Raw genomic sequence first — 69540 nt, 5'->3', positions numbered from 1 at the left:
AAACCACTTCCTCCTCACCTCAGGTATGAATTTCTTGGTCCTAATTTCACTTTGCCGGTTATTCTTTCTTCTTGCTTGACTAACGTGCAGGTTGACGCCACTTTGGCGGTTCTTCAAAAGCGCAAGCGGGCGATTGGATGAACCTTGGCGGATTTTCGGGGTATTAGCCCCGCATTTTGCATGCACAAGATAATATTGTAGGAGGATGTTAGGTCGTCTCTTGAACATCAAAGGAGACTCAATGAGGCCATGCAAGAGGTGGTCAAAAAAGGAAGTCATCAAGTGGCTTGACGCCGGTGTGGTGTATCCAATTTCTGACAGTTCGTGGACTTCTCCGGTACAATGTGTGCCAAAGAAGGGAGGAATGACGGTGGTGACCAATGACAACAATGAACTTATTCTGACTCGTACTGTGACGGGTTGGAGGGTATGCATGGACTACCGGAAGTTGAACAAGGTGACTAGAAAGGATCATTTCCCATTGCCGTTCTTGGACCAAATGCTTGATCGTCTTGCGGGCCGGGCTTTCTATTGTTTTCTGGATGGGTATTCAGGCTATAACCAAATTCTCATTGCCCCGGAAGACCAAGAAAAGACAACCTTCACATGTCCTTATGACACATTCGCCTTCTCTCGAATGCCATTTGGATTATGTAATGCATCAGCGACCTTCCAACGATGTATAATGGCAATCTTCACCGACATGGTGGAGGACATATTGGAGGTCTTCATGGATGATTTTAGTGTGGTTGGGGACTCATTTGGTGATTGCTTGCAAAACTTGGATCGTGTGTTGGCCCGATGCGAAGACACAAACTTGGTTCTCAATTGGGAGAAATGCCATTTTATGGTAGAAACAGGAATTGTGTTGGGTCACAAAATTTCAAAAAGAGGGATTGAGGTTGATAAGGCGAAAATTGAGGTTATCTCAAGGCTCCCTCCCCCTACTTCTGTCAAAGGGGTGAGGCATTTTCTTGGACACGGGGTTTTTACCGAAGATTCATCAAAGACTTTTCTAAGGTAGTTAATCCGTTGTGTAAATTGCTAGAGAAAGATGCCAAATATGTGTTCGATGAGAGATGTATGGAGGCTTTCGAGCTTCTAAAGCACAAGTTGATGACTACCCCCATCATTACTGCACCAAATTGGAGCTTGCCCTTTGAGCTCATGTGCGATGCTAGTGATGTTGCGGTGGGGGCGGTCTTGGGCCAAAGAATCAACAAAATGTTCCATCCGGTGTACTACGCAAGTAAGACAATGAATGAAGCTCAAAGGAACTACACGGTCACCGAGAAGGAATTGCTTGCCATTGTTTTTGCCATGGAGAAGTTTCGCCCATACCTTATGGGGGACAAAGTGATTATTCATACCGATCACACCGCCCTTAGGTACTTGATGACGAAGAAAGACTCGAAAGCGATGTTAATGAGATGAGTGCTTCTTCTTCAAGAATTTGATTTGGAGATTGTTGATAGAAAGGGTAGTGAAAATCAAGTGGCGGACCACTTGTCTCGATTGGAGGAAGAAGGGAGGCCTTTGGACGGCCTTGAGATAAATGATGCTTTTCCGGATGAACAACTCCTCTCGGTTTCAATGCTAGACATGCCATGGTTTGCCGACATTGCCAATTATCTTATTACCGGTGTGATTTCGTATGAGCTCTCTTCTAACCAAAAGAAGAAACTCAAGCGGGATTGTTTGAACTACTATTGAGATGAGCCGTATCTTTTCAAAATTTGCACCGATGGTGTAATTCGTCGGTGTGTTCCCGAAGAAGAACAATTGAGTATTGTGGAAGCTTGTCACTCTTCGCCCTATGATGGCCATCATGGCGGGGCGAGGACTGCGTCTAAAGTGTTGAGTTGTGGTTTCTATTGGTCTTCTTTGTTCAAGGATGCCGGTGACTTTGTGAAAAGATGTGATGAATGCTAACGTGCCGGAGGGATTTCGAAGAAAGATGAGAAGCCCCTTAGCACGATTCTAGAGGTTGACATTTTTTATATTTGGGGGATAGACTTTATGGGACCATTCGCAAGTTCTTGTGGAAACACCTACATCTTGGTAGCGGTTGATTATGTGTCGAAATGGGTTGAGGCCATAGCTTTGCCAAATAATGAAGCTCGAAGTGTGGTGGCGTTCTTGAAAAAGAGTATCTTCACGATGTTTGGCACTCCACGTGCTATCATCAGTGACGGGGGTTCTCATTTTTGCAACCGGGCTTTTGATTCTTTGCTAGCCAAGTATGGGGTAAATCACAAGGTGACTACTCCTTATCATCCTCAAGCGAGTGGTCAAGTTGAGGTGTCCAACCGTGAGATCAAGAGTATTTTGTCCAAGACTGTCAATGCAAATAGGACCGACTGGTCGAAGAAATTGGATGATGCTCTTTGGGCTTATCGTACAACTTTCAAGACTCCGATTGGTATGTCGCCGTATCGGTTGGTGTTTGGGAAGGCTTGTCATCTTCCGATAGAATTGGAACATAAGGCTATGTGGGCCCTGAAAAAGTTGAACTTAGAATGGGATGTCGCGGCAAATCTCCGGGTTGAGCAATTGAATGAACTTGATGAATTTAGGTTTCATGCTTACTCCAGCTCGTCCTTGTATAAGGACAAGATGAAGTACCTTCACGACAAGTATGCCCGAGGGAAGGAATTCAAAGTTGGTGACATGGTTCTTCTTTTCAACTCCCAGTTGAGGTTATTTCCGGGCAAGCTGAAGTCTAAGTGGAGCGGCCCATTTGAAGTGGTTGGTGTAACTCCCTTTGGTGCCATTGATCTCAAAAATAAGAATGGTGAAGTTTTCCGGGTCAATGGGCATCGTGTCAAGCACTATTTAGGAAAGATTGATGACAACCACGTGGTGGCACTCATTCATTTGAAATGACTGTGATGGTAACACGCGTCGTGCCGCGACGTTAAATCAGGCGCTTCTTGGGAGGCAACCCATGTCTTTTTCTTTTTCTTTGTTTTTCTGTTGTAGAGTAGGATTTTTGAGCTGATAATTTGTGAAGTGTTGCAGGGATAATGTTGAACCAGTGCAAGTCAAAATGTGCAAAAAAAAATGGTCAGTCTCTGAATATGGCCTACGCGGCTGTGCAGCAAAACAGTGCGGTCCGCGTAGGTGTGAGCAGCTGAAAGGCTAAGACCCAGAAGACCCAGCGCGACCGCGTGACATTTCTGTGCGGTCCACGCTGGAGGACCAAGAATTGCATGCTCTCTGACAAAGTCCCACGCAGCCACGCACCAAAATAGTGCGGTCCGCGTGGATTGAACAGCTAAAGTGAAAGATGCAAAATCCAGTGCGGTCCGTGTCCATTTCTGTGCGGCCACATTGGTAGGTGGGTACTGGGTCCCAGGGCTTTTCTATAAATAGAGGCCTTGGGCCTCATTTTAACCTTTTCGCCAATTTTACACCTGAGCTCTAATTTTCACTGTTCATCAACATTAATTGGGCACATAGTTGAAATCTCATTAATCCCTGGTAACAACTCTCATTCATTTCAATCATAGTCTAATTTTTGTTTTGTTTAATTGCTTTATACTAGTGTAACTTCTTACTTTCGTCTTTTTCTTCTTAGTTTAACAGTTAGATTAGATTTTTGTGTGTTTTTATTTAAATCATGGGCATGGAATCTTGTTAAATAACTGAGTAGGGACACTTAGGACCCAAAAAGGTGAACAAAAATTAGATTTAATTGAACAAACACCCGTCTTAGTTAAATTAGCCCTACGCGGCCGCACAACATTTGTGCGCGGTCCGCGTGACTCTGGATAAGAGATGATGAACCTCTCTGTGCGGACCGCGTATCATTTCTGTGCGGTCCGCGTGAGCCCAGCGTGGCCGCGGTCCAAAATAGTGCGGACCGTGTGTGAAGAGTTCAGAGATGTCAACATTTTGGCATTTCACCTGCGCGGACCGCGTACCATTTCTGTGCCGTCCGGATGAACCAACGCGGTCGCGTACCATTTCTGTGCGGACCGCGTCGGTTTATTCAGAGAGGTATGTGTTGGTGTCAGTATACTGCGCGGACCGCGTGCCTTTTAGTGCGGTCCGCGCCCCTCTGCATGTGTAACTGTGTCTGCACTCTTTTCATTCAACTGAACTGTCCACTTCACCATATGTGCTTCTACTAACAATGTTAGACATGTATTCCTTGCAGACAATGGCTAAAAAACGAGCGGGCAAAGAAATACAACCCGGGAGAGGGGGTTCCTCCCGAGGAGGGAAAAGCAGGCGGATTGTGAAACTCACTCCTCAAACCAGGGAATTGATAAAGAAAAACCGGAAGATAATCCGGGAAGCTGATAAAGCTGCATCTCATTCCACGGGGAGTGAGTATGCACCTTCAAAGAGCATTACCTCGGAGTCTGCCCCCACCCACATGTCCACTTCATTTCAGCTCCGTGATTCCCCTTCCCCGGATCATGATAATGTAGCCTCCTCCAAGAAGCCGGTTAATGTCATCTCGGACTCGTCTGATGAGTCTGTAGCAAGAGAAGAAGAGCAATACTCCACATCTCCCACAGCTTCATTATCAGGGGAGAGTGGAGGATATGCTGAGGGAGGTGAGCCACAAGTCGGGGGGATTGAGCGTACTAGAAAACCGGAGGCATGGGCAGACAGGTTTGTTAGTGAGGTTGCTTTCCACAAATTCCGAGAGTGGTGGCCCAGAAGGAAACTTATTCCGGAGAGGAAGTTCATAGATGCCGATCTTGTCCCTCTCAACCCTCATGTGCAAGCACAATTCCGCACTAGGGAAGGTTGGGGCTTCTTCAAAGAACGTGTTGAAATGGCAAATGAGCATATGGTGAAGGAGTTCTACAGCAATGTTCACCATATAGTTCGGGACTCCAAAGTAACTAAAGTGAGGGACAAGATAGTTGTGTTTGATGGCAAATCATTGAATGAATTCCTGAGGTTCGGAGAAAAGGATGAATCGCAATATTTAGAAAAGCTAGCAATGAATGAGGAGGTTCATCCTTGGTTGGCCGAGCACTTGGAAGCCCCGGGTACAGTCCCAGTCTGGTTGAAAGCACAAGAAAAGATTTTTAGGAACACCCTGAACTTTGAAGCCAAAGGGTGGTTGACTTTTGTGTGTAGTCGACTTGACCCGTCTACACATGATCACTCCATTCCCCTCCCTCGTGATGTCTTGGTAGCATCTATCATGGCGGGTTTCCCTCTGAATGTGGGTAATATTATGCCGAGAGTGATTTCTACAATTGGTAATGAGACCCAAACAAACTACCCCTTCCCAAACACACTCTCTTTGTACTTCAAAGAATTGAAAGTGAAGAAAAAGAAATATGATGTCAAGGTACCTCCGGTGGCCCCGTACTCATGGTATAGTCAGTTGGGTCCAGACAACCCGAAGAGGGGCAAGAAGAATGTAGCATCCACTTCCACCTCACCTGGCCAGTCTGAGGAGCCAACGGTCATTAAGCAGCCCAGTGAGCCTTCCACCATTCCTGCTACTGATGAGACATTGCCTCCAAGTCCGTTGTCAGCAGTTGGTCCTTCTATTGCAGCTGACCCGGTAGTCCCTTCATCAAAGACTCACCGGTTCATCGCAAACCAGCTCACCCACTCCCTTGCCAGTTTGAACAACTGGATGTCAGCTGCGACATCCAAGTTGTCCACATTGACCACTGCTGTACAGGCACAGGGAGCGCCAGTTACTGTTGAGATTCCTTCCTCCATTGAGGAGCCACTGAAAAAGATCCTGGCCAACCAGGAAAAGATGATGGCAACGCAGGATGCCTAGACTAAGGTGGTTGGGGCACATGGCAAGGCATTGGAGAAATTGGCTCGAGAGCACAAGAAGCTGAGGAAGCAGAAGGATTCCAAGGAGTTAGTGACACAGTTGAGTGTGGATGTGGACAAGCTCATGGCGGATCAGTTGCCACTTGACCTACTATTTGGGGACCCGGCTATAGAGCCAGCAGCTGCACAGGTACAGGAGGAGGAGCAGAGGCCGAGGAAGAAGAGGAAACTCCCTAGCACTAAGGGAGTTGTGATTGAGGTAGCACCAGTTCAGGAGAGTCCCTCCACTGCCCCACCAGTTGATGAGCCAGTTCTTGAGCAGGCACCTGTCCCAGCATCACAGCAGCAGCAGGCCGGGGACCAGTCTGAGGTCCCCGCCAGTACAGAGGACTTAAGAGCCATTGACCAGCACAGGGTGACGGATGAGGCTTGAGGGGCCTTTCTATATCCTTTCTTTCATTTTTGTGCTTATTTTGATAGTTAGCATTGGGGACAATGCTAGCTTTTATTCGTGGGGGTGTGGCCCTACTATTTGGATTGACTGTTGGATTACTGTATATATTCTTTTACTTTCTGCACATTCGTAGTTGTAGATGGCTTGTATATAACTGTTCATTCTAGATGCTCTCAAATTCTATGTATATATTCATTCTCCCTGGTTGTATATTCTACTCCCCTTTTGTATATATTCATTCGGTTTTCATTTTGGTTTTCTATTTTTCATTAAAATTTTTCGTTTTTAGTTGCCAAGTTAGGTTCGTAGCCTTTTTGTTTTGTTTTGGCGTTTGCAATAAGCCCTTGGTTATCTTAATGCCACGGTTCTTTCCAAGGGTAGATGTTGTGCGAACCGGGTGGCTCTTCTCAATGATAGATGGCGTGACAACCTTCTTAAGGGTTTGAGTCCGTTTTTGATTTTTCTTTTTGATTTTCAAGTTTTTGTAGTTAAGGCTAACTCAGGCAAATCTTCACTTGGGCCGAGGACATTTGGCTTTGGTCCTATGGTCAAAGACATTATGTTGTGTTTAGGATGGTGAAAGTTGTGGCCTTGAGACTCTTGTGTTGACCAAACAATCATCGTGTGGTCATTTTGGACCATTGTGTGCTTGAATCATATCTAAGGTCGTTGTGGGCCCCCGACTCCGTCTTTGGCAATCCTTGAATGTGTGTAGTGAGAATTCGAATCGTGAGCCCAAGTATGGAGCCGATGGTCTATAACTTGCCCGGAATGTCTGTTGAGGCGAAATCATAGGTGGAACTTGACTTGAGATGTGATTATAGGCTCTCCTTGATCCAAAACGCAAAATTTGAACAATTTCCATAACCTACCAATGAAATAATCCCTAGTTCAACCCTTTGGATCCTTAAACCTTTTTCGTTCATGAACCAAACTACAAGCCTATACCCGTTCTTAACGAGACCCTCTCTTGGCACCCAAATCTTCCCTTGAGTAAATGGCAAATGTCTAAGTTTGGGGGGGAGAGATAAGAAAGGCATCAATGTGGTAAAAAAGCGCAAAAGCAATAGAAAAGCAAGGCGATGAAAAAGACAAAAAGAAAGACAAAAATGAATAAGAACCAAAAAGGGAATCCAAGGACAACAAAAAAAGAAGTGAAAAAGGTGTGGAAAAGTGGTAAAAAGGAGAAAGGGTTTGAATTGCAAAAGAAAGAGTGATAATGTGTCTCTCTAACCCCTTGAAAGAAGTGAATTACTCAATTGAATCAAGAAAGTGTGCCAAAATAAATTCAAAGAAATGTTTAGGGGAAGATTGAACCCATTTGAACAAAAACACGTCCTACATTTACCCAAAGCCTTTACAATGACTCCTCAAAATCCCTATATAATCTTGAGTTGAGGGAAGCCTAAATTAGTGGATACTTACATAAGGGGCAAACATATGGTACTTAGAGCCGGACTTAGAGCCTTTTCTTTATGAGAGATGAGAGAGAAGTCCATTCACCTCGATTTGTGTGCAAATACTCTAAAAAGGCAAGGTTTACTTAGGGAAAGTCGAGGATGTGTGAGTTTGGGTTCCACAATGACCAAAGAAATTGAGAAAGGTTCCTTGATGAAATGTGTCACACTTGACCCACAAGCTTTCAAAGTTTAAATGTGTTAATGATGCATTCTCATTGAGGGCAATTGTTAGTCCCAATTGATGCTTGTTGAGGTTACTTTAGGATAAGCAGGAATTACGTGGGTGTTGTCCATTGAGGGGTAGGTCTCATTTTATTTGCTTGAGGACAAGCAAAAGATTTAAGTTTGGGGGAGTTGATAACTGTGATTTTTACATGTTTTATACTCATTCTTACCTAATCTTTGTGCATTAACTGCTATAAATTTGTCCCAAAATGCTTATAAGTTGCGCTTGATTGCAGGTTTGAACGACAAGATGACAAATACCAAATATCGACTCAAAAAAGAGTGAAATCTGCCAAGTGTCAAAAAACAACTGAAAGGGGGAACAAAATGACCTGTGCGGTCTGCACTGTTTTGTCATGCGGCCTCACAGGAGAGTTCAGAGGTTGGGCATTTTCAAGGTCAACCTGCGCGGTCCTCACTGTTTTGCCACGCGGCCGCGCAGGAAAGTTCAGAGGCCATGCCATTTTTAAGTCAAGATGCGCGGTCCGCGCCCCTTTTCACGCGGTCCGCGCCCCTTTTTACGTTGTCCGCGCCTAAGAGTGTCAGAGACCCAATCATTCAAGGCAAAAGCCCACACAGCCGCACACCTAATCAGTGCGGTCCGCGTGGATGAAGTTCACGCGACCGCGCGTCACATTTGTGCGGTCCGCGTCCCCAGTGCCAGAAGCAAGATATGAAGACCCAAAACCCTACGCGGTCGTGCGTCATTTGTGCGCGGTCTGCGCCAGACCCTTAGGGGTATTTTTTCGGTTTTTCCTGTGTAGTATAAATAGAACATTTTACTTTTTAGGATCAGTTTTTTTGGAGTTTTGGTTTCGTATCAGATAGCAGCTGAACTCGAGATTTCATGGTTTTAGCCTATTTTAGGCTATTTCTTCTAGTATTAATGTGGAATTGAGTAGATTAACATTGTATTTAATTATTATTTCAATTTCATCTACTATTTCTTCAATTTCTGTTTCTATTATGGCTAGCTAAACCCATTAGCTAGGGTTGTGACTCAACCCTAGTGTGGGTAATTAATGGGTGTGATTGTTTAGTGCATGAATGATGTTGGGTATTTGTTATTTGGATTAATCTTATATTTTCACTAAGATTTGGTGGTTGCAAACACTAAGTCTAGCTTAGTGAGTCTTGACTCTTCTTTAGAAAGAGAGTCTATGACCCCAAGATTAATTCCAACAAGGAATTGGGATGGACCCATGAGAATGGTAGTCCCAATTAACGGGTTAAACGTCGAGAGAGTAATTACCCAACTTGAACCATAAGTTGCTTGGGCAAATTGGCTTACCCAATTGGTCTCAATAGAGTCAATTGGGCAAAATCACTCTCTCTACCGAGAGGTGTGAGAGTGGGTGCAAAAGTGCAACGGTTATAGCATAAGTCCCATATTCATCATTCTTGCATTAGGAATCTCTACCCGTTAGTTGACCACCTAGATGCATGCCACGACCCTAGTGCCTTTCTCTATATTGCATACAACTTAGAATCAATATCTTAGCCTAAGTTAGCTTTAAATTTGTAGTTGCTATATTGTAGTTGATAATCAAAAGAAAACCAAAAATGTTAGAAGATCAATTAGGAGCTAAAACATAGTCCTAGACCATACAAACACTCAACTCCAAATTGAAGCTCCCTGTGGAAAATTGACCCCGATACCGCTATTGGGTAAAAGTATTAGCGCCCACTCTTCCTTAGGTTGAGTCTGCTGCGATCAATTATCTCACTCACTTCTGAACTACATGTGGTCTGATTCCTTTATAGCCAAGGATATGTAGGCAGCTCAAAGACCAGGGCTCGGTCACATTCTCTTTTCTCTTAGTTTTTTGGTCCCTGTAAATAAGGATCGGGCCAAAAAACCTGTCTAGTCGTTCTTTGTCTGAAAATACTTCATATGTCCAGACAAAGAGGGGCAGCTGTAGATATGTGATTTTTGACCCTCCCCAAGATTTTTCATATTTTAGCGTAAATATTCAGTTTAGGTTTTGTATCCCTCTCCTTACTTTATTTTATCTAAAAAAAAAAACTACAAAAATATTTTCCCTTATTCTAGCTAGTTGATATTTTGTCTAATTAGTTTTATTTTTGAAAAAAATACAAAAATAGTCTTGGCATTTTATTTTCAAAAAATAATAAGAAGAAAAGTTCAAAAAATATTTTAAATTTTAGTATATATTGAGTAGTTTAAATTTCATTAATATGGTAATTATATGTCTTCTCTAAACATTTTTATTATCTTAAATATACTAGTATCTTTATAAAGTTATTTTTAATTTATTTTTAAAATCAAAGGAAAAGAAAAATGGAAAAAAAGATTTTGATTTAGTCTTTCTACCCCAAAGTTAATTAGCCCAAATTCATGACCTAAATCCCTTCAAGCCCAAAATATTGAGCCCATATCTCATTCCCCATTTGACCTAACCTAATCCCTACCCCTATAAAATAACCCCTAACTCCTAAAATAAAAAAGAGAGAGTAATAGAGAAAAAAACAAAAAAACAATGCCTGAAAAAAGGCTAAAAAAGGCGCCGCATACCCCTATATCCTAGACCCCCCCCATGTCGTCTTCTTCAATGAAGCTCCTTCTCATTTGAAGCAAAAAGAACCAACAACTTCTTCTTAGACTAAGGTAGTCGCTGCTCCTTGTTCCACCACTCTCTGCTGCCCATAAATAGTCGGACACGCACATAAGACGGAACCGGATCTGACCGAAAACGTGTAGCTCCGGTGACCTTCCATTGAATCCGGCGAAACAGAGTTCGAACCTATCGGTAAACCCAGCTCCAAAACTCCCTGAAACTACACCAAATCAGTGTGAAAATCAGCTCGAAATCACCACCCAAATCCAGTCGATTTGAATCTGTTCAGGTTGCCGATTCCAATCCGGGTATCTAGTCTGTAGCTCGCGTAAGGATTTGCTATTCTAGAGCATTTATTTTCATTGAATCTGCTCCAGAATTTCAGCAATAGAAGGTTCGTTCTTTCATTTCTTCACTAGATATTTACCCGTATGTCTATTACTAGCGTGCACAATGAAATTTATTTGCGTTGGTTCTCTGTTTTAAATTTTTCATTATAAGATGGATAATCACGTTATACGAATGCAGACATCAGCCATTTCCTCTCTATTTGCTTAAGTTAGAATGTTGTATTAGTGTTGGAATGTCTAGAATATTTTAATAGTCAAGTTTTTAAAGTTTTGTATATTACTTCACATTGGGCCCATCACTGTATATTGTAGTTGACACATATAAATAGGTGTGCTTTGTGTCTCTTGCATCTTCTAGTCTTTGACAAATCTCATAACAAATTGAAAAGCAAAGCGCTAACAATACATCATATGCACAAAGACATCATATGGACGGAACATGCTTTGATTTACTAATGAATTTATAGCTTTCAAATTGTAGTTGTGGACTTGTGTGTGGAAAATATTTATTAGCTATTACGAAAATAAAAATGAACATCGTAGTGCTTTAGGCGCGTTATTTAAATTAATTTTCTTAAACTTGGGTGTGCATTTATGTGACCCAAATCCAAATCTCAGCAATGTTAGATAAAATATGTCGGGGACCGCGGGTGCCTTTATGTGACGTGGTTCAAGACGTGTTTTAGATGACGTTGAATCTTTCTTAAAAAAATAATCAATCAAAAGCGGTTCTAAAGTTAAAATTGTACCACATGCTAAAACATGTATTAGAATCAGATAATTAGGCCAATAATAGCAGTGAGCGGTTTCTTTTAAGAAAAAAAGGGAAAAGTCCTCAAATAATTAGGACACAACCTCAAATAAAGGGCCGTTCACAGCTAAAAAAGGAATACGACAGTTTTGTTTTAAAAAAAAAGAAGAAGTGAAAAAAAAGAAAAAAAAGTTGGTTTTTGTTTTGTCAAAGTTGCCCGAACTACGCCAGTTTGATTCTCATCGGATGTGGGATACGTAGGCAACCCCCATCGGGTCCAACTTCCTTTTTTACAAAAATAGCTCAAAAGGCATTAAAATTTTCTTACTTTGTTGGAAATAAGTAAGATGAAGCCATTCTTATCGAAAATAGCTGAATGTCCCCAAAAGGACGCCGGAAGGCTGTTTTTGCAAGAACAACCTCCTTTTGCCTCTTTTTTTTTTTTGATATTTTGGCCGGTTAGCAAGCACAACATTAAAATTTTCTCCCCGAAAGTGCTGAAAGGTCGTATTTGCAAAGCCGGGTTTTATTTGGAAATGAAAATTTGAAAAGAAAAGAGAGAAAAACAGTGTTAACTTTGTTTTTGAGTCAAATGAGTCTTGATTTTGCTTAATCACCCTAATAAATGTGCAAAATGAGCACGAGTCAAAGTTTGCCAATAACAGTCATGAACAAGATCCCTTTGGAGTTGCATATGTAGTGGGAGGATCTGGGTAAATCTGAGCAAGATAAGGTCAATCAACATTTGGGAGGCCTCACCGGGTTATTGAAGATAAGGCCTAGAGGAGACATCATAAAGGCGTTGGTTACGTTTTGGAACCCATCTCACAACGTCTTGCATTTCTCAGATTTTGAACTCACACCTACCTTGGAAGAGATAACAGGTTATATGGGAAGTACTGAAGGTCTGAGGCATAAGTATCTGATCGCTCCAAGAGCCGTTAACTCTCACAAATTCATGGATTTGCTAAAAATAAGCAAGGGAGTCCCGTACTCCGAGTTGGAGGATGGTTTTTCCACTCTACTTTTTATATACCAGAGGTATGGGCATGTAGGAGGATTCAACAACCCGGAAAGTGGGGTTTGTAGCAAAGGGAACCGAGCAAAATGGGATGAGCATAAGCGTTTCACTTTCATGGTAGCTTTCTTAGGCCTCGTGGTGTTTCCCCAGAAAGATGGGAATATCGATCTGCGGGTGGCTGGAGTCGTCAAAGTCTTGATTACCAATGCCAAGAGCACCCTTGCCCCTATGATAGTATCTGAGATATACCGAGCTCTCACAGCTTGTAAAGCTGGGGCAGATTTCTTCGAGGGATGCAATTTGCTACTACAAATGTGGATGATCGAACACTTGTGTCACCGCCCTCAGTATATGAGTTGTGGGACCATAGAGAAAAGTTGCGTTGAAGAATTCGACACAAGGATTTCAGGGTTAAAGTTCCCAGAGGGGTTTAGAGATTGGGTATGCCGCCTTCGCTCCATCACTTCGGGGCAAATAGAATGGACACTAGGTTGGCTTCCTGTTGAAGAAATTGTGTATATGCCCGCCACTGGTCCTTACTTCCTCCTAATGGGTCTTCGAGGCATTCAACCTTACACTCCATATCAGGTGATGAGACAGTTGGGAAGGTGTCAGGTGATGTACCCAGATGAAGATCTTAGTGTTTATGCGGTCGAGGTTAGCTCCGACTGCCAATTTCATGAAGAAATAGTTTGTTCTATTTGGAATGAGTGCCAGTATTTGACAGCGAACACTCGAGTGCGTGACCTATCTAGAGGCGAGGTCTCACCTGCCTATCTTGCCTGGTATAGAAAGAAGAACGCCACAAGGGCTGAACTTGAAAGACCATCCAAAAAGCCTCACATTCAGGAATTTGTTGAGGCATCGCAAGAACAGTGGGCTTGGTTGGACAAGGAGAATGAGTACAGGGCCACAATAGGAAAACTGGAAAAGCAAGTCAGGGATCTCCAATTCGAGAATGGTTTGCAAGCCACAGCGGATGAAGGTGAAAAGAAAAAGCTAGCCAAAGAAAATGAGGTCCTTCGAGCCTAGATTCGAGAAATGAAAACAGCAACTGAAAATCCCGCCAGAAGTGCAAAGGATGAAAAGCTTATAAAGAACCTTAGGCAAAAGGTGGATGAGTATGGTTTTGATTTGAACAAAGCCGAGGATGAACTAGCCAGGGCTCGAATGAGCGCGCTTGGTTAAACAATTAAAAGAGAAATATGACAATGAGATTATGGGGTTGAAGAAAAGGGTTACCATCTTTGAGAACAAAATGATCAAACAGGCAAAAGACTTTAAGGCAGAAAATGAACACTGTTACGCAACAATGGCACAATTAGAAAGAGATTTGCAACAACTTCAAGAACAGAATCATGTAGCCGAACAAACTTTGGAAGCCAAGGCCCAGTAGATTGGTGTTTGTTGCAAGAAAAGGGTGTCATAAGAGAGAGAGTCAGAAGGATCGCCGACTACATCGCGATGAAATGTAGTAGTTGTGAGGATATGACTAGATCCATGTTCTTTGCCACCTCGATGACCTTTGTTCGCCAGATAATGGAAGATCTCTACCACCTCCAAGGGGATTTAACGCATAGGCCTGTGTTGAGACCGAATGATGTCCCGCGGACCCCAGGAGCAGTTGAGACGTTGATGTATTCGTGATTTTCATTGAAGTCTATTAGTCTGTTTTCGAGTCTATATTTTCATCTTTCTGTTTGAGTTTGTATTTTCACCTTTTCATCAAAGTCTGTTAGTGTCTTTTTGAGTCTGTTAGTTTTTGAGTCGTTGTAATCAAAACATTTTCTTTTTATGAAAATCTAAAATCCCAAAATATTTTATTTTTACACTTATCCCCCAGAACTCTGCTCGATCTGATTCATGCGGGGTCATGATACGTAAGCAATCTCCATAACCAAGAGAAAGAAAAAGAGTGATAAAAAAGGAGGAAGAATAAGAGAGAAAAAAAAAGGAAAAGAGAGAGAAAATCAGAAACAGTGAGAAGGAAACAATAGCAAAGCAAGAAAGAGTCATGAGAGCATAAAAACAAAGAGAGATCAAGCAAGGAAAGGCAAGAATGAAGAAGAGAGAGAGAGAGAGAGAGAAAAATGGAAGTTGCAAATGAAAATAAGGAAAAACCGGGATGATGCAAGCAACCGATCAAATGCATAATAGAAACGGCTAACTGCTTAGGTGCATTCATTCCCCAAATGTACGGTTGCCTATCTGTTAAACCCTGATCGTTAACAAGTTTGCTGTTGTCGTCAAGTAACAGGCAGGTGGTTAGTTTGATTGGTATTCTGGCAACCCACTCCTACAACACCCGGTCCAAAAATAAATTGATCATGGCTAATCAAGAACTTGAGGCAAGCATTGTCGATCCGTCAAAAGAGGTGGAAGAATCGGAGGTTAATCTGAGAGATGAGTTGTATAAGCTGAAGCAGCAGATGGCTAAAATGTACCAAGCATGGGTAAAAGGGCACCCACCGCCAGTTTACCCCGCTAACCCTGCTTTTATCCCGCCGTTGGCTCAGCCCCAGGAACCTCCCACTGTGAATTCATCTCCGGCCTTTACCCACTACCAACAATGCCACGACACCACTTCCCATACATCACAAGCTCCACCACCCAAACAAGTCTCGTACCCTCCTCTACCAGTCACTCCTATTTTTGCCACTACATTACACCGATCCTCCAGTGAGCCTCTGTTCCAGACTCACAACAACCAGTATTACCTCCTGGAGCCCACTTTTAAGGTTCCCGAACCCTATTCCTACACTCCTTATTTTGACCTCCCTACGGAAACCGAAAAACCATCTAAAAGTCCCGAACAGGAAGAGATGTTCAGGAAAGTTAAAATCCTGGAACAATCATTCAGAGACATGCAAGGGTTGGGAGGTCAAGTAAGTGTGGCCTACAAAGACCTATGTTTGTTTTTAGATGTGCAATTGTCGGCAGGGTTTAAGATGCCCAAGTTTGATTTGTATGATGGTCACGGTGATCCAGTGGTGCATTTGAGAGGTTTTTGTAGCAAAATGAGGGGAGCTGGCGGAAAATATGAGCTGCTAATGGCATATTTCAGTCAGAGTCTGAGTGGATCAGCGTTGGAATGGTATACTCGGCAGGATCATGGAAGATGGTACACATGGGATGATCTAGCCCAGGCATTTGCTTGTCACTTCCAGAACAATCTCGAAATTATTTCGGATCGTCTGTCTCTGACGAAACTTGAGAAAAAGCACAATGAAAGTTTCCGGGAGTATGGTTTTAGGTGGAGAGAGCAGGCAGTAAGGGTTAACCCTCCAATGAAAGAAAGTGAAATGGTGGATTATTTTCTGCAGGCCTTAAAGCCTACTTATTACGGACATCTAGTATCGGCTATAGGCAAGTCCTTCAATGAAGTGGTAAAAATGGGTGGTATGGTAGAAGAAGGGCTCAAGACAAACAAAATCATGAGTTATTCGGCTATTAAGGCAACCACACAGGCATTCAAAGCGGAACTGGGGGGGGGGGTAATTGGAAAGAAGAAGAAAGAGGACGTAGCAACGATCGATTCAGGAGCTTGGTTCGGACCCATGGGTTCACCTCACCACTATCATCAGCCTCGGCCCCACCACCAAACCTACCCTCATACCCTATATAGCCCACCCCAACATTACTACTCACCACCAGATCCCCATTTTTCTGTCCACCATGCCCAAACATATAACCAACCTCTAGCCCATGCACAATGGGGTGCGCCAATCCCAAAAATACATATCCAGCTCCACAAAATGCCTATCCACCCCCAAGAGCCTACCAAAACCCTCCTGGATCAGGTTTCCGGCCCAACCAAGCATTTAAGAATGAGAGGTTGCAGAAGAAGAAAACCTTCACTCCATTGGGAGAATCCTATACCAGTTTGTTCCACAGGTTGTGACAATTGTGTATGCTGAGTCCGATCGAGCCAAAACTGCCAAATCCTCCCCCGAGGAATCTTGATCACTCTGTGAGTTGCGAATATTGTTTCGGTGCTCCGGGGCATGACACAAAGAAATGCTTGCAATTGAAAACAACTATTTAAGAGCTCATTGATACTAATCGGATTGAGGTCCAAGCTCCGGAGGCGCCCAATATCAACCAGAATCCGTTGTCGGCCCATTATGAGACAAATATGATCGAGATAATGCATAGGGGAGGGGAGCCTAAGAAGCTTTCATAGACCGTCATGATGATTCGGTCCAGTGAAGTCAGGCCGGTTGAAGAGTCAACAAGTAAGAAGTCAGTGATCAGGTTGAGCGGGGCAAATAGTGAACCATCTGCAGTAGTCAAGAACGGGACCCTAAGTGATGTAGCAATAAAACAAGAAAGAGCAAAAGTGGTTGTGCCAGGAGTGGCAAACAAGCCTATTGTAATCGTGAAGGGTGCCCGCACAGATCCTGTCATTATCAAGCCAGTAACTCAATTACCGATAGTCAACAGCAAGGCGGTCCCGTGGAATTATGAACGAGTGATATTGACTTACAAGGGGAAAGAGGTTAAAGAAGAAGTTTGTGAGACCCATGGTCTGACACAATCGGGGAGATGCTTTGCCCCCGAAGAGTTGAGAAAAGCTAAAATCTCCAAAGATAACCCGGTGCTAGTGAAGAAGCAGAGGAATTCTTGAGAAAGATGAAAGTGCAGGACTATTCCATTGTGGAGCAGTTGAGGAAGACACCGGCTCAGATTTCACTATTGTTATTATTGATCCATTCAGACGAGCACCGTCAGGCCTTGATGAAGATCCTGAATGAGGCCCACGTTCCTAAGAAAATCTCGGTAAACCACTTGGAAAAGATAGCTAACAAGAAATTTAGGGTAAACAAAGTCACTTTTTCTGATGATGAGTTGCCCTTGGAGGGTACTGAGCACAATAAAGCCCTCTATCTTACGGTGAAATGCAAAGATTCTGTGGTTACTCGGGTACTGATTGACAATTGTTCTAGTGCGAACATTTGCCCTCTCTCCACTCTGAACAAGTTGAAGGTGGATGATGAAAGAATTCACAAGAATAGTATATGCGTTTGGGGATTCGACAGTGGAGGGAAAGATTCAGTCGGGACATAGTGCTTGAGATTATAATAGGGCCAGTTGAATTTACCATGGAATTTCAGGTGCTAGATGTGGCTGTTTCTTACAATCCGCTGTTGGGTCGACCCTGGATTCATGCTGCCAAAGCAGTCCCATCTACACTACATCAGATGGTAAAGTTTGAATGGGATAGACAAGAAATCGTTGTGCACGGCGAGGATAATTTGTGTGCTCCTGGTGATGCCATTGTTCCGTTCATTGAGGTTCAAGACAATAAGGATCCTTGGGTCTACCAGGTTTTTGACACGGTGTCGGTAGAGAAAATTCCAGAAAGGAAGTGAGTCCCAATTCTGAGGGTAGCTGCTGCATCAGTCATGGTAGCCGTTGAAATGTTGAAAAATGGTTTTGTACCAGGAAAGGGTTTGGGTGCATCTCTACAAGGTATCGTACAGCCGGTGTCTCTCCCCAAAAACTTGGATACATTTGGTTTGGGGTTCAAGCCCACAATTGCGGACATAAAAAGAGCCAGAAAGTTGAAACAGAGGGCATGGGTCCTCCCAAAGCCCATCCCACATCTCTCCAGATCATTTGTCAGGCATGACACCAAGAAACGCCCAGTAACAACAGTTCCCAGTTCTGTGGTTGGTCCTGATAAAGAGTTGATTGAAAGGTTCAAGAAGTTATTCGATGATGTAAACATGGTGGAAGCTGGAGAGGGTTCTAGCAAGGCGGATGTGCAATTCGATGGGCCCAGTGCAAAGATTAACAATTGGGAAGCTAATCCTCTCCCCACCAGGAAGGAATTTTGGTAGTTTTCTTTGATTTTCTTTCAGTTTATCTGGATTATTCCAGGGTTGTAATTTAGATTCTATGTTCCGTCCGTTTGGATGTATAAACCTTGTTATCTTTTAATTTTAATGAAATGCAATTTCCCTTTTTCTTCATTCTTGATAGTTTTATTTTTGTTTTCTTTTTTTCCTTGTACAGTTCTTTTTATGCTGGTTTCAATGACATGATATGCATGAGGAATCTTCGGCCCAGTCTTAAAAGCCAATCTAATTATGAAATAGTAATTCAAGAAATAGAGTGTGATGATGAATCAGAATATGATGAGGATGAGGCCTTGAAGAGATTAGTAAAGAACTAAGCCATTTTGAAGAAAAACCCAAGCCTAACCTGAGTGATACAGAAGCAATCAATTTAGGGGACCCAGATAATATCAGAGAAACTAAGATAAGTGTCCATCTTGAACCTCAACTCAGGGAAGAGATAATTAAAGCGTTACTTGAGTACAAAGATGTCTTTGCATGGTCATATGACGACATGTCGAGTTTAAGCACTGACTTGGTGGTTCACAAATTTTCCACTAACCCGGCATTCCCTCATGTCAAGAAGAAATTGAGGAAATTTAAAACTGATATGAGTGTGAAGATTAAAGAAGAGGTCACCAAGCAGTTCGATGCAAAAGTCATTCGGGTCACTCGGTATCCCACTTGGTTAGCCAATGTAGTACCTGTGCCAAAGAAGGATGGCAAGACCAGGGTGTGCATTGATTACCGTGATCTCAACAAGGCGAGCCCCAAGGACAACTTTCCATTGCCAAATATCCACATTCTGATTGACAATTGCGCCAAACATGAGATTGGGTCCTTTGTGGATTGCTATGCGAGATATCATCAGATCCTAATGGATGATGAAGATGCAGAGAAGACAACATTCATCACGCCATTGGGAACATACTTCTACAGGGTCATGCCTTTCGGTTTGAAAAATGCTGGCACAACTTACATGAGGGCAATGACAACCATATTCCACGACATAATACACAAGGAGATCGAGGTTTATGTGGATGATGTGATAATAAAGTCTAGAAAGCAGTCTGACCATGTCAAGGATTTGAGAAAGTTCTTCCAAAGGCTTTGCAGGTACAATCTTAAGCTCAATCCTGCAAAATGCGCATTCGTTGTGCCATCTGGAAAATTGTTGGGATTTATAGTCAGCCACCGAGGTATTGAATTGGACCCGTCAAAGATTAAAGCTATCCAATAATTTCCACCTCTAAGGAACAAGACTGAAGTGATGAGTCTATTAGGGAGGTTGAATTACATCAGCAGGTTTATTGCTCAGCTTACGACAACTTGTGAGCCTATCTTCAAACTGTTGAAGAAAGATGCTGCAGTCAAGTGGACAGATGAGTGTCAAGAAGCATTTGATAAGATAAAGGGGTATTTGTCAAACCCACATGTGTTGGTTCCACCAGAACCGGGGAGACCTTTGATTCTGTATTTGACGATTTTGGATAATTCATTTGGTTGCGTGTTGGGTCAGCATGATATTACCGACAGGAAAGAGCAGGCCATCTGTTATCTCAGCAAGAAGTTCACATCTTACGAGGTTAAGTACACTCACCTAGAACGGACATGTTGTGCCCTAACTTGGGTGGCACAGAAGCTAAAGCATTATTTGTCATCTTACACTACTTACCTCATCTCTTGTTTGGATCCATCAAAAGTATATCTTTCAAAAGCCTATGCCCACAGGGACGCTCACAAAGTGGCAAATTTTGCTCACAGAATTTGACATCGTCTATGTGACCAAGACTGCGATGAAAGCCCAGTCATTGACCGATCATTTGGCTGAGAACCCAATGGATGAAAAATATGAGCCTTTGAAGACTTACTTCCCTGATGAAGAGGTAATGCACATTGATGAGTTAGAACAAGTTGGAGAGCCAAGTTGGAAACTTTTCTTTGATGGAGCTGCTAACATGAAATGCGTCGGGATAGGGGCTGTACTTATTTCTAAAACAGGGCATCATTACCCTGTTACGACTCAACTTCGTTTCTATTGCACTAACAACATGGCTGAGTACGAGGCATGTATCTTGGGTTTGAGATTGGCTGCAGACATGGGCGTCCAGGAAGTCTTGGTCTTGGGAGACTCGGACCTTCTGGTGCATCGATCCAAGGGGAATAGGAAACATGGGATTTAAAATTCATACCATACAGGCAATGTTTGCATGATCTTTGTCAACGGTTGAACCTTAGAAAGAACAACCATACAAGAACAAAAAAATCATAACGACTAACACGAGCTTTAACCAGTCACCACATCATCCAGTAAAAGGAATCACATAGCTTTTACATAATTTCCATAGCTTTAGGTTGGGACATTTCATACAGTTGCATCATCATTCACAATACCACCGCTTTCTTGCGCGGAGTCCGACCACGACCCGATCGGCTAGGTTGCCTCATTTGAGACATGTACCTCAGTCACAATTTCATTCTTACTTTTGGTTTCAGTATCAGCATAATACCACCATGCGTATGACATGGCTTCCGATCACGGCCTGATCGGCTAGGCCGTCTTACCAAGACATTTTTCCTTTTCCATCAATCATCTCATTTCAATCTTTATTTCACATATATCAGTTCTCACCACTTGGGGCTACAATTATCACATCATTCTTGACACTAGGCCGCATTCTATAACTCATATTTCACATCACTTTCACTTTCAACATCAAACTTGCAATTTAATATAATGGGCACATACAAGAGCAATTCAAGTTGTAAGCATAGAGAGGAATTCACATGGTTTGGCATAATAATCACAATTTAAACTTGACTTGAAATCTAGGCAATTTAGCATATAGTTCACATTCTTCACATATCCCCAATTTACCAAGAATAGCATATTGAACATATTGAGACACACCTTTCACATATATTCTTGCAACACCAATTCCTTTGAAATAACAAATACTACATCAATCAAATCCCGAACTTACAATATTTGCATGGACACCATAGGAGCTCAATTTCTAAGAAGAAGGGGTTTTATCCATACATACCTCAATAGAGCTTTCCTTATATTCTTACAAAAAGAATAATTCCGGAACTCCTAGAAACTTCGATCTATTTTATGAGAATTACAAGTTGAATCAAGAATTAGGAGATAATTAAGATTCTAGCTCATTAGGGCACATTATCAAGCACTAAGTGTGCATTATAATTTTTAGACCTTTTTGTGAGAGATTCTATCATCCTATACCCCATTGTTACATTTTTAGCGCATAGTCTCCCCTTACCCTTTTTATCATATATGCATGCAAGAAAATCCATTCTTATGCCTATGAACCCACTTGTTAATTACTTATTCTAGTAGAAATTTCGAAATCAAAGATAAAGACTCAAGTTCTTAGCTCTTGGGGTGAAGGCCTAGTAGCTTTACTTGATAATCTTCAAAGGTTTGGGCAAGGATTGAGTGGGGACTTGGTGAGGATCACTCTCTCCCTCTAGAACACTTTCTCTCACCTTAGATGTAGTAGAAAATAGCATAAAAGGGTCTAATGGTTTATTTTTAATGGAATGGGATCGGGTTTTAAAAGTTAGAAAATAGGAGCCCCGACTCAGTCTGCGATCGCATAACTGACATGCGGCCCGCAAAAGTGGCCCTCAAGGTTTGAATATACTTCCCGGGTATGCGACCAATATACGCTCCACATACCTATTTTGCGATCGCATAATGCACCACAGAACTGCCTTTCGCAAAAATCACAAAGAGGTTATGTGACGACTATGCGACCAACATATCGATTATGCAATCGCATAATTGGCCACACAGTTGACCTCAAAATTGGCCAACATTCTGACTCACTCTGCGGCAGATATGCGGCACGCATTGTTGTTATGCGATCGCATAATGGGCTGCAGAAACACACTCTTCTGAAAAGTATTTTCTTTAACTTTTTAATGCACAGATTAGTCTAAAAGGTCTGAACCGCGTCAAGCTTGCGAGCCGCGAAGAATTTTATAAATTTCTAACACATATTCTTAACTTGGCACTACGAGATTTTGGGTTTTTGAGTGAAAATTTCATGGGGCCTTACACCATAGCACTCGTACTTGATGTTTGATGGTTGTGTAAGGCCCGATGATATGACATGTTGTATTATGTTGCCCTATGAGGCATGTAGTATTGTGTTTTATAGCTGCTTGGAAGGTTGTGGGTAGTCCCATTTATAGAAGAGACTGTCGAAATTTCCAAAAACCCTTTAGAGTTAGTTCCATGTATGCCGCTACATTCGAGGAACGAATGTTCTTAATGAGAGGAGGATGTTACACCCCGCATTTTTCGTATGAAAGCTACATTGTGAGTTAGTCATCATAATCTTGGAGAGCTAGTCTATTCCTAAGATTATAAGTGAAATGACTATGCTTAGTAAGTGTAGGAAGGTTTAGAGGTTAAATGAATCTAAGCGTGTCAATTTCGCACAATTTCCAACTTATGGAGTGACTTACGGACTGTAAATTCGAGGTAAGAGTCAATGTTACAACCGGTACTTTTTTGGTAAAACTAGGAGTGTTTAACATGCTAAAAAGGTCATGTTATGAGGTATTTGAATCATATAAGTTTTGAAGTCAAGCAAGTTGTAAAACAAAAGTCGACAAAAGTTATTACAAGTTATGTTCATAAGGTTACTGAAATTTGGATCTGATGTCACTAAGCCTTTCTCCCAATATATATAGAGTTACGAGGTGATCCACCCACCAAATGGAAGGTATACGAGTCTAGCTTCTAACACATTTTCATCGATACGATATCGGGGTAGGGAGATATGCACGTTTTAGTCGAACTACACAGGCAGTCCTATTGGGACCCACATAGGCGGTGGAGATTATTTTTGATGCTATAAAGCGGGCAGCCTCCCCACCTCATTTTTAATACAAAATAGAACCTTAAGATCCCTAAATTCTCCCAAAACATCTCCCTATCATTCAAGCAAATCCCACCAAGGTTTTGAGGTAATTCTTCCTTCGGAAAGATCGTAGTACTCGTATAAGCTTGATCTTTTCTTGTTGTAGTTGATTTGTGGATTCCTTCAAGTTGAAGTAAGATCAATTTAGGGGCTTTTATTGTTGTTTAAGGTAAAAATATCCTTATTCTACACGTAGTTGAGCATAACTAAGTCTTGTTTAAGTTGTTGAAGTAAAAACTTGCGGAATCGGCTATCGAAAGTCGTATATATCTTATTGTATTTGCTGGATTATTTTGGAGTTGATAATATGTTTTCTTATGGCTAGAAATCATGAAGTAAGACTTTAGTATGTTGTATTTGTTGTTTATATGTACCTTAAGGAAGTGTTTAAGGTGTAGCTTTACTAGTTGTAACCAGAGCTTGTCACTCGACGTATCGTTTGTGTTGGTTAAAGAGCTAAATGTGTAGTTGTTGATTGTTGTTGTATTGGAAACCTAAGGATTGTAAAATAAACAGAGGATATGCTGCCCATTTTTTTTTATAGAATAAGCTTCTTGTTCGATATATGATAGTTGTATCATTCGTAGTTTGACGATGGCGCTATTATCATTAATTGTGGATTGAGGTATTGCTAAAGTTATGCGTATTGAGTTTTTGAGCAATTGACGACAGGTATTTAAATTCTATTTCTCTTCTTTCGATGGTATGAATATATAGTTAAGTAAGTACCGAACATAGTATACCCAAGAAAAGTCATTCGTAAAGATCCCATGTTGTGTTATTCTATCTTGCTCATGACGTAGCTATACTTTGTTGGGAATTACCATTCAGTTTAGCATTGTTCCATGTCTAGTTGAGAAACAAAAAGAGTATACATGTGTCATTTACTGTATTACTATACGCCCATGGTGCTAGACAGATGCGCGTCATGCCTTTGGGTTTAGATAGATGCCTTAGGGGCTATACATTTGCCTACGAGGCTATACATATATACACTGACTCCTATATGAAGGCAGATAGTTCATTTTGATATTACTTATATGTATGAGTTCGAAATAGGTAAGTATGTTTTAAGATTATCATTGACTCTTCAGATTACATTTATTATATCATGTATATCAATTCAGTTTCAATTTCAGTTATTCAGTTGCCTTACATGCTCGGTATATTATTTTATACTGACGACCCTTTTTTCGAGACGCTCTGCATTTCATGTCTGCAGGTCCTGACAGTCAGAGAGTCAGACCTTAGCAGTAGGCGCACCGGTATACAGCTTGATTTGTTATATATTTCACATAGTATGGGTAGGTGAGAGCCATGTCCGGACTGTAATACAATTGTATTCTGTAGAGGCTTGTAGACATGTGATGTGTGTATAGATGTCAGCATGGTGGCCTTGCCGGCCCTTGTATGTATTCTCTTTTGATTGTATCGGTTGACATTACTCATGGTGGTCTTGTTGGCTCGTATATGCACATACATATTTTGGGTTGTTTTACGTTCAGTTGAGATTAGTTGTTCATTCCTAAGATTTTCATAAGTTATGGCCTTGCCGGCCTAATATATTACAGAACAATATTCAGTTGGTAAGCAGTCATATACGTTCAGATAATACAAGTTTTACTTGGTATACTTGGTCAAGTAAGGCACATGTGCCAGTCTCGCCTCCCCGGATTTACGGCGTGACAAAACATCTCTTCAGATGTTTCACACATCTAGAAAAATGTTTGACATCTCTCCAAATTATTTCAAGGAGGAGCGACGGGAGGAGGAGGAGCAAAAAAAGGGGAATGGGGGACGATGAGGGGACTTTGTGTGAAAAAAAACTCCGGAGTATCTATATATGTATGTATGTATATATATGTATGTATATTATTATAAAAGCATGAATAAAATGTTGGATTACAAAAATAACCTTTTAATATTAAGCATAATAACTTACAATAAAAGGATATAATCGGAAACATTAGCCTTGTAATCCTATTAGTTTAGGACATAATAGTATACGTTCGGAATCCTACATGATTACCTTTATGAATTAGATTTTATTCTTTTTATTTAAAAAAATCAATGTATGTTGCTACTAAAATTCATATATAAAAGAATCAAATTTACACTACGCAATGTCAGCACACTATTATGAAAAGTCCAAGAATCCCCTTAACAGGACGTTTCGTAAATGTCCAAAAGTCACTTTCTTTTATTTTAATATTATTAAATAATTAAATAAGGTACATTGCAATTATTTATAAGGTTATTTCAATAATTTATGCTATTTTAATAATTTAACTTTTAACTTTTGGGGTTCCAACTTTTATAATGACACGTGATGGTTTAAATATTTATTTATATGAATGAACAATAAAATTTAATTAATGAGATAAATTTATATATATAATAATACAACAATCATCTAAAGTATAATAACTAATAATAAAAGGACATAACCAGAATTCTAAACATTAGCCTTGTAATCCTATTAGTATTAAGACATAATACTACACGTTAGGAATCCTACATGATTACCTTTAGAAATCCCATTAGTGTAATTATGTTCGGGCATAGATATATAATACTACATGTTAGCATGTAAACCTAATAAATTTAGGAACATGTTAGATTTTCTATTAGTATAATTACTTTCGGGATATGGATATATTTTTAGACATGTAATCCTATAACTTTTACGATATACTTCTTAAAAAATTTCTATTGCTAATTTAATTTGAAAACGTATTATATTGTCTAAATCCATTTAGAAACAGGAGAGCTTATATTATTATAAAAGCAAAAATATAATATTGAATAGACCAAAATAACCCTAAAATATTAAACAGAAGAACTCACACGGAAATGACATAATTGTAATAACTTATTTTTTTGAACTACAATAACTTCTATGTTAATTTTTTTAATATTTAAGATTTTAAAATTAATACAATCTTATCTATTGGATTCTTATTAAAAATATGAAGGAAGGTTTAATAAAAATAAAATTTCATAAGAATCCTCCATAGTGGTGGTAATACATTACCACTCTATAATATTCAATACCAAGAAAAAAATAAAAGAAATGCTAAAAGGATTGTATAGAGCGTTGAAATTGAGAAAAAAATCCCTGCAATAATATATTATTATATTATATCTGAACTGCTTTCTACTCAAATAATATTTTTTATTATTAATTTTTCGTGTAATGTAGAAAAATATATCCAATTATTAAAGAACAACTACGAAATTTTTTAAGAATATAAATGTGTGAGAGAAAAAAAAGATTGGTAAGAGCCAATACTACTAATGATTTGCAAACATAAAGATCTAAAAGTGGAATGTCAAATTGATCTTTTTACTCTTTAAAAATAAATTTATGGTGGATAAAATTATAATTACGGTTAAATATTCAAATATGAGATGAACTATTATTAAGAATGTAAATCAATAGAAAATAAATTATACTTTATGTTAAACCAAATAATCAAAAAATTTAATTAATTATTTAGCAAGAGAATCCAATTAGATTATTTTTAAAATCTTCATATGAGTAAAATTATTTTTCAAGTTAAGAAAAGATTTTAGGGAGGTGATTTCTGTCAAGTACGAAAAATTGACGAAATCAGAAACCGTAAAAACTAGCTTGCCTTAATTATATTATGACCTCAAATGAAAAATATTCAAATGACAAGAAATATAAAAGTAAGAACAGATTCAACATTCAGTGACTTCTTGCTTCGTGTCGGAAACGAAGAAGAACATCCAATAAAAGATGATTTGGTTCTTCTAGAACACTTGGTTATCAACCCCAATGGTAATAGTAGTGTATTTAATAAGGAAAATATTTTCATTATTAGATTAAAAAGCAATTTAGGAGAATTACATGATTGAAATTAAAGAGCTATCTTAGATAGTAGTAATGAATTTGTTGATCAACTAAATAAAATATTGATTGCTAAGTTTTATGGTAAAAATAAAATACTTTTTAGTTTTGACTCACCAGAAGATGATACCAACAGTTATTACCAAGAAGAATATTTAAATACTTTAATACCAAATGGTCATCTAACGTACATGTTTGTTGTCAAGTTCATTATTTCTTAAGTATGTTACTGTGACCATATATATAGGCTAAGTTAAAATTGATCTTTCATTGCATATAGGTTGATTTTGAAGAAAAATATGCCAGTCATGCTACTGCAAACTTAGATCCGCTGAATAACTTATGTAATAGTACACATACGGTATATAGAAGTTTTGACAATAACGTCATACATGCAAAACTTATGATACTGATCAATGTGCTCCTAAGTATGTGTTTATCCCCGATTTAACTTTAGTCTTCCGAAACTAAAGAATATCCTTCTAAATTTGTGTAAAAATAATTTTCAGTATGTGTAAGCACGTGATTTTTGACCTATATGAGAAATACTCCCAAAAAATGTAAAATAAAATGATTTTCCTTGGTGTGCAATTTTGAGTATTTTTGTGATATGTTTGGATAATTATTTGTATTTGTCTGTGTTCGCTTATTTGTTAAATTAATAGAAAATATAAAAATAAGTCGCATTTTGCATGTAGGATTTAATTCTACAATTGTTAGTAATTAAATGAGTTTTACAAAAATTAAAAATTACAAAAATAGGCATCTTTTGCATTTTTAGCATTTAATGTCCAAATATACAATTTTATGCTTAATTATTACTTAATTGTGCGTTAATTGTTATTGGGAGTTAATTTGCGCTTTTATAACTTAATTTAGTTCTTAATAATAATTTAAGTATTTTTATAATTTAGTTTTAGAAAATAAAAGAAGAAAAGATAACAAAAATACGAAGAAAAATCGGATTGGGCCACTTCTTCAAATTTCAACCTCAGGCCCAAATAATTGTCCAATCCTCCCCATGACCCAGTCCACTTCAGACCGGGTCAACCCGGTCCGCCCCACTAACCCATTTACCCAACACCCATCCTTCATTGTTTCATCCAACTCAAAACAAAACACAAAACAAAAACCCTAAAAAAAAACCTAAAAACACATCCGCCTCCCCCCCATCTTCTTCTTCCCAAAAACTCGAGAACCACCCCATCCATGGCTGACCCTTTTTTGTTGCTGCTTCGTCTCCAAACGACCACCATCCACGTCGACCTCCCCATCTGCTTCGCCGTTGCGTCGCCGGAAAACCCTCGGCCAAAATGGAAGGAAAACCCAATCGCTGCTTGCTTAATCTCCTTCCTCGACGAGCAGCTGCGACCTTTCTGCTTCTTATTGCTTCTGCTTCATCTTCCCCATCCGAACGACCTCCATTACTGCTTCGTCTTCGACTGCGAACAGCTCGGACAACCACGGCTTGTTTCGCGAGCTGCTGCCCCATCGCGTCGTCAACCTCCAGTTGCTGCTGCTTCGGTTTCAAGCTCGACAACCATGGTTTCTTTAGCCAGTTGTTGCTGCCTCCCAGCTGCTACTGTACGTCGACCTCCCCTACCGCTTCAAGCTCGAGCTGCTTCACCATGAACAACGACAAGCAGTCCGCCATGGCTGCTGTCACTGCTCCGTCGTCACTGTAGCAGCTGCTACGTCCAACGCCTTCTTCATTTTCTTCTCGTCGCCTTCAGCCCCAAAACAAGATTCAACCATGTCGCTTGGTCGAGTTTTAGTCGAGGTCGTCGAGCGTAGTTTTGAGATTCGTCAAGTTTACAAGGAAGGTGAGTTCGTCATTGAGTTCGTCGTTGAGTCCGGACAGATTTATTCCCATTTGAGGTTCGTCGAAACAGTCCATACGATCGAATTCATCGTTGTTCATCTCCGGTTAGTAAATTTTTGAGTTTTATTTTGTCCGTATTTTGTTTTGATATTTTCGAATCTAAAATCGGCAAATGTTTGTTTTGTTCATGTCTATGGTTAGATATTTGATTTTTGTTTTGTTCATGTTCATGTATTTTTGTTGAATTAATTTTCAGATTTCAAATGGAAGTTAATTAGTTATTTTTCATGTTTATTTCATGTTTGTATTGTTGTTTAAGTGAATATTTGTTAGTTTAATGTTTGTTAGATTCAAATTGAAATTTAATTAATTATTTCTTCAATTTGTTTCATGTTGTTATGTATTTTCCAGAAAATATTAATGTTGTTTGAATCGTTAGAATCTGTCATGTTTGTTGCTTAAAAACAGATTTAATTCATGTTCATCTTTGTTTGAAGTTCATGTTTAAATCCAGTAATTTAATTTGAGTTTGTTTTGGTTTTTGATTTTTGATTTAATTTGAATCATGTATTTTGTTGTTTGTATTGTTGTATCCTTGTTCGTCCATTGATGGTCTAAATTAACCAGGATTGGTTCCCGATATGGTTGATTTATTCCCATTAATTTGGAGTTGTGTTGTTCATCGTGTTCATATAATTGTTGTTGAAGATTGTTGAGAAATTGGTCATCTTGACTATATTTTGGTTGAGTTATGATTAATTGAGTGTTTAGAGCTGATGAGGGTAATTTGGTAAATTGCAATCCGTTCAGGGGTAAAATGGTAATTGCAATAAGGTCGGAGGGGTAGTTTGGTAATTGAACATTATTTTGATTCTTTATGTTAAGCATGAGGGACAAATATAATGGGGTGGAGTTTTTGATGTACTTGTTTAATATAATGGGGGACAAGACAAAACATAATAGGGAGGAATCTTGTACTTGTTTAATGTAGGCATGGGGGACATATTGTAATGGGTTGGGAATGTGGTATTTATTTAATGTAGGCATGGGGGACAAGGTTTAAAATAAAGAAAACATTAATAAGTGGGACAAAGCATGCCATTGGGGGAATAATTTGGGGTTAGGAATTCAAGGCAAGGTCTTGCTATAAATATAGAGTCATTTCTTGACATTAAAGGAGGACTAGACTTGAGAGAAAAAACTTAGACTAAAACTTGAAAGATTTTTGAGGATTATTTTGAGAGAGGAAGACAATCCGAAAATCTCAAGAGTGTTAGAGAGTAAAAAAAAAAAGAAAACAAAAACAAAGGGAGAAGCGAGTTTAGTTTCGGGTTTATTCTTTGAGTTGTTTGATTTTTCTTCAAAGTTTTCTGGGCCTTGAATCTGATTCGAATTGCCGCTGTTGGGTTGCTGTTGTTGCTGTGTATTTACACTACTGCTGCTTCTACTGATCTTCATCTTCTTTCCTTGCTTTCCAAATACCAGGTACACAAACTGATACACTGGTTCATCTTGTAAGCCACTCGAAGCATGAATGCAAAAAATGAGAAAGATTTGAAGTTGTAATTTAATGTAGCCTTTTCTTTCTTTTCTGTCTGTATGTAGAATATTCTATGCGTTGCCATGCAAACTCCTTAAACAACTCACTTTTGGAACTTAACCATAATAACTCGAAAGTATGTAAATAAAGTAGGACTTTATCTTCATTTATTTTAGAAAACAAAAAAATAGAAAATGTAGTCGTGCTAAGATTATCCTTTTAAAAAATAATGAGACGAGCCTCGCCAAATAAAAATGCAAATTGCGGGGCCCTCAATAATTGATCATAATAAATACTTAGAATTTGGGATGGACTGTTTAGTGAATTCCACTGCCTTCCCCAAAGATAATAACGCGTTAGACTCTTTAGGCGCGACTTAATTAAATTACATTCTTAAATTCGGGTGCGCATTTATGTGACCCAAATTCAAATCTCAACGGAGTCGAAATGTGTTAACAACTACGGGTGCATTGATTGTGACGTGGTTCGAGATGCATTTTCACGACGTTGCAATTCTATAAAAATAAATGATAATAATAAAAGCGGTTTAAACTTAATAAAAGCACATAAGTCACAACATGTATTTAAATCAGATATTTAGCCATTATAACAATTTAAGCGACCGTGCTAGAACCACGGGATTCGAGGGTGCCTAACACCTTCCCTCGGGTCAACAGAATTCCTTACTTAGAATTTCTGGTTCGCAAACTTCATTTGAAAAAGTCGAAAATTTCCTCGATTTGGGATTCAAGATAAACCGGTGACTTGGGACACCAAAAACCAAACATTTCCCAAGTGGCGACTCTGAATTAAATAAATAATCCCATTTCGAATATTGTCACTTAAATTGGAAAAACTCCCCTCGCGCATTTAACCCTTCGGGGCTGGCGCGCAAAAAGGAGGTGTGACAGCTCTGGCGACTCTGCTGGGGAAAGTTCCCAGAACCACTGGTTCAGGGTTCAAGAATTCGAGCTTAGAATAATTGTTATATTTGGCTTTATTATCTGATCTTTATTACATGTTTTTGCATAACGTGCTAAATGTTGTCTTTTACCGCTTTGATATTATCTGAACTGTATATAAACTATGCCGAAACCCTTCTCTTCTTACCTCCGGGGAGAAGCTCGCTGGTCGAGACTCCCTATTCTGTTAGTGTCAATACCTGAAATAAGAAAGAGGTCGGACAAGTTACAAAGCCGGACGATCTCGCTGGTCCCCGGTACGTAGCCCCCTCCTCGACTCGAGTTGTCCGCTCGGGTACACAGTCTAGAACAAATACCCAGGTTACGAACCTAGAATAACTTGACTTCATGCCGGATCCCTAGTAGGAACGCTTATTTGCATCATGTTGCATTTGACTTAGGGGACTCAACACAGGGGTTGGGTCCGTCTAGGATTAGCAACCTGAAATGAAAAGACCATCCTGTTGCATCCTATTTGTTTCTGTGCATTTATTTGTCTCGGACATGCATGCTGCCTGACTTTGGAGTATTTGAAAAATATAAACAAAAAAAAAAACAGTGTATAGGGCTAATTTTCTACTTTGAAAAATAGCAATGCCCAATTACTGTCAAAACTCTGCCGAAATTTTACGATAATAAAAAGGGAAAATGTTTTGTTTTCAATAATTTGCTTTACTAAGAAAAAGAAAAACAAAAAGATAGAAAAATAGTCTTTTATTTTTGGAAAGTTGTTTGTTCAAAAGGAAAGAATTTTGTTCTAAAATAATTCGGTTAATTTGACCGAACTACGCGGGTCTGATTCTCACCGGATGTGAGATACGTAGGCAAACCTCATCGGTTCCGGCCCCAATTTTCAAAAATCCAAAAAAAAATATATTTCCCTTTAGTTCTTTCTTTATAAATTTTTCCTTAGAAAATACAAAAAAAAAAAAAGAAATAAAAAATAATATAGAAGTTTTCTTTAAACTCAAATAAAAAATAGTCTCCTTCTTTCTGAAGTCTTTCATGTGAAATAATGAAATAAGAATTAAAAATCAGCAATAAAAATCCAAAAAAATACTCTTTGCTTTTTAGTCTTTCTTTTGTAAAATGTTCAAAAAAAATAGTTGAAAAATTGAATTCCAAAATATTAGGACTTTTCTTTAGAAGTGCTTTTGTAAATAAATAAAACTCAGAAATTCCAAATCATTTTTCTTAAAAGTCCCTCTTTCAAAATTTAAGAGGCAACATCATGAATCAAAAAAAAATATATTCTTTCTTCCGTAGAAAAAGGTGAAACAAATGAAAAATCAACCAAAACACATTTTTTTTTAAAAAAAAAAAAATATATTCCCAAAGTTCAAGTCAAAAGCAAATAATTTTTTAGAAGTCTCTCTTTAAAAAAAATAATAAAACAAAAATCAAAATAAAAAAAAATCTTCTTTCTCCTTTTAAAGCATTTCTTTCAAAAATTCCAAAAAAAAGGGGTTAGTTTGCTTACTCTATTCACAAGCGAGAACTACGCCGGTTTGATTCTCGTAGGATGCGAGATACGTAGGCAACCCTCATCGGGTCCAACCCCACCTTTTGCTAAAATAGCCAAAAATCAATAAATAAATAAAAACGTGTCGAATTTTAACTTTTGCCATAAATAAGTTGGGTGGTGTCCAACCTTCCCTTTTTGCTAAAAATAGCCAAAATATATGTCAAATTTTAAATCTGTCATACATAAGTCGGGTGATGTTGTTTTGTCATAAATAGCCGAATGTTCCCGAAAGGGACGCCGGAAGGCTGACTTTGCATAAATAGCCACCTTTGGGTCATTTTTTAAGGTTTGGTCCAGTTGACCCACACAGCCTTAAAATCTTTGTCACCGAGGCGTTGAAAGGCCGTGTTGGCAATATTGAGTTTTCTAATTTGAAAAACGATAAAAAAGAGTCATAAATAAGTCAGGTGATGCTGTTTTGTCATAAATAGCCGAATGTTCCCGAAAGGGACGCCGGAAGGCTGACTTTGCATAAACAGCCACCTTTGGGTCATTTTTTTAAGGTTTGGTCCAAATGACCCACAGAGCCTTAAAATCTTCGTCCCCGAAGTGCTAAAAGGCTGTGGTTCGAAAATCTGATTTTTTTTCTTTCAAAAATAAAATAAAATAAAAAAATAAAAATAAATAAATGAATAAGTAAATAAATAAAGAATAGTCAAATCTTTTGAGCCGAATCGTCTTGCTAAAATCACCCTAATAAATGCGCAGGATGAGCCCTATGCTAAATGAGCACTTGTTTCTTTATTTTTATACTTGTTAGTTTCGAACTACGTAATGATCTGATTCGCGCGGCGCCGTGATACGTAGGCAATCCTCATCGGATCCGGTCACATTTTACTACAAATATTGAAAACAGTAATAAAAAAAAGAATAAATAGATAAAAAAATATATATAAAAAAAAATAATAAAAAAAATAATAAATAAAAGGGGGAGCCTAAAAGAAGCCGGAATGACGCATGTCTTCGTTGCGGACATGTAGAAATTCATTTAACTGTATAGGTGCATCATGCCCCAACGTGAGATTGCCTATCTGTTATTTGTTTCGAACTAACCACTTGTCTGCTGATGAGTCTTCCAGGTTTTAGAAAGGTAGTTGGTTTGGGGGAAGTCTGGCCTCGCATTCATATTTCACGAGGTCAAAAGGGAGTGTTCAGCTGCCCGCTATTAAGACAAAAGGAAGTATTCACACTTACTTCACAAGGTCAAAGGGGAATAAGCGATGTCTTCGGAAATTCCTTTGCCGACAATTCCCGTCCCTGAGGAGAGTTCGATCTCGGCCGTCCCGACTTTCGAGTCAGCAACTGCTGAAGAAAACAGAATTCTGAGGCTCCGCATGATGGAGATGTTGGATGACTGGCATAATGGAAGGGAACCACCAAGTGTTATCCCTGGATTCCCTGAGTTGTTCCACAGAACGAGTGGAACTTCGAACATTCCCATAAGCTATCCAGCTACCCCGTTCGGGTACCCAGCCACTTCAGCCCACTCCGCAGGATCACCCTTTGAGTCTTGCCCTTGGATGTCAACAACGGATGTCACTACAAGCATTTTCACCGCACCGCCCTGTCCAATCATGGCACAGCCCACTACACACAGGCCCAATTTCGACTCTTCCTCATTCACCTTTCCAACTCCCCCTTTCTCGTTGGAACCAACTTGACTTGCCACCAACACTCCCCCTCAGCCAACTCGATACGAGTTTGCACCTGAGCAGGACCAAAGCCCCAAAAGTACTGAGCAAGGTGAAATGCCCAAGAGAATGAAGAGCCTTGAACAAAGTTTGAAAAACATGCAAGGTCTGAGCGGACAGAAAAACGTCTCCTATGCTGATCTATGCATGTTCCCTCACGTACGTCTCCCTGTGGGTTTCAAAACTCCAAAGTTTGAGAAGTACGACGGGCACGGCGATCCCATTTCTCATCTCAAAAAGTATTGCAACCAACTACGGGGAGCCGGAGGCAAAGAAGAATTGCTGATGGCGTACTTCGGGGAAAGTTTGGTGGGAGTCGCTTCGGAATGGTATATGGACCAGGACATATCTCGCTGGCATATATGGGATGATCTTGCCAGAGACTTCGTAGGGCAGTTTCAATATAATATTGACATCTCACCAGACAGAAATGCCTTGTCAAACTTAAAGAAGAAACCCTCGGAAAGTTTCAGAGAATACGCCATCAAATGGCGCGAGCAAGCGTCAAGGGTAAAACCTTCCATGGACGAGATAGAGATGGTCACTACTTTCCTCCAGGGTCAAGAGTCCGACTATTTCCAAAACATGATGTCGTCCATGGGAAAGCCTTTCGCAGAAGCGATTAAGATTGGAGAGATGGTGGAGAACGGTCTGAAGACGGGAAGAATTTTGAGTCAGGCAGCCATAAGGGCAACCTCCCAAGCCGTCCAAAGCGGGACTGGAGGAATGGCAAGAGGGAAGAAAAAGGAGGAAACATCCATGACGGTATCAGAGGCGGGAGAATATCATAGTCCCGGGCTTTGTTCTTCGGAAAGAACCTCGCAACATTATTTCCCCCACCAAAATGCGACCTACGCTCCTCAGCCCTACATGGTCATGAGCACCCAGCCTTACATCCAGCGGTCACAACCAGTCAATCGGGGGCAGGCCCCACATCCTAGGAATCAGCCTCCTCACCGAAACCACTACAATCCTCGACCTCCTCAGAATAATTTCCGTCCTCGGGAACCACCCAGGAGACCCAACTACACACCAATCGGTGAACCCTATTCCACCCTATTCCCTAAGCTTGTCCAAATGAATTTGTTGCAGCCCATACCACCAAACGGGCAGAACCCGGGATCACCATCGTATCAGCGGGGTGTCAGATGTGCATACCATTCAGGGGTAGAAGGGCACGACACCAACAACTGTTGGACATTGAAGCAAGCTGTAGAGAATCTGTTAGACTAAGGGAAGATTGTGTTGAGAGACGAGGATATCCCAAATGTGACCAATAATCCGCTGCCCGCCCACAACAACGGGCCGATAGTTGGGATAATTTGTGAAGACGAGGAAGTTGATCCGGCACTTAAAGCCATAATTGCTATTGCTGATACAGAAAAAGGACCCAGGGTAACTCCGGAGCAAGAAAAAGGAATAAGTGATGTATTCAAGCAGGCCTCCATGGTATGGGGGACGATCAAACAACCTCGGCCGAACGAGCCAGTGTTTGTCGGACGCATACCACAGAAGCCAAAATACAACAAAGAGGAAGATGATAAGGTGTCCCCGCTCGAAGAGAGTGAGGAAATATGTGAGGCGGCAAGGGAAAAGCTATGCGAAATACACATGGTCCAGCCAGGAGAGGGCACTAGCACCGTTGAAGTATCGTACATGGGACCAAGTACCAAACTTCAAAACTAGAAGGCTACGCCATTCTTGATCAAACGGAAGTCCTAATGAACCTGTCTTGCCACTTTCTCTGCATCACGAGTTACCCCAGGGTGTGACTCAGATGTTTTTCTTTAGTTTCATGTTTTTAATTTCCTGAATGTCAACCTTTTTCCTTATCTTCCCCAAAATGCCAAGAAATGAAATCATGTTTCATTACTCACTTTCTTCTTCTATGTTTTCTTTTGTGTTCTCTTCAATTCTGATAAATGCAGCTTTAAATAACATGACATGTTTGCGGACTTCATGCCCGGATCACGAGAACTCCGTCAGACTTCAAATAATGAGTCAAAATTTGAGATATAAAGAATTTGAAAAGTAGGAACAACTAAAGAAAATTGGTTCATGGTTTGGAAAATGTCCGTCACTAAAGCAGAGTTTGAGAGCAGTAAATAGGTTTAGACCCGTACAGAATGATAACCTTAATAACTGCGGTTTGTCACGAGCAATTGTACCAAGAAAGAAGGGTCCATACGTCATTGAAAAACATTACCAAATGGAGCATTTGTATCTGGGCGACGTCGAAAGAAATGACGTCAGCTTTGCTTGGAAAGCAGGTGCAGTGATATGTCTAAATCACTCTGGCGATATCTTTGCACAATTTGAGATGACGAAGGCTTTCATTCTCGCTACCCAAACACTATTAACCCTTTGCAAACCCATTTGAGCTGGTTACTCTTCTTTGATTACCCTCTTTGGAACCTGAAAATATTATTGAAAAAAAAAATGAAAAAAAAAAGAAGAAGAAAGAATTGGAAGCATGAGGAAATATATATACAAAAAGCAAATCAAAAAAAAATCAGAAAGAAAAACAAAAAAAATCAAAAAAAAAATCCAAAAACAAAAGAATTTCCTGAACTACGTTTGACTTGATTCAGAAAGGATACGTAGGCAACCTCTCCTTGGGGTTCAGTCACACCAAAACAAAAATCCAGGAATTCCCCCGAAATTAAAACTGGGGCAGAAGTTATAATGATTCGGCAATGATCCCGCCCAAAAGGTTCTAAAGTTGTAGTTCAATCCACATTCTTTTCACCCCAAGCCGTTGTCCAAGTCCTTCTGATCAATCAGCAAAGCGTTTCAAAATGGGAAGATGGAATTATTTGGGTCTGATACAACAAAATGAGGAGAATAAAATGAGAGAGTCTTGTCGGTGAAAACCTTTGGGCACCGTGAGGCGACGCGAGAAGGGAAATCGGAAATGAGAGAGCTTGTTTAGTAAAAACTCGCAAAGAGTACTAGCAGGCGACAGTAAGAAGAGAAATGAGAGAGGTCGACTAGCGAAAACCCGCAAAGGGCGTTGTCGGCCAAAAAGATGATTCCACCTCAGAAAGTCCTGGCAAGGTTCCCGGGTTTTGAAAAAAAAACATAGATCTGTTTTGATTCATGAGGAAGTGCAGTTTCTTGAAGATCGAGCATCCAGTCCAAAAGGCATGTCATGTCAGTTGAAGCCAGCATACACTCCAGATAAGTCCTTCTTCTCTCCCCGAAAGGGACGCTTCTCTTTAAACTCACATGCTTTCCTTTACATAGTTTTCTTTGAGTCCTTTTGATCTAACTCTTAATTCCGTAACAATTACAAAAAAAGGTGGCAGGACCGGTTTTTTTTACAGGGCTCCGTTTGGCAAGAGTCAAATAAAATGTACGGCCTCAGTGGCGCGTCAGTCCCATCCCGACTGGCCATGGTAGTTGATTTGCTTCCAAAACCGACAAACCCCCACAGGGTATCCCTTGTTACAAATCCCCACGGAGTCTCCCCTGGTACAATTCCCCAAAGAGGTCCACCCCAGCACATCCCCAGCAAGTCTGCTACAATCAAAAATCAAAAAAAAAAAAAATTCCTCACAGAGTTCGCATTGGGCAAATACCCACGGAGATTCCCTTGTACAAATCCCCACAAAGTCTCCCTAATGAAATCCCCACCGAAAATCCCCAAGCGGAACGGGACGGGAAAACCAAAGCCTTATAAGGCAAATCATCACAAAATCTGGAAACGCAAGTCTGAGTAGTCCAAAGGGTTTCGCATGTGAATCCAATCAATAGCAGAGTTTCTCAACAAGAATTAGGCCAAGACAAAGCAATTGGAACAGTCAAGGTCCCCAAACCAACCGCCATCTTCAAACTGACAATTTTTCTTTGTTTAGGAAATTGAGATAGGTGCGACCCAAAGCAGCCATGCAAGAAGCAGGTGTAGCCCAAAAGAAATAAAACACGCAAGCGTTGAAACAGCCTTGCAGCGGGAAAAACGACCAAAGGTAAGTTTCCCGAAATTTTTTCGTGCATTTTGATAAATAAAAGGGGATGAACCAAAGAAAAGAAAGAAGACAAGAAATAAAAATGAACATCCCAAAAGAAAAACAAATCATGGTAGCGTAGGACCTCATTCCTCGACTATCCCGGTATAAACCACGGATCTCCCTGGCATAACCAGAGGACTCTTTCCCCTTTCCGGCATAACCCGATGAATCTTTCGGCATAACCCGATAAATCCTCCCGGCATAACCCGATGAATCTTTCGGCATAACCCGATAAATCTTCTCGGCATAACCCGATAAATCTTCCCGGCATGTTTCGATGAATTCCCGGCATAATCCGATGAACCTTTCGGCATAACCCGATAAATCCTCCCGGCATAACCCGATGAATCTTTCGGCATAACCCGATAAATCTTCTCGGCATAACCCGATAAATCTTCCCGGCATGTTAATATGAATTTTCCGGCATGATCCGATGAATCCTCCCGGCATAACCCGATGAATCTTTCGGCATAACCCGATAAATCTTCTCGGCATAACCCGATAAATCTTCCCGGCATGTTACGATGAATTTTCCGGCATGATCCGATGAATCCTCCCGGCATAACCCGATGAATCTTTCGGAATAATCCGATAAACCCTCCGGCATAACCCGACGAATCTTTCCGGCATGACCCGATGATTCCCCCGGCATAACCCGACAACTCTTTCCTTCAGTCAGCATTAGGGTTTTAAACCCTTAACTGAACTTTTCCCTTTAATCAGGATTAGGGTTTTAAACCCTAAACTGAACTTTTCCCTTTAATCAGGATTAGGGTTTTAAACCCTAAACTGAACTTTTTCCCTTTAGTCAGCATTAGGGTTTTAAACCCTAAACTGAACTTTTCCCTTTAGTCAGCATTAGGGTTTTAAACCCTAAACTGAACTTTTCCCTTTAGTCAGCATTAGGGTTTTAAACCCTAAACTGAACTTTTCCAGAATCAGCATTAGGGTTTTAAACCCTAAACTGAACTTTTCCCTTTAGTCAGCATTAGGGTTTTAAACCCTAAATTAAACTTTCCCATTCAGTCGGAATTAGGGTTTTAAACCCTAAACTGAACTTTTTTCTTTTAGTCAGCATTAGGGTTATAAACCCTGAACTGAACTCTTTCCTTCAGTCAGCATTAGGGTTTTAAACCCTAAACTGAATCTTCCCTTTAGTCAGCATTAGGGCCCCAACCCTAAACTAAACTTTTCCCCAGTTGGTCAACATTAGAGTTTCAACTCTAAACTGAGCTTCTCCCCAGCTAGTCAGCATTAGGGCTCCAACCCTGAACTGAACTATTTCCATTCCGCCAGCCTTAGGGTTCTAACCCTAAAATTGAGTATTCTTACCTTGTGGCAATATCGTTGATCCAATTCCTTCATTAATGCTATGAACTTCTTGGAAAATAACTCACGAAATTTTCCTAGCGAAACTGGGGCAGAAAATTTCGTTCGTTTGTTTTTTCCCGCAGGTCTGACCTCGAGGCGCATGGATCGAGAAGACCCACGAGATGAGCCTCAACCCAGAATAAAAAAGAGAAGATGTTCCGAGATGCTTGAAAAAACGAAGGGCGGATCACTCCGAGTTTCGATCAAGGCCCCAAGTTCTACCACTCCCGTCTCACTCAGTGTCGCAGAAATAAACAGGCACCTACAACTTGCAAGCATCAAGATTCGGATCGAAGTCTACAAGCAAAATCAGCTAAGACCCGAGATCAAGTTACAAAAGAATCATAGATAGGAATCTTGTAACTAGCAAGTGACAAGCATAAAAAGTTAGTTTAGTTTCAATTTCCTTTGGTTGTAATAAGGCGGTCAGTAAGCAGTGATAACAGCAGGCAACAACAGTAACATTGCAATCCCACGGTAGTCCCAGCTACCAAAACTTCCCGAACTACATTAACCTGATTCCCCTTTAGCCAGGGATATGTAGGAAACCTTTGAATCAAAGGTTCGGTTAAATATTTTTCAAAAAATGCTTCACACGGATTACTCGGATGGGCAAAAATCGCTCACTTTATCTTTGCACGAAAACCCTTCGTGTCTCCGGGCAAAGAGGGGCAGCTGTAAGCACGTGATTTTTGACCTATATGAGAAATACTCCCAAAAAATGCAAAATAAAATGATTTTCCTTGGTGTGCAATTTTGAGTATTTTTGTGATATGTTTGGATAATTATTTGTATTTGTCTGTGTTCGCTTATTTGTTAAATTAATAGAAAATATAAAAATAAGTCGCATTTTGCATGTAAGATTTAATTCTACAATTGTTAGTAATTAAATGAGTTTTACAAAAATTAAAAATTACAAAAATAGGCATCTTTTGCATTTTTAGCATTTAATGTCCAAATATACAATTTTATGCTTAATTATTACTTAATTGTGCGTTAATTGTTATTGGGAGTTAATTTGCGCTTTTATAACTTAATTTAGTTCTTAATAATAATTTAAGTATTTTTATAATTTAGTTTTAGAAAATAAAAGAAGAAAAGATAACAAAAATACGAAGAAAAATCGGATTGGGCCACTTCTTCAAATTTCAACCTCAGGCCCAAATAATTGTCCAATCCTCCCCATGACCCAGTCCACTTCAGACCGGGTCAACCCGGTCCGCCCCACTAACCCATTTACCCAACACCCATCCTTCATTGTTTCATCCAACTCAAAACAAAACACAAAACAAAAACCCTAAAAAAAAACCTAAAAACACATCCGCCTCCCCCCCATCTTCTTCTTCCCAAAAACTCGAGAACCACCCCATCCATGGCTGACCCTTTTTTGTTGCTGCTTCGTCTCCAAACGACCACCATCCACGTCGACCTCCCCATCTGCTTCGCCGTTGCGTCGCCGGAAGACCCTCGGCCAAAATGGAAGGAAAACCCAATCGCTGCTTGCTTAATCTCCTTCCTCGACGAGCAGCTGCGACCCTTCTGCTTCTTATTGCTTCTGCTTCATCTTCCCCATCCGAACGACCTCCATTACTGCTTCGTCTTCGACTGCGAACAGCTCGGACAACCACGGCTTGTTTCGCGAGCTGCTGCCCCATCGCGTCGTCAACCTCCAGTTGCTGCTGCTTCGGTTTCAAGCTCGACAACCATGGTTTCTTTAGCCAGTTGTTGCTGCCTCCCAGCTGCTACTGTACGTCGACCTCCCCTACCGCTTCAAGCTCGAGCTGCTTCACCATGAACAACGACAAGCAGTCTGACATGGCTGCTGTCACTGCTCCGTCGTCACTGTAGCAGCTGCTACGTCCAACGCCTTCTTCATTTTCTTCTCGTCGCCTTCAGTCCCAAAACAAGATTCAACCATGTCGCTTGGTCGAGTTTTAGTCGAGGTCGTCGAGCGTAGTTTTGAGATTCGTCAAGTTTACAAGGAAGGTGAGTTCGTCATTGAGTTCGTCGTTGAGTCCGGACAGATTTATTCCCATTTGAGGTTCGTCGAAACAGTCCATACGATCGAATTCATCGTTGTTCATCTCCGGTTAGTAAATTTTTGAGTTTTATTTTGTCCGTATTTTGTTTTGATATTTTCGAATCTAAAATCGGCAAATGTTTGTTTTGTTCATGTCTATGGTTAGATATTTGATTTTTGTTTTGTTCATGTTCATGTATTTTTGTTGAATTAATTTTCAGATTTCAAATGGAAGTTAATTAGTTATTTTTCATGTTTATTTCATGTTTGTATTGTTGTTTAAGTGAATATTTGTTAGTTTAATGTTTGTTAGATTCAAATTGAAATTTAATTAATTATTTCTTCAATTTGTTTCATGTTGTTATGTATTTTCCAGAAAATATTAATGTTGTTTGAATCGTTAGAATCTGTCATGTTTGTTGCTTTAAAACAGATTTAATTCATGTTCATCTTTGTTTGAAGTTCATGTTTAAATCCAGTAATTTAATTTGAGTTTGTTTTGGTTTTTGATTTTTGATTTAATTTGAATCATGTATTTTGTTGTTTGTATTGTTGTATCCTTGTTCGTCCATTGATGGTCTAAATTAACCAGGATTGGTTCCCGATATGGTTGATTTATTCCCATTAATTTGGAGTTGTGTTGTTCATCGTGTTCATATAATTGTTGTTGAAGATTGTTGAGAAATTGGTCATCTTGACTATATTTTGGTTGAGTTATGATTAATTGAGTGTTTAGAGCTGATGAGGGTAATTTGGTAAATTGCAATCCGTTCAGGGGTAAAATGGTAATTGCAATAAGGTCGGAGGGGTAGTTTGGTAATTGAACATTATTTTGATTCTTTATGTTAAGCATGAGGGACAAATATAATGGGGTGGAGTTTTTGATGTACTTGTTTAATATAATGGGGGACAAGACAAAACATAATAGGGAGGAATCTTGTACTTGTTTAATGTAGGCATGGGGGACATATTGTAATGGGTTGGGAATGTGGTATTTATTTAATGTAGGCATGGGGGACAAGGTTTAAAATAAAGAAAACATTAATAAGTGGGACAAAGCATGCCATTGGGGGAATAATTTGGGGTTAGGAATTCAAGGCAAGGTCTTGCTATAAATATAGAGTCATTTCTTGACATTAAAGGAGGACTAGACTTGAGAGAAAAAACTTAGACTAAAACTTGAAAGATTTTTGAGGATTATTTTGAGAGAGGAAGACAATCCGAAAATCTCAAGAGTGTTAGAGAGTAAAAAAAAAAAGAAAACAAAAACAAAGGGAGAAGCGAGTTTAGTTTCGGGTTTATTCTTTGAGTTGTTTGATTTTTCTTCAAAGTTTTCTGGGCCTTGAATCTGATTCGAATTGCCGCTGTTGGGTTGCTGTTGTTGCTGTGTATTTACACTACTGCTGCTTCTACTGATCTTCATCTTCTTTCCTTGCTTTCCAAATACCAGGTACACAAACTGATACACTGGTTCATCTTGTAAGCCACTCGAAGCATGAATGCAAAAAATGAGAAAGATTTGAAGTTATAATTTAATGTAGCCTTTTCTTTCTTTTCTGTCTGTATGTAGAATATTCTATGCGTTGCCATGCAAACTCCTTAAACAACTCACTTTTGGAACTTAACCATAATAACTCGAAAGTATGTAAATAAAGTAGGACCTTCTTCATTTATTTTAGAAAACAAAAAAAATAGAAAATGTAGTCGTGCTAAGATTATCCTTTTAAAAAATAATGAGACGAGCCTCGCCAAATAAAAATGCAAATTGCGGGGCCCTCAATAATTGATCATAATAAATACTTAGAATTTGGGATGGACTGTTTAGTGAATTCCACTGCCTTCCCCAAAGATAATAACGCGTTAGACTCTTTAGGCGCGACTTAATTAAATTACATTCTTAAATTCGGGTGCGCATTTATGTGACCCAAATTCAAATCTCAACGGAGTCGAAATGTGTTAACAACTACGGGTGCATTGATTGTGACGTGGTTCGAGATGCATTTTCACGACGTTGCAATTCTATAAAAATAAATGATAATAATAAAAGCGGTTTAAACTTAATAAAAGCACATAAGTCACAACATGTATTTAAATCAGATATTTAGCCATTATAACAATTTAAGCGACCGTGCTAGAACCACGGGATTCGAGGGTGCCTAACACCTTCCCTCGGGTCAACAGAATTCCTTACTTAGAATTTCTGGTTCGCAGACTTCATTTGGAAAAGTCGAAAATTTCCTCGATTTGGGATTCAAGATAAACCGGTGACTTGGGACACCAAAAACCAAACCTTTCCCAAGTGGCGACTCTGAATTAAATAAATAATCCAATTTCGAATATTGTCACTTAAATTGGAAAAACTCCCCTCGCGCATTTAACCCTTCGGGGCGGGCGCGCAAAAAGGAGGTGTGACAGTATGTTTATGTTTTGTAGTTATAATAAATAAAGCACAAGGGCAAACATCCTAAATATTGGACTATATTTACCATAATATATTTTCTTATGCGAATAACTATATGTTGCACTTTCAACAGAGATATCAATATCGACAACATGAATTCTGATTATGGCAGAAATAACCAAATTATTATAAGGAAACATATACAAAAAAAAAAACACCGTCTATAAAGAAGTGTTCGGTAAGATGCCATCACATTAGATACCTTTACACTACAATACGTAATTATCTACTTAACATGACTAAAATTGATCATTTATGTAAGTTCCGATGATGTCCTTTCCTTTTGAATTCACGTATTATGCTAATGTAACAATATTTTTCGGTATTTAGATGATTGTTATAGTATTATATATAAAAAATTTCTCATTAATTAAATTTTATTGTTCCTTTATATAAATAAATATTTAAACCATCATATGACATTATTAACGTGCAACGCACGTTTATAGATACTAGTTAACACTAATACATAAAGAATCACTTCTATAGTCCTACCTATTAATTTAAAATTTGAGTACCTGTTCCTATATCCAAAGACTCAAAGGAGTCACTTGTAAATTAAAGCCCCAAGTATCCCCTATATTCGGGACTGAACATAATATAATGGCATTTCTGAGTTGAGTTAAAAGTTAGATTTTAATTGACAAAATAGTTTTTTTTTTTAAAAGTGCAAATAATACGTATCTAATTATGACATTGTCAAATTATAACCCCTTTACTAATTTGTTTCATAGAAAACTCTGAAGTCTACGGTTTGAGGAATTTTGTTAAGAGAAATTCTCATAAAGCACTATAATTTAGAGTCTAGTAACTATAGTTTGTCTAATTACTATTCCTAACTATTGTTTAATTGTTTCTAGCTTGTATCTCTTGTAGTCAAAAGCGCAATAAATACAGCTTATGTCAATTGTATTCGTTCTCGCAACGAATACAACCTGTATCAACTGTACTCGTTCGCACAATTGTATTCATTCGCGTAACGAATACAACATGTATCAACTGTAACCAAGGCGAAATACAAGAAAGTATATAAAGGATACAACTTGTATTGACTGTATATATGGGCGTATGAAAAGGATACAATCTGTATCAACTGTATTCGACAACATGTAGCAATTGTAACCAAGGCAAAATACAATGATGTATACAAATGATACAACTTGTGTCGAATGTATGCATGGATTTATATAAAGAATACAATTTATACCAACTGTATTCGTTTGCACAACGAATACAACTAACGCGAATTACAAAAATATAGAAAACTAAAATGCTTTTGTTGAGAGTTGAACTCAAGAACGTCGCTAACCAAGCATGCCCTCTAACCAACTGAGCTAAGAGAGCTTCAAATCAATTAATCTCTTGTTTCATAGATTTGCTATAAAATTCAAATATAGCTACGATGGTAAATTTGCTGAAAAGATAGCTACGAATAATAAATATAATGTAAATATTTGATGTATCACGTAATTTTCCCATTTTTTTTTAACTATTTAGTCTAGTTTAAGTGGAGAAAAGGAAAAACAGTAAATTATTCTCACACATGTTCTACAAATGATCGATTATCCCAAATATCCTTCTCCTAAAGATTATTACAAAATTTGCTTCACAATCACAATAATTTTATCTTTCCTAAACTCGGATGTATTAACTAAGACCTTCAACGTCAGGATCGAGGTTGAGGGCCTGAGGCCAAGTCGAACGCACCCATTCAATTCGCAATGTCGTTTAGGTGTGGGATTAGACACTCTCAAGGGAGTAAACCCTCAGACAAGCTTTGTGTAAGTATAGATTAGAGGCGGATGCAGGGCTTGAATCGCTGACCCTGGGATGATAAAAGCAAACTATACCAACGGACCAACTATGAGTTTGATGTTCTGAAGAAACAATGTAATGATTCGAAACCTTCAGGAAGAAAATCATTTCGACAAACTTACACCCTAACTCTGAAGAACTTGTCATTCTCTGCAATTTGCAATTTTAGGGGATTGAACTAACTCACTTGAAGTCCGTCATTTGCTTCTCCCTTTCATCTAGCCCCCCTCTCCCCCAATCCTGTCAATCCCCTTCGCCCCTTCCCAAATTGACCCAAGGCAAAAGAAGGAAAGTATGGAAATGAAATATACTGCTTCTTTGGGGGGGGGGGGGGGGGAGGTTGGGGGGGGGCATTTCGGAGCGCGATCATTCAAAAGTTCATGATACTGAGCAGTACGTTATTGTCTGAAAATAAACACGAGGAGAGCAATGTTCCAATTAACCAAACTTGGCAACTTACGATTCAGAATAATATGTGTAGTCCAACCCACAGTAGAAAGTTCCTCACATGGTGAGAAGCTCAAATCACGCCCAAAACAGCAAAGATGAACCTAAATACGATATAGTCATTTTATGCTACAAGCCTTCACCTTACATAATGGTTTATTTGTCTTATTGCCCCTCCTATTGATGATTGACATTTGACTTCATATTCCCAGCTTAGAACAGAGATACCATTTTATTCAACTTGAAACACCCAATGACTAGACAGAAAATAAACAAAAGGATCACAGTTGTCCGCCCATCAGCTCCAGTGCATGGTTCCAGGCCTTAGGCAACCATTCATCTCTGTGGGGAGTCAATTGTCCGAACATTTGCACCTGTAATTCCTTCCAGCCGATCTTTACTTATCTCCACAAAGTGACCCACCATTTCATGAAATTGTTTCAGGCCAGAAAGAGGAAGAATTATGGAAGAGCGATCAGAACCTGCCACCTGCAAGTTACAGTGAGAACATGACATAAATAACAGATACGACCAAATTAGAGTGCTTTCAATTTTTATGAAGACTGCGAGAAAGCCAAACCTCAGATATTCTTAAGAAATGGCCCCGGTTGTTACTCCCAAGATCAAAGAAGAATCGCTTTTGGTCAGCCCTGATTACTTTGGAGACCCCCAAGTTACTAACTTCATCAGCTGCTGGCAGATCAATGGTCCGTTCTACACTCAAATCAGCTGTTGGGCCAGATTGAGAAGAGTGACTGGATATAAAACCGGCTCCTACATCATCTGAAAGCCCAAGACGCTCTGAGGGTTCCGAAGTCTGCTGTGTTCGTGCATTTAACATTTAAACAAGAGAAAATGCAGCTATTATTTTGAGAGAGACCCTTAAAAAGGGATACAAAATGGCAATGACCGTAAAGTAACCTGATTGGGCGAAATAAATAGCCTTGAGGCTTCATTGATCTCTGCCAAAATATTCCTAAATGCTGCCCATCCCTCATCTTGGGCACTTCCTGCTGGAACAATAATCGTACTACGGTTCCTGCTAACAGATGCTTCAGAGACCTGCATGCATTACTCTGTTAAGAGATAGAAGTACAAAATCTAGGGTGGCAAAATAGTCCCCAAGCGAGACTCTTAAAACCTTTTTATCAATCAAGGTACGATTGTTCTTCTAGACATAGATAAAACTAAGACGGCAGTTTTAATGTCATGGCTAGCCCGAGAATCAATTGATCGCACTTATATTTCTACTTCTGTCTTGATTCAGTTTCTCTTATGTTTTTCTTAACTGTGTCCATTTAAACTTCTTTTTAAATTTATAATTCTAGGTATTTCAGTAGCTTTTGAACCCCTACACTACTCCTAAAACCCCAGAATACTGCAGATTAATTTCCAATTGGGTCTAAGAGACGTACTGGAAATGGGAGTTTGTTCCGGAAGAGTTTCATCATTACTTATGTCACAATTGGTTTGAGATCCTTCTAGACATTTTCTTTTCCTTGAATCATTTTCCTGATATTTTGACAGTATACCAGTCCTAGAACTTTTTCATGTTTCCTTACTTACAGAAGTTAGGCACTGTTGATAACGCCAAAATGAAAAACTTCGCAAAATATCACTGTGCTGTTTTCATTACCAAAGTAAACCTGTTACATAATTCAGTAGAAAAATAGAAGGAAAAGAATCTAGCAAGGGGACAAATTTAGATATCACCGGAATGCTTAGGCAATGGAAATAGGGTATGGCTGCAGATAGAATCATTCACACAAATAGAAGAAGGTAGCGAAGGGTCATGCATTTGTAAGGAATGTTCTCTTGCCAAAGAAAGAAATATTTGGTGATTAAATATCGAGAGAATTCAGGATATAGATTAAGTCACTTGGGTGGTGGAAGGGGGAGAAAACGAGAGGGCTCCTGCTTGAGAGGGCTAAGAGAGGAGTACATTATTCTTGTTGATTGAAATAAACAGAGAAGGAAAGAAGCGGAAAATAGGGTACTGGACAGGGGTCCACATTCAGGTTTAGATAAATTAGGGGGAAAACCGAAGGTTAAGGACAAGATGATGGTTATCTCAAGGTCAGAGAAGGCAAAACAAGTCACATCGAAGTTGCAGGTTAATAAAGAGAATGCAGCAATTGGCAAACAAGTGGTTCAAATCAGAGAAAACTTTGACCAGTGATTATCATAGTAAATTATGAGATTGTGAGACACTAAGGGATAATATTACCAATAACCTATATTGCTCCAACACGGGTGCGGTTACCCGATACGAGCGTGGATCTAGAGTTCGGATTCTTCATCACATAAATTTTAGGATTTGGGGTATATGATCCCGAGCACAGATACGGGTGGGATACGGCCAATAAATATATATTATGACATAACAGTATATATTTCAATTAATTTATGTTATTAAACTAAACCTAATAAAATTTAATTCTATATAAACCCCAAATATCTTACTCATAAGATATCTCGCGTTATAGCAAAGCGTTCTCATATTATATATGACACAAACCCAATAACCGAACCAAATACCCAATTAATTTATACTTCTCAATCAAAGATGTAATCAAAGCACCCTAGGTAAGTTGACCAAATCCGGTGTGGATCTCACGGATTTTGAAGAGTCCGAGCAACTTAGCCGACAACTCAGCAAGAAGAGATCACAATGAAACGCCTCTCAACTAGGATATAACCAACTTCAAAGTATCTAGCCAGATCTTTTACATTTTGTATGCAATATTAAAGGCAGCTCACTCAGTAGAATTTCACATTCAATCAAGCCACAGTGACATCACAACACAATACTCAAAGCTTCCAATCATACATAAAGTATAAACATCTTGAAAATGTTTGTCAACATATAGAGTGCTAATAGTTAAGAAAGAGACATATAGCATCCACCACAAGAGGAGTATCCAAATAAAAGGCATTGCTTAGTTAGAAAAATGGATCCGCTAGGCGCTACCAAAAGGTACATAATTCAGGTTTGGATGACACAAATAGCTACTCAATTCCATTCTAATTTTTGGAGACTCGGATTTAATAGAAATTAAGTTAGGACTCATAAACAAGTAGATGTAACTAGGCAAAGGGAAAGAACCACTCTAGACAATACAATTCGTGAATACTTTCCTGGCCAAACAGAACACTTTTATGAACTCTTTGACATGGTTCCTCATCTCCCCCAATCTCCACCTGTATAGGTGTCACACATACGGACACAGACACATGACAGTGATTTTCCAACAAATTATTGGACACACAACGATGAGGACAGGAAGGAGTCGAATACACAAATAAAGTTTCTTCCAATAAATAAATTGATTTTCGGATTTGACAGGAGCATCCAGTTGAGTTAAAGAACTTCAATATTTAAGACTCCTTCAACATCTTATACTTTTTACATTTCTGCAGATCCTCAGCATCCACATTTTTCTCTGATTTTGTATCAATAACTCTGGAACCTTCTTAGTGTTCCTCTATTACTATATGTGGCCCGTTAATAATCAAAAAGATTCATAAGCATGGTAAAAAGAGCTTTGACCTTATTTCTATGTTAGTGAGATTTGCAATATAAATGTTATTTGTATACCATCAAATAAATAATTTTACTACCTTCTTTTTGAAAGGAGAAATTGAGGTTATACATTATTGAACCTCTGACCTCCTCTAAGATAAGATACAACTAAACCAATGGGCCAAAGCCCCTCGTAACTAATCAAAAAAGGAATGTTTTGTTCATATATATGCAGGTCGAGAGAGAGAGATATTGATCAATTTGGTTCATGTAACAGGAAAAGAAATGCAGTTTACTACCCAACCCTGAGAAAGGGGTAGGCTTCTTGACATTAGATAATCAACATAGTGTCTGAGTCATTAACTGAAATCCAATTAACAGAAACTCCCTTTAAGGTTGGTGTAAATGCAATCCAAATAATAGCAATTCCTTCAAGGTTGGTGTAAAAGGAACAGAGGGGTAACAAATTCTGAGTGTGATAGCTATATCCTGATAGCTGACAAAGAAACCAATTATCAAAGTTACCAAGCTAGCCAAGCCATGGTTGTGTAGGTCCTTTGGATTTCCTTATGTGAGAAATCTACAGATGAACCCAAGTGTATGTATTGGTCACCATCACAGTGGCGGAACAAGAAATTTTAACAAGGGGATTCAAAAAATTCAAACTTGCAATGAAGCAATTTTTGAACTATCTCCCTTATGTAAAGAGGATTCAGAAGTTCATATATATAGATGAAAATAAATATTTTTAATCTATTTGGGCAGTATGATTTTTCGACTAAGGGGATTCAATTGAACCCCTTCTTTGGTTGTAGCTCTACAACTGCTCTCATATGCCAGCTACTCATTTAACATATTTACTAAAAATCAAAATCTCAATAATGATTACGAATTAAGATTAGACTTGAAGAAACAGCCATATCAAATGAAACGTGCCACGAAAATCGGATGCAAATACATTTTCTATTACTATTAAAACAGGAAGAAAAAAAAAACAAAGCCTAACAAGGTCAGGAAAGTAAAGTAACCTTGAGAAAGCGTCCTCGTCTATTCTCCCCTACATCAAAGTAAAACACCTGCAAGGTTTTAAAAAACAAAAAAACTACATTTATCGAGAGTTAATGACAATAAAAAAATTTAAAAAAACAGTTATAGAAAATAAAAAGGAAAATCAAGCCATATATGTATGTAATAGTAATAATACTGTGCCTTGGTATCAAGTTGGAGTTCTTTGCTAAACACGTCCTGTTGATCATCATCTGAATTGACATAGTAATTGAATAGATCGAGGAACCATGAGATGCCGTTGAATGGTACTATTATAGTAGACCTTGTTGCCGACGTTTTCTCCGATATTTTCAAGTAACGCCCGCGTGGATTCTCCTTCAGGTCGAAGTAGAAAAGCTTGTGTTCTACCTGTAACGTCTTGCACAGCAGCTCCACGTCGTTTCCTCCTCCGCCTCCGCCACCACCACCGCCGCCGGAATTTCCCTCCATCAACCCTCAATCACTCTTCTTCAACTTAAAATTTAAGAAATCAGAGAGAAATGAATGGCAAAACTGACATTATGGAGAAAAAATTGAAGGAGTGATTGATAGTTGGGTGAATTAGGGTTTGGGATATTTCAGTGGGGAAGTAGTCGTTGACCAGTTCCACTTGCTAAACTGAAAATGAAAATGGCCTTCGTCACTTCTCTTTGCTTTTATTTTAAGTTTACTGTACATCTTATCATCTTATGGGTTTCTTTAAATGATAAAGACCGTTGGATGGGGGTGAGCTGAACCGTAACCGAAAATATATCCGGTAAATGTGTTTTCTGTTTTTACTCAAGTTCTGAGTTCTGACTGCTTTGTTGTGTAGGGATCGATTCGGTTGGCCTTTTCCACAGTGTAAATTAGTTTGGCTAAACGTCCAAAATTTTGAAATTTGTAACCATTTTTATTTGGCCAAATCATTTAAGAAGTCTTTTTGATAATATTACTAACAAAAAAAATAATAAATTTAGTGTAATTTCACATATAGGGTTTGGGGAGGGTAGTATGTATACCGTTTACCTCTTCCATGTGCAAATAGAGAGGTTGTTTCCGATAAACTCCGGCTCAATCCAACAAAATAGCAGCATTAAAGCAATAAATATATAGTAATGAAAGGAGTCATGGAAAAGAAACAACAACGGCAAAATAGTAACAAAACCAAAGCAAAAGCAACCTTTGATAGTGATAGACATCCAAGAATATGACAAAATAGGAGTAACACTAAAACTAGTTATAAGAACATAAAGAAAGCTCTACCACCTACTAACCTTCTACCCTAATTCTTGAACTCCACAAATTCATATCAAGGGTTTCGTCCTGGGTAAGCTGAAGAAATGTCATATCTTACCTAACTACCTCTCCCCAATAGTTCTTCGGTCTTCCTCTACCTCTCCTCAGACCCACCATATTCAACCTCTCACACCTCCTCACTGGGCCATCAATGCGTCTCCTCATCACATGCCCGAACCACCTCAACCTCACTTCTCGCATCTTATCCTCGGTAAGAGCCACCCCTACTTTTTCTGAATATCTACATTCCTGCCTTATCCTTCCTAGTATGCCCACACATCCACCTCAGTATCCTCGTTTCCGCTACTTTTATTTTTTGGATATGAGATTGGTTGACTGGCCAACAGTCTGCCCATATAATATTCTCGGTCTAACCACCACTCTCGTAAAACTTACCTCTAACTCCAAGTGGTACATTCTTATCACACAAGACACTGAAAGCAAGTCTCTATTATCCACCTTGCTCCAATACGAGGTGTGACATCCTCGTCAATCTCTCAGTTACTTTGGACTACTGACCCCAGGTACTTGAAACTTCCTCTTTTAGAGATGACTTGTGCATCAAGCCTCACTTCTACCCCAGCTTCCCGAGTTATGCCAATGAACTTGCACTCCATTTATTAGATTTTAGTCATGCTCAACTTGAAACCTTTGGATTCCAGGGTTTGTCTCCAAACCTCCAGCCTCGCGTTGACTTCACCTCGCATCTTGTCGGTCAGCATTATGTCATCTGTAAATAACATGCACCATGATACCTCTCCTTGAATGTGACGTGTCAATATATCCATCGCCTAGGCGAATAAGAATGGAATAAGAGTCTATCCCCGAATACAACCCCATCACGAGTGGAAAGTGCCCGAGTCCTCTCCTAGTATCCTGATCCCGATTTTAGCACCATCACACATATCCTTAATCACCCTAGTGTACGCCACAGGAACATCTAGCCTCCAAGCACCTCCATAGAACTTCTCTTAGTATTTTGTCATACGCTTTTTCCAGATCAGTGAACACCATATGCAAGTCCATCTTTCTCTTCCTATACTATTCCACCAATATCCATATAAGATGAATGGATTCAGTAGTCGATCATCCCGTTATAAAGCTGAACTGGTTCTCGGAGATAGACATATTCCTCCTTACCCTCATCTCTACCATCCTTTCCCGAATTTTCATAATGTAGCTTAATAGCTTGATACCCCTATAGTTATTACAATTTTGGATATCGCTCTTATTCTCGTACCGCAAAATCATCATACTCCATCTGCATTCCTCTGGCATGTTAGAAGTCCTAAAGATGACATTAAACAGCTTAGTTAGCCACTCTAAGCCTACCTTGCCCGAGCTCTTTCAAAAATCCATCGGGATCTCATCTAGCCCAGTTGCTCTACTCTACTCATCTTACGCATAGCCACCTCAATCTCCTCAACCTTTATACGCCTGCAATATCCAAAATCACGACGGCTCTCAGAGTGCTCTAATTTCCCTAGTACAATGTTCATGTCCCCTTTCTCATTCCAGAGTTTATGGAAGTATGTTTGTCTCCCTCCACCAATACTTTGTCTTCCACAATAAAATTAAAAAAAATTATATTTCATCCATTTTTTCGAAAAATATTTTTAAGCGTGAAATTATGAAAAAGAATATATCCATATTTCCTTTTAAAATTAATATTTAAATATTTTTTAAGCTCTGATTACTATTATATAATATCCTCACAATTATGAATCGTATCGAATCATAGCTTTAAAATGAGAAAATAGGAATATGGTTGGTCATCCGATATTCCATATATAAATCTTTAATCTATTTCATTCTCTTTTCTTAGCCATTTATGTTTGAGTTTATGTTGTAGCTAGGGATGGCAAGCGGTGCGGTGCGGGTTTTGCTCAACCCGCAAGATTTCAACTCACCTCACCCTGCCCCACATGACATTTTTACCTGTGTCCACCCGCCCGCGTCCACCGGCCCAGCTCTGCTTGATTAATTTTTCTTCTTCATTTTGTTAGTTTTATTTCATTTTTATCTTTTGATTGAATTTTTTTTATGTCAATTAAGGATTTAAGATGGGTGCAACAATTAACTATTTTACTAAGTTTCTTTTTTCTTTTTGGGGCAATATGCGAGAAGAAGAAAATAGCTAATAGGTTTAAAAGAACTATCGCACGCTACTATCGTGTCTCAATTCCTCGAAATTTTTGATCTTTCCATTTTGCGATGCTTAAAAATATATGACAACATTCTATCATTAACTTTTCAACATGTAATTCACAATTCAAGTTGTCTGGGTAAAATACATTAATCAAAACCACCGATAACTAATTGATGAATTTAAGACTCGCATAATTAATCAACATCAATGATGAGAATTAAGAGGTAACAACTACTAAAATGGCCAAGAAAAGAATGTGCTGATGTTTGCAAGCGAAAAAGCAGAAGGATGAGGAGGGAAGAAGCTGATATTAATACTTACCAAAATAGTTGATATCTATTATAAGCGCGCAAATATGACATTGGGATTACATATTACAACACTACATTGTTGTAAGCATCAAAACTTTTTTGTCAAGCCAGAGTCATTATTGCATGATTGTATCATCAGTATATATTTCTAGATTGGCCAAACCCGCACCAACACCGGCATCAACCCGCAACCCACCCCGCACCCGCATAAGCCTAAACCTGTACTGCGCTGCATAGGTTCAAACCCGCCCCACCTCGCCTCGCCTCGCCCCGCATCTGCACTACCCCATTGCCATCCTGTAAGGCACAATAAAAATTTTACCTAGAACCCGGGCCTTCGTGGTACCAAGGTAGGCTAAGTGTTTGAGAATTGTAGAAATTCTTCGCAACGAGCTTGCTCGTCATGGTACGGACTTTTCGAGTTGTATAGTGCGTTAGGAGTTGGAGAAAAATTATTGTTGAACATGGCGTTTCTGCAGTTTATTATGCAACCGCAGAACTACTCCGCAGGCCGCAGATCAGCCGCGGAGTGAAGCAGAGAAATGGGCCAATTTTGGAGGTCGTTTAACGGTCAACTAATGCGACCGCATAATTGTTTCGAGGGCTACACATCCATCGCAGAACCAGCAGGAGAAACTTCGGAAGGAGGTTCTACGGTCCATTATGTGACCGCAGAATTAATCTGCGGACCATATATCAGTCACAGACCTATCCATACCTACCTAGTTATTGGGGCAATTTTTGCGGTCCCCTTTGCAGGCTGCATTGTCGTTTTGCGGTACGGTTTGCGACAGCAGACCCGACTTCGTAAGTTTAAGTTTTGAAAAATTTCACCCGATCCCATTTATATAAAACAACCTTGGGGGTTATTTTAGATGGTTCGAACTGATATTTTAGAGAGAGGAAAGTGGTCTAGAGTGAGAAGAGGGATCCTTAAGCTAGTTGTTCATCAATCCATGCTCAAGACTTGGAGAATTCACAAGGAAAACTCACAAGGTCTTCATCCAAGAGGTAAGGTTCCATACCCTAGTCTTCAAATCTGAGTTTAGGGTAGAAGATGGATAATGAGGAGTGTGATTCTTGGGTATGGGGAGTGTTATCTATGCATGCATGTACCAAAAAAGTTGTGGGAAGGTTGTTGAGCTCAAAAGGTAGATATTGGGTTGTAGGATGAAGGAATCCACCATAGGAGGTACCTCCCTTATACTGAAATATAAAATCCATAATGATATAGAAATATTGTGAGTCTTGACACCATCCAATGTAAATCTCATATCCTAGTCATATACAAATCTGAAAAAATTCTCAATTGCTACACATAAATCTTGAATCCATTAGAACATTCTCAAGAGTCACCCACTCTGCTCGAATCTTAATTGCACCGCCCAACCGGGCCAAACGACATGTTCCCCATTAGCACGACAATACCCAAAGAAGTAACCCACACATCTAAATAACCCAAAGAAGTAACCGCTACTCCCTGCACACTACATCCGTCACGAATAACAAACTCAAATCATTCCACATTTTTCATATACTCCTAAAGTGTAATATATCATGCATCCAGAAGTTTCCTTGCTGAAGTCATCCTCAAAACCAGACTCTGCAAGTTATAACCGATTCACAAGTATGCCTCAAGCCGAAACCAATACAAGGTGCAACCATGCAATCAAATCGTCGATAGCAACCTCCCCCAGTTGGCTCAAAGCTATGGAATAAAACATCTGATAACTTACATTAACCACACCCCATTAATACCATAATACCGCAGTGAGATTCAACTAAATCCTTCATAAGCTCATGTAATAACAAACTATCTAATACCCCAAATCATCAGCAAATCTCGCATTCATCCTTGTGACGGTCAGGTCAACAATTACAAACTCAAATCGCACAATATAACCCACTAGTAGAAAAGAAAGCCTCAACACAACATCATAAGGATCACACATTCGTAGATTACCCCGCAGGTTATGATCCACCTGCTTAGCCTCAAACTGACATCTCTCTATACCCTTTCACATCCACAACTACTACGCAATCACTTAATCTTCCTAAGTCTAAACTCATCAACAATACACGAGAGTCTAATTCGTTCCACAGTTAAACAACATCTAAGATCCTTTAATACACTCATAGCTCGGGACTATACATCACATCAAGATAGAATTCAAGCATCCAATAGTCCTTTTTACATCTCAAGCAAACCCTTTTCGTCACACTCAAACCATCTGAACACATCCCATGGCCACATCTTACTCATCACATAGCCATCAAATCTACTCATCGAGCCAGAAATTCCACTAATAGGGATACTACCGGACTTATATGTCTAAAAATACGTGCTCACACAACCCAAGTCCATGTGCTCAAGCTATAGTAAAAACCCGGCCTCAAGTCCTCCAGACTGGCCCATCATCAGCACACCGAAATCACATCTCGCACCTCATCCACGGAATCACAAGCCGTCGATGTACAGTTGACACTGAGAACTCATATACACATACAAATACGTGGAAGGAATTCAAGGAGTTACGCTTCAAGATGAATTAATGTCGCACGATAAGAAAATAAAGATGAAAAGTTTATCCTAAATGCCATGTAGCCTCTCGAAGATAGGTATAGATATCATCATACCAATCTGTAAGACTCTAATAGACACTTGCTCATGACTCATAGAACCTATGAACCTCGAGCTCTAATACCAACTTGTCACAACCCAAAAAATCCAACTAGTCGTGATGTGTCATGACCCAAAATCACTAGTTGTGATGACACCTAACTCGACCCGCTAGGTAAGACAACTAATAGACAATACCAAACCAAATAAAATTATAGGAAGAATAGTAAAGAATTATCTGAACTTTTACACATTAACCCAAGAACTGGTAGTACAAATCATGAGCTTCTAAGACTTAGAATTTACAAAACCAATACAAATAATTACACAATCTGTTTGAAAGCTACATAAACATATTAACAAAATCTAAAGTTACCAAGGACAAGTGGCAGCTGTATTCGGAATGCACGATCACCTTCAGGGTCAGCTCCCGACATCACCAGTAGCTCTGCTCCAAAAGTCTACACGTAAGGTGCAGAAGTACCGTATGAGTACAACCAACCCCATGTACTCAATAAGTATTTTGCCTAACCTCATCGAAGTAGTGACGAGGCCTTTTAGTTAAAAGATGCTTATTGATAAACACTATAATGTAAACTAACAATAGAACTATACATCAGTATAACAGGATAGCGTACACGAAACGAATGTAAAAAACAATAACAGAGTAATAGAAGAAATCACAATTCAATAGGTTCCAATATCTCACCCACTCCTTTCCTTAGAGCGAAAACCGATAAACAACAATAATCACCTCAAAACTTTCATAGTGTGAGAAATATACCCAAGACATCAAATCCAACGACACAGCAACACCTTTTGTGCATTTATCTCATCATTTCCAAATATGCGTAAAACAGTACCAACCGAAGGGAAGAAATACCGATAACAGAAATGACAAAGTAGGAAATACGCAAGTAGTAATAATGAATGAGAATATACATAAGGACATCAACAACAGACTAAGCGGAAAGCATAAAGGTAATACAATAATTAGGAAAAGGAATGTAAATTCAACTATCTATCATGGTGGAGGCATGAAGATAGATATAACAAATAAGAAAGGGGGTACATGATCTTTATAATTTAACAAGTAGTGACATGATTGACTAACATGGAAGAAGACATGTACCTAAGTGCAACAAAACAGATATGACATGGATGCAATCATAACAACAGGAAGTAGGCATGATATTTACAAGTTAAACAAGTAGAAGGCATGGGCAACACAACAACAATTGAGATAGAGAATAAATACAGAACAGTGACAATAAGTCACATAAGAACCATAAGTACGACAGTAACAATTCAAGGTATGACATGAAGATATCTGCAAGAAAAGGATATCACAACATAATGCATGTCCCTCATCCTCACTTGTACAGAAACACCCTTCGTTCCATGAACTCACAATAACACAAAAGCATGATAATATAAATACAATGGCACGACATCACCCTTCGTGCTTTTACTCACATAACATGGTACGACATCACCCTTCGTGCTTTTACTCACATAACATGGCACGCCATCACCCTTCATGTATTTACTCACAAATGATATGGCACTACATCACCCTTCATGTTTTTACTCTCAATAATATGGCACGACATCACCCTTCGTGCTTTTACTCCCAATAATATGGCGCGACAACACCCTTCGTGCTTTTACTCTCAATAAAATGGCATGACATCACCCTTCGTGCTTTACACTCTCTCTCACATGATAATGTATAAAAAATGGTACGGCATCACCCTTCATGCTTTACACTCTTCCTTACCAGGCATATGTATATCAATGACAAACAAAACAGGAAGCATAAATAACATCAAGGAGAGTATTTAAACGAATATTCCAAATGAATCCCAATCATAACTTTCCAAGGCAACAATAGTTCAATAATCCGCAAGAACCTTATTATTCAGGTATTCCAACAATTCTCACAAATGATCCAGTATACAAGTATAGAGGCTAGTATCTCAAGAATATCGGTCGTAGCAATGTATTAATGATTATGCATAGTGATGACCAAATTAGACACACCAATGTGTTCTCAAAATTTTCATCCGAGTTGATCAAGTTATAACAAGCTAAGTCTTAGTTCCTACACTTAATACTATGATTTTAGTATCTGGGAGTCAAGTAAGGCATGAAACAAGAAGGTCACGTAATTCTACAAGACACAATTATAATATAAATCTACTCCCGAGCATGATTAACCCCGACACATACATTTACACTCGTCACCTCATATATGTATCACTCCCGCATGTTGCAAACAATGTCAAATAGTAGGAAAAAATTCCCTCAACAAAGTTAGGCAAGACACTTACCTCGATTCGGCTAACCCAATACTCATCTTAGCTTTTTCCACTACAAATTCAACTCCGCTCAGCTCAATCTAGCCAAATACGACTTAAATACATCACACAATGCAAGGGAAAACAATTTTAATTAATAAAGCTATGATTTTTATTCAATTTTTAAAAAGTCAACAAAAGTCAAACCCCGGGGTCGGCCGGTCAAATCCTGGGTCCAAGGGTAGGTCTTGACTACCCATAGCCTCACGAGTCCAAATACGTGTTTTGTTTTCAAATCCGAGTTCTATTCGACTCTCAAATCCCAAATTTTCATTTTTCAAAACTTTGACAAAATCCCCAAATGTTTCCCTAGATTTCTCATGAATTTGATGTTAAATCTTATATAAAATTATGAAATGTAGTTGAGAATTGATTAGAGGTACTTACCAATAATTTGGTATGAAAATCCTTTCACAAAATCGCCTCTCATCGAAGCTATGGCTCAAAACATAACAAACTGAAGCTAAGACTCTCAGCATTTAGCAGGTTGCAGGTGTCGCATTTGCGACACGGGGTTTGCAAATGCGAGCCCCGCAAATGCGAACTACTCATCGCAAAAGCGAACCAAAAGCTTTCCTGTCAAGGTCGCATTTTCGACCCTATACTTTACAAATGTGAAGACCAATACTTAGCAAAAGTGGCAGGGTCCCTCGCAAATGCGGACAACCCCACATCGCAAATGCGATGGATTTTTTCACAAATGCGAATCTTCCCCAGCAGCCCAATTTTCACAAATGCGATTGCTGTTTCGCAATTGCAATTGTCGCATTTGCGACTAAAACATCGCAAATGCGATGACACCAGTACCTACACTCAAATATTATGGAAAATCATTCCGAAACTCACCCGAGCCCCCGAGGCTCCAAACCAACCATGCACCCAGGTCCATAAACATAACACGAACTCGCTCGCACGATTCATCATAATAACCTCTAGAATCACAAACCGGGCGCCAAAACACATGAAGATCAAAGGAAACTTCAAGAACTTCTAGAATCGCAACCAAGCGTCAGAACCATATGAAATCAACTCTGAATGGCGCCAAATTTTGCAGACAAGATCCATATGATGAATTAAACTTACTCGAAGCTTCATATCACGCATAGCAACCTCGAAACGATGAATTGCACCTCAAGTCAAAATCAATGAACTTTGAAAATTTAACTTCTACAACTGATGTCGAAATCTATCAAATCACGTCCAATTGACCTCAAATTTTGCACACAAGTCACATTTGACATTACGGACCCACTCCAACTTTCGATATTGGAATCCGACCTCGATATCAAAAAGTCCACCCCCGGTCAAACTTCCTAAAAATCCAACTTTCGCCAATCCAAGACTAATTCGACTACGGACCTCCAAATTACAATCTGGACGCGCTCCTAAGTCCAAAATTACCCAACAGAGCTAACAGACCTGACGGAACTCCATTTTGAGGCCTCAAACTACCAAGCAAAGTGCAGATGCTCAAAACGCCCAGTCGGGTCGTTACATCCTCCACCACTTAAACACATGTTCGTCCTCGAACATGCAGGAGTCGTCCCCAAAGCTATCAAACCACGGTGTAACCTTACTATGCATATACCTGGGGGTGATCCCATGTCACCCTACTCTATATAAGCCTGCCAACACAACATAACTAGAGATCCTTACTCCAACCTTGGTTCTTAAGCCTTAGAACCCAATCTCTAACATCCAAAATTCATTACAAAGCCCGAATCTCACATCTACACACTGTATAAGCCTGAACAAGCTGTATTAAGTCACAACCATAATCCCAAGATGTAATCACATGATATACCCCATCACTCGGACGCTCATAGCAGGAACGGCTAACCACCATTACTATCCAAAAACAAATCCAGTACTGGTAGAAAACCTCATATCGATTAGAACCTCATTCTAAAACCTTCATACCCACGAATCAATCTACTTCTGAGAACTACCAGTCTCCAATCCATAGAACATACAAATCACCCTACCTGATCCCAATTCCACCGCCCAAATGTCTAACACATCTCTCAAACACGATCATTCTACGAGGAATAGTTATAAAATTCTTTTGTGCCGTATAATAAAATTTGAATCTCAGTAGTTGACTAACCAGGCAAGCACCGCAATATCAATTATGAATTCGTAAATCAAAACACAATGTGCCTTCTGAAATGTACACCATTCTCAGGCAATTCCAAGTAGTAATAGCATACATCTAGACATCTGAAACTGTCTGTACTGTCTAAGAATTTATGACCTTCCCTTCAAAACCAAACCATGACCTTGCACATGCAAAACTCAATCCCGATCAGTCATAAACCTTCTATTTGATCTCATCCCGGAGGAAATCCAAATACGCAACATGTTCCTTACACCAGTAGGAAATATCCACCTCGAATCGTGATAAAAAAATCATCAAGAACTCCATGAAATCCATTTGCACATAATCAAGCTATCATAACTGAATCCCTCCAACTCAATCAAGTCACGCAGTTGCCCAAAACCTATGAGCATTGCCACGAAACACCTGTGGAGACTCACCATATCATAAGTACCCAAAGAACCGATCATAGCATTATCGTGTTAATCCAAGTAACTATCAAACTGCCTTGTTCCTCCAGATTCTATCTAATTGACCCTCAAGTTGATACCCCTTCTTGCGTGAACACCAGGATCTTTACCCCAAAGCTCACCATAAGAGATTCTAGCATAAAAACCACACCGCACTAATGCCCATAAGCTGTTGCATTCCCTCTTAGCACCCCTAAAGTACCACAACTGAGGCACCCATTCTAAAGAGACCTTCTGTGAATCTAAAGTTGTTTTCCTCCACCGCTTAGTCTTCCTGGTAATGAAATTCATAATCCATAATGACATAGAAATACTGCGAGCCTCGACACAATCCAATGTAAATTTTAAACTCTAGCCACAACTACTATGCCACCACTTAATCTTCTTGAGTCTGAACTCATCAATAAGGCATGAGAATCAAATTCATTCTGCAGTTAAAAAACATGAAAAACATTTCCACACACTCATAACTCGAGACTATACGTCACATCAAGACAGAAATCAACACCTATTAGCCCTTTTCACTTCAAGCAGACTCTTCTCATCACATTCAAATCATCTGAACATAGCCCGTAGTCACATCCTACTCGTCATTTAGTCATCCAACCATTCACCCGCCACAATTTCCACTTATAGGGACACTACCGGACGTATAAGTCCAAAAGCACATGCTTACACACCCGAAATCCCCATGCTAAAGCTACAGTCAAAACCCGGCCTCAAGTCCTCCAAACTGATCCATTATCAGCACACATAAATCACATCTCGCACCTAATCCATAAAATCACAAGTCGTCGATGTTTTGACGATACCAAGCACTCACATGCGCATACGAATGCATGGAAGGAATTCAAAGAGTTACGCTCCAAGCTGAATCAATGTTGCACGATAAGGAAAGAAAGACGGGAAGTTTATCCTAAATGTCATGTAGCTTCTCAAAGATAGGTATGGACATCACCATACCGATTCGGAAGATTCTACTAGACACTTTCTCATGACTCGTAGAACCTATGAACCTAGAGCTCTGACACCAACTTGTCACGACCCAAAATCACTAGTCGTGATGGCACCTAATTCGACCCTGTATATGATAAAATTGGAGGGTCCAATTTTCTATCGTTATGACACCTCGAAGGCTTGAAATCATGGTCCCTCAAGGTCCATCGATGCTCGACCTTGAGACAGTATGAGACCGACGATTACGGGAAGAAAATGGGGAGTTCCCAAGGCGTGAAGCTAGAGCCGACAAAATCTGCCAGGCTTGTCTGAGCCCGTATCGTGGCATTGACTAGGTGTTCCATCTCCATATCTTTGTAATAAATACACTTGTACTATGTTGGGATTCCCCCTCTTATATAAAGGGGATCCTTGTCATTTTGCGGTTATAAAGTTTAAAAATGCATAATAGGTTTAAAACATGTAATAAATCAGATAGTTAGGCCAGATATTAATAGCTGAGCGATCGTGTTAAAACCACAGAACTCGGGAGTGCCTAACACTTTCTCCCGGGTTAACAGAATTTCTTACCCGGTCTTATGTGTTCGCAGACCAAAAAAATAGAGTCAATTTCCTCTATTTGTGATTTTAAAATAAACCGGTGACTTGGGACACCATATATTATTCCAAGTGGCGACTCTGAGATTAAATAAATAATCCCATTTCGATTTATGTCACTTTAATTGGAAAAACTTCCCTGTACCCCTTTCGGATAAAAAGGAGGTGTGACAGCTCTGGCGACTCTGTTGGGAATAAGAACCCAGAACTTCTGGTTCAGGCTTCAAAATTCGAGCTTAGAATAATGGTTATAGTTGGCTTTTGTTTATTATCTGATTTTTTACGTATTTGTGCCTATATAAATTGTTATGAAACCCTCTTCTCTTTGATTCTTCTAAATCTTCTGGGAAGTGCACGCTGGCGTGACTTCTTTTTTGTTAGTTCCATACCCCAATTTAGAACGAGGATCGGATCAGTTACAAAACCGGATGACATTTTAGTTACTGGTACGTTGCCCCTCCGCCCCCCCCCCCCCTCCCGGCTCGAGTTGTCCACTCGGGTAAGCCAGGTCTAGAACAATACACCCAGAATTTAAACTTAGAATAACATAGCCTCATGCTGAATCCCTAGTAGGAACGTTTGTTTGCATCACGTGCATTTGACTTTGGGGACTCAACACAGGGGTTGGGTCCGTCTAGGACAGGTGTACCAAAATTAAAAGACCATCCTGATGCATTTTACGTTCTACTTGCGTATCTGTCTGTTCCGGCTTGCATGTTGACTGGCTTCTAGAATAGAGAAAGAAAATGAAAAAAAGGGGAAAAAGAGGGGAAAAAAGACAAAAGAAAAGAGAGTGAGAGGTAGGTATTTGAATTATCCCGAAACTCTGCCGAACTTTTGAAAAAAAAGAGGAAAAGTCATTTCAAAATAAGTCATATTTTCCTGTTGCGTCAGAACTGGCCGAACTACGCGGGTCTGATTCTCACTGGATGCGAGATACGTAGGCAAACCTCATCGGTTTCGGCCCACAATTTTTTTTAAAAAAAAAAAACAAAAATATTTTTGTTTACTTCCTTCTTTAGAAAGTCTTTCCTTTAGACCACAATATTTCAAAAATCCAAAAATATTTTCGTTTATTACATTCATTAGAAAGTCTTTCCTTTAGACCGCAATTTTCAAAAAAATACAAAAATATTTTTATTTACTTCCTTCTTTAGAAAAGTCTTTCTTTAAGACTCCAATTTCATAACAAAAACAAAAAACAATTCCAAAAATAGTTTCTTTTAATTTCTTCTAAAATAAAAAATATTTTCATTCTTCTTTAGAAGTTTTTCTTTCGAAAATTGAAAAGAAAATTCAAGATTCAAATTTTTTTTCTTTAGAAGTCTTTCTTTCACAATTTTAACATAAACGTCCAAAAATCCAAAGATATTTTCTTTCTTCTTTAGAAATTTTTCTTTCGAAATTCCAAAAAAAATTGAAATCAAATTTTTTTTCTTTCTTCTTTATAAGTCATTCTTTCAAAAATCAAAAAAAAAAAGAAAAAAAAAAATTCAAAATTCAAAATAAAAAAAGATTTTGTTTATTTTTTTATTCATAATCTTCCCGAACTATGCAATATCTGATTCATGTTCTCACCTGATACATAGGCAACCCACATCAGGTTTGATCAACCATTAAAAAAATGAAAAAATGAAAACAAAAATAAAAAAAATGATGATAATAATAAGGACTGACTGAGTCCATTCTAACGTGTCTTTTATTTTGAATTGTGAAGAAAGTTTGAGGTGGTCGGTTTGTGGTAAGGTAATAACAAAAAATTCAAAGGAAAAAATGACAACTAATATCGAAGTTGTTTCAAGTAGTCACGAGACTCATGGTCAGAGTGTTCAACAAGAGTCTACTGTGGTTGAGGAAAATAGAGTACTGAAACAAAAAATGACTGAAATGTGTCAAGCATGGGCCAACGGCCAAGGACCGCCCTTTCTTCTCATGGTTTCCCAGTGTTCACACCCATCTCGACTCCTGCCATTCCGGTCTCATTGTCTGATCAATGATATCCACCTGGGTTCAGTCTGTATCCCAACTGTACGACTACAATTGGAACTTCTATTTCATGCTCTCAAAGTTTTCCATTGACAATCAATTAGACAACCTTTACTGTTATGCCCGTCTTCACCATCCCACATCCGACGGTGGTGTAGAGAAAAACTCATGAGTCACAATTTGCTACCCAGCAAGAGTAGTACCACTCGTACTTGTTTGATCTTCCTGCAAACATTGAGAAGCCTACCCGAAAGATGGCACAGGAAGAAATGACCCATAGAGTGAAAAGCTTAGAACAACAGTTGAAAAACATGCAAGGGTTGACTGGTCAGAAGAGCATTACCTTCAAGGATATATATATGTTCCCCGATATCCACTTGCCACTTGGTTTCAAGACTCCCAAATTTGAAAAGTATGATGGACATGGAGACCCCATAGCCCACTTGAAAAGGTATTGCAATCAGCTAAGAGGTGCAGAAAGAAATGAAGAATTGCTAATAGCTTATTTTGGGGAAAGCCTTAAGGGAGTAGCCTCCGAATGGTTTATGGATCAAAACACTCTCACTGGGATGTTTGGGATAACATGGCTCGGGCCTTTGTTAAACAGTTCCAATTCAACATCGACACCGCACCAGATCGCAATTCCTTTTCAAACCTGAAGAAGAAACCAACTGAAAGTTTCAGGGAATATGCCATTAAATGGAGAGAGCAAGCGGCTAGCGTTAAGCCACCCATGGATGACCACGAGCTAATCACTATATTCCTTTAGGCGCAAGAGCTAGATTACTTTCAAAACATGATGTCTGCAGTTGGCAAATCCTTATCAAAAGCAATCAAAATGGGATAAATGGTAGAGATTGGCCTTAAGACAGGCAGGATTATAAGTCAAGCAGCTCTCAAAGCTGCAATGCAGTCTGTCCAAATTGAATCTGGTAATTTTAGTGACACGAATGAGAAGGTTGAAGAAATTATGATGACATCAGGGTTGAGAAGAGGTCCTAGGAGAACATCTCGAAGGTATGACCAGCCTCGTCTATTTTTTTTATAATTCTCCTGAGCACTACTATCCACCTCATAACCCATAATACTCTGTTGCTCTACCTCAGTATGTAGTTCAGCCACCAAGACACCCAAGAAGGTGGGAACCAGCACCGCAAAATCTCCCCCAGCCTCCACATAATTTTTAAGTGCCCTATTACCCACATCCAAGCCAGGGGTATAGAGGGGAACAAAGGTTGAAAGATAATTTTACGCCAATAGGAGAGTCCTATGCAAGCTTATTTGAGAAGTTAAAGCATTATGACATGATTGCACTCATTCCTCCAATTCATGTGGACCCACGTGCAAGAAGTTTTGACCCTTCTAAAAGGTGTGAATACCATTCCAATGCCCAGGGGAACAATGTTGAAAGCTTTCGGGATTTGAAAAGAGAAATATAAAGGATGATCCAGGAAAAACTAATTGTGATCCAAGACAGTGACACCAAGAATATCACGCAGAATCCTTTACATGCACATGACGATGCACACTTTGTGAGGGATTATGCCTGGTGACATGGAGTATGAGAATCCTCTCGAGAACTTGCCGATTGAAATTGGGGAAGGCTCTGCTGATTTTGATGAGCAAATTCGTGGCTAAATGTCAAGCCTAGCAATTGAAAAGTCATTCCCTCCTCACTAGAAAGGAATCCTGGTAGCTTGTTTTGATATTTTTTCTACTATCTGGGTTATTTTAGGGTTGTCATCTAGATTTTATTTGTTTTATTGAGTCAAACCTTTCTGTCCCTCCATTCTATTTATATGAGTCTTGTCTGTCTGTTCTGTTGCTATTTTTATTATCTGGGTTATTTTAGGGTTGTTACTCGGATTTTAGGTTGTTTGTCTTGTTGTCAAACCCTTTCATCCTTTACTCAATGAAATATAGTTTGTCCTTTTGTGTCATTCCATGCTTAGTTCTTTTGCCTCTAGTTCTAGTGACATGACATGCATGCGAAATTTTTGGCCAGATCTTAGAAAACTGATTTAATCTTGAATTGGATAACCAAGAAAAAGACATTTTTGAAGAAGAATCACTTGAAGTTTGTTGGAAGTTTGACGTTAATGGATGAAAGGTGTCTTTCGACCATGACACACCAAGAAGATAGGCATGTTCATCAATGCTGTGATCGCAAAAGGATACTATGTGTCACGACCCTAAACCCGGACCCGGTCATGATGACGTCTCTCGTGAAGACAAGGCCAGCCAATTAAACCTAATTACATTTTTAAACAGTTAAACAATAAGAAACAGTATAAAGCATAATCAATTAAACTAAGGTTTAAGTAGCTAATAACACAGTTTGCGGAAAATAACCCAACACAGTCCTAAACCGGGGTGTCACTAGTCATGAGCATCTATAAAACCTAATACAAGTCTGAAAAGTATGCAAACTATTACAAATGTCTGATAAGAGATAGAAATGATAAAGAGGGAGAAACATGGGACTGCGGACGTCAAGCAGCTACCTCGTGGACTCCGATATCTGCCGGGAGCTCTTAACTCGCACTGGCAGGATCCGCAACGCCTGAATCTGCACATAGGGGTGCAGGCAGTAAAGTGAGTACTCCAACTCAGTGAGTAACAAATGTAAATAAAGACTGAAAGCAAGAAATCATGTAAGGCACAAAGCATTTTATAATGAAGCAGTAAAACTATTTAAAACAGTAAATTATTGAAAGATAGGTAAAATCCTCTAACTCAAGTTTAACTTCATGAAAAGCCTTTCTCAAAAATTAAGCAGGTAATTGACAGTCAATTATGAAAAGTAAACACATAAAGGCTCGCCCCTCGGGCATAGTATCAACAAATCCGCCCTTCGGGCAACATCTCAGAATAGTATCAGCCCCTCGGGCAATCACATAGAACAATACCAGCCCCTCGGACTCAATCTCACATCACAATGGGTACCCGTGCTCATTGGGGGTGTACAGACTCCTGGAGGGGCCCCTTACAGCCCAAGAGCAATATCAAGCCACCTCGTGGCATCATCACTACGCCCTCGGCCTCATATCAATCAAGCCACCTCGTGGCATACATATCTCAGGCCCTCAGGCTCACAATCAGTATCAAATATTTCCTCACAACATAGGCCCTCAGCCTTACTCAGTCAAAAATCCTCACAAGCCATTCGGGCAGTAGTAAAACATGTTTCTCAACCCAAAACATC

At 39.4% G+C, this 69540-nt stretch overlaps 1 protein-coding gene across 2 annotated transcripts; it reads right to left on the bottom strand.

Moving 5' to 3' along the window:
- Positions 1–46924: 46924 nt before the first annotated feature.
- Positions 46925–52135, bottom strand: LOC107783074 (transcription factor Pur-alpha 1). Of its 2 annotated transcripts, none has more exons than XM_016604041.2 (5): positions 51672–52135; positions 51491–51538; positions 47861–48001; positions 47520–47759; positions 46925–47428 (listed from the first exon to the last, which is right to left on the bottom strand). In XM_016604041.2, the coding sequence occupies exons 1-5, from the start codon at positions 51957–51959 to the stop codon at positions 47276–47278; spliced, it is 870 nt and encodes a 289-aa protein (XP_016459527.1). In that variant the 5' UTR covers positions 51960–52135; the 3' UTR covers positions 46925–47275. The 2 variants fall into 2 exon arrangements, with proteins under 2 accessions (XP_016459527.1, XP_016459528.1); XM_016604042.2 differs by having other exon boundaries at positions 47520–47756.
- Between the last annotated feature and the right edge of the window lie 17405 nt (positions 52136–69540).

The sequence above is a fragment of the Nicotiana tabacum genome, chromosome 22, assembly GCF_000715075.1.
Source record: "Nicotiana tabacum cultivar K326 chromosome 22, ASM71507v2, whole genome shotgun sequence".
NCBI lineage: Eukaryota > Viridiplantae > Streptophyta > Magnoliopsida > Solanales > Solanaceae > Nicotiana > Nicotiana tabacum.
This window is presented reverse-complemented; position numbering and strand designations above follow the sequence as displayed.

What these genes read in the sequence shown, in the direction of transcription:
- LOC107783074 (XM_016604041.2), bottom strand. Translation starts at nt 51,959, where the DNA reads ATGGAGGGAAATTCCGGCGGCGGTGGTGGTGGCGGAGGCGGAGGAGGA. An exon ending in TATTTATTTCGCCCAATCAG is followed by an intron (nt 47,760 to 47,860) that starts GTTACTTTACGG and finishes GCACGAACACAG; the next exon opens with CAGACTTCGGAACCCTCAGA. An exon ending in ATTTCTTAAGAATATCTGAG is followed by an intron (nt 47,429 to 47,519) that starts GTTTGGCTTTCT and finishes TGTAACTTGCAG; the next exon opens with GTGGCAGGTTCTGATCGCTC.